Here is a 71,161-nt window from a genome sequence, read left to right as displayed (position 1 = left end):
GTCTTCCTTCTTATGAGAAAGTTTTAACACCAATAAATGGGGCGTACTTCCTCATTGTAGCAGTTCTAATATTTGGAGGGACGTGGGCTTGCTGCAAGTTTAGGAAGAAGCAGCATGATGGGGTACCATATCAAGAGCTTGAAATGGCACTGCCTGAGTCTGTTTCAGCTACTAATGTGGAAATAGCCGAAGGTTGGGATCAGGATTGGGATGATAATTGGGATGAAGATGTTGCTGTGAAGTCACCTGGGAGACCTCATGCTGGTAGCATCTCAGCAAATGGCCTTACAGCGAGATCGTCTAACAAAGATGGATGGGAGAACAATTGGGATGATTAGTAGTTTACGGTCAAATGAAGCAGGAGGATTAAAGTTGGCTTAAAAGATGGAGGTCAATGCAGAAAGCAAGAAGTGCGATCCCAACTCTGGAGGGACGTGACAAATTTTGCTGTGGTGGGGCATTCATAAAGAAAAGAAGAAAGAAGTATAATAGTTTTCACACATTTGTGTGTTTTTTTTTTTTTTTTTTAGTTGGAGTATAACTGAACATGGATTAGGGAATGCCTTGACGAGAAAATAGGACTCTGTATATGAACTGCAGGAGGCAACGTGTATATCTTTGGGTTCCATCAGTTCGTTTTCGTTATATTGTCCCTTTTGTTTTTTGGGTATAATCTGGTTTCCTTGTGATCCTGTTGGATGACTCTCCCTCGTATTGAAGTAAGATTCATTTAATCAACAAAATAATAATAATAATAATAAAAGAAGTAATTTTTTTACTTGTTTGTCTGTTTCTGCATTCATTGTACATTTTCTTCTTATGAATAAATTTCACCTTCTTCGCCAAAAAAGCAGTAAGATTAAAAATCTTTCTTTTTGTTGAGGAGAGGAAGAGATCCAACTAGGATCTATTACAAAATCTTTCAAAGGACGGTTCCGCCTAAATGTGCAAAGATAGAGTAGGCATCTGTGCTTTAATCATATCATTATTTAGTAAACTCTTTTCTAGGACTTTGGATCCAAAACTTAATTAATAAATAATCAGCAACAATGTATTATATTACATTCATACATTGGAGTATTGGACCGACCTATGTTGGACTGGATGGGATGGATAATTGGGTTGGCGTTTTCTTTTTTTAAAAAATAAAACGGAGGGAAAAGGACCGATACACTTACGCTTAATCAACATTGAAGGCCGAAGGAGTATAAACAAAAGCAAATGATCCCTATGATAACAATTTTATGGTCTTCTAGCGCCACCCTACGAAAATGGAAGATCCATGGTAAAAGTAGAAATGAGCTCATACTTTTATAATTAAACTGCTGGGGTGCAGGTTCAAATGTGTGTTTTTTTTTTTAAAAAAAAATGGCTTTCTCTATCTAATAATGTAGTTTTGAACTTCAGATCAAAGTGATTATTTTAAATATTTATCTAATCCTATTTATAAGTCATTTTTAAAATATTCCAATGAAATTTAAAAAAAATTAAAACTTATTAACTCTGTCTAAAAATTTAATAAGTTCTCAACTTTATTCTTATTAAATAAATATATTTTAATAATATATTTCTTCTCACCAATATTTAATAAATGGTAAAAAGGGGAAATTCATGATAAAAATTTAATGAGGTGATTTATAAATAGGACAAAAAATTTATCTCTCTCTCTTTTTTTTTTTTTGCCAAAATATCTCTGTCTTATGAATAAAACTGGAAACAGTACTTCGTAAGGTAGTTAAAAAATTTAAGAAAAAATAATTAAAAAAATATATAGGGATAGGGATATACACACACATTAGTGGTTACTTCATGCTTGAACTTGAAGCGAGGCAGGCCAGCATGGTTAGATGTCTAGAAGTAAAATGCAGGCTTACAAATTACAACGTGACGTGCCTGGCGTAATTGTTGGCCTTGTTGGATGTAGCAGGCGGAGAGGATTGGGTATGAATTCAATCTTAAAGTGTAGGAGTTCGTTGTGTAATTGAAATTTGTGCTAATGTTTTGTAAAATTCGGTAATTTATAAATGACATGGACATATATACAGGGAGAGTGAGTGGTGGCCTCGTAATTGCTAATGAAGCGAAAAGGCCAGAGGGAGAGGTTGTCGCCTTGTTGATGCAATGCAAGCCTCACTTTGTCTCCACTCATCCCCACTGTGATCTGTTCTTCCTAAACTCATACTATTCAAAGCCGAATCAAGTACCCTGTTATTTATATTTATATTTCCCTGTCCTTTTGTGTCATCTAAGCATGTTCTACATTTTGTTACCGTTATTATAAATGAATAGGCCACTGAATTCAAAATTTCTTCATAATAAATCTAAATGACCTTAAGGCAAATGCAAGAGTTGGCTAAGTTGGAAGGAATACGGGATTGATTGACAGTGATGCAGGGGCACCAAATGTTGGCATTTGTAAAAGGTTGTTAGTTGGCGGTGCTTTTAAGAATGATGATGTCTCTCCATCGGATCTCATGCTCCCTTTTCTTTATTGCTTTACCCAAATCATTCCGTTTTTTTAACTTCTAATCCAAGCATTCATTAACTTAAACATCACTGCATTTCTTAGTGTTACCAAAAGCACGGCTTTACTTTCTTCTCTTTTAGCATTTACGTGTTTCACGCGCTACTCTGGCGTTTAAAATGATTCGTGGTATTCCTCAAGACTTGCTGAGGTTTATTATGAATTTTATATTTTATGTCGATTTCATTTTCTTTTCTAGCCATCTCATGTGATTTCATTTCTTCCACTTACTTCTACGCTCCACCTTTTCTTTAGGATTAAATCTGTGAATCTCTCGTTCGCTTTCCTAGAAAGCTAAAGTAAAAGCTCCATTTCCTTTGCCTACTATTCTTTTTATTCTCCTGTCTCCCACTTCCAATACCTCATCTCAGAACACCATGTGAGACGGAAACTTGAAATCTGATATGCATGCTGTGCAATGATTTTTTTTTTTTTTTGAAAAAAGAAAGATCAAGATTAGTATTTCAATTTTCAAGTGGTGGGGTAAATTATACGCATTTGAAAATTCCTATGACTTGTACAGAGGAATATACGAGTAACTATAATTTCTCAATAAAACCACAAATGCAACACACTTGAGTTCAAACACGCCGATCGGTACTCCGGGGAAAAGAGTGAAATCAAGACAATATAAAGCTGGTGAAGAATAATCCAGTAATACAACTTAGCTGACCAAACAAACGAGGGAGAAAACAAAACCTACAGTTACAGGATTGAAATTGACATTCTTTCTTGTTTAGCTTTTTAGGGTAAGCAAACTGGATTGTTCTTCACCAGATATTGCAATAGATGGTATTTCTCAATCCTACAACTAAGAACTCATGCTAATTCTTCTTGTCCCTCTGAAGGGCATTGGATCAACTCCAAAATATTAACTGCCTCGGCCATATCTGGGCGGTTTGAAGGCACTTGTGATGCACAAATTAAGCCCAATTTTATCACAGGAATTGCTTCCTCAGCAACAAAATTACCCAGAAGCCTCCTGTCCACACATTGCTCCACCCTACCTTCCTCCAACATACCCCTTACCATATCACACAGAACAACCACATCATCTTCCATATATTCCACTGGTCTTTTCCCAGTCACCACCTCAAGAACCAGGATCCCAAAGCCATACACGTCACATTTCTCAGTTATCTTCACTGTCCGGCATGCAAACTCAGGGGCCATGTACCCAAGTGCACTTTGAATTTTGCTGCTCAAAACACAATGGTCTAGCACCGGCAACAGCCTCACCAAGCCGAAATCTCCGATTTTTGGCTCACCAGAGCAATCGATCAAAACATTTGTTGACTTTAGATTGTAGTGAATTATATTCATTTGATGCAAATGAGCCAACCCTCTTGCCATTCCAAGAATAATCTTGAACCTTTGCCGCCAAGAAAGCAAGTTTCTATTATGCTCATCTTCTTCATGTAGAAGCTTATGCAGACTCCCTCTAGATAGATACTCATAAATAAGGAGCTGCAAGGATGAAGTCCAGTAATACCCTTTAAGTCCCACAAGATTCTGGTGTTTGATTGTCGCATGAGTTTTCACTTCCCTCTCAAAGTCTTCTTGTGACTTGATCAATCCAGAGACTGTAAGCTTCTTGATTGCAACAGAATGCCCATCTCGGAGGACAGTGTGATAAACAGTTCCAAATCCACCACGACCTATTATACTGTCTTTGTTTAGGAGCTTATTTGCCCCATCATCAAAACCAGCCTCACCAGAAAACATAACAAGCTTGCCATAGTTTGGATCATTTGCAGGAGAACAACTATAGTCCTGAGCACCCGAGAATGCAAATGGGGCAGCAGAATGAGACATTGAATGACGAACATGGATATTTAAGACAGTAATGGCCACCACACCAATAGTGATAAAAGCTGCGGCACCAATAGCAATAAGAGAAGAAATACTCAGTATGATCTTTTTATGACCATGGTTTAGAGAGGAAGCGTTGGAGTTGGAGTTGGAGTTGGAGTAAGAAGAATTGGTGTTTAGGACAATAGGTTTGGGATGGACCGAAGGGCAGGAATGATTGACAACAGAACCACACAAGGATGGATTACCAGCGACAGAAGAGGGAGAGATGATATTGAAGAAGCCGCCTACTGGTAGCTCCCCTTGAAGGTGATTGTAGGAGACATTAAAAAATAAAAGGTGTGAAAGATTTGAGAGATTTTTGGGTAAGCTTCCAGAGAGTTTATTCCATGACAAGTCCACATACTTAAGATTAGTCAGGTTTGCCATGGCTGCAGGGATTGAACTAGTAAGTTTGTTGTGTGAAAGAATCCTGTAACATTCAGTTGAAATGCAACAAAAAATTCATCAAACAAAATGAACACACAATTTTCAATTAAAAATATCAATCATTCATACCAAGTTATGATAGAGAGCTTACAAAGTTGTTAGCGAAGAGCACTTTTCAATTTGGGCTGGAATTTCCCCACTTAGGGAGTTGTTCTGTAACCGCAGTTCACTGAGTGAAGAAGTCCCCTCTAGTTCAGGAGGAATTCTTCCATTAAGTTTGTTGTCGCTCAAGTCAAGAATGTATAAAGATTTAAGTTCTCCTATACCCGCTGGAATAGAACCAGAGATATTGTTGGCGGACATATTTAATACTTGCAAGCTACTGAGGCCGCCAAGATTAGATGGAAGTTTGCCAGAAAACGCATTTGATGACAAATCCAAAACCTGAAGACCATGATAAGATTCAGGTATGGAGGTAAATGAAGGATAATCGCTGCTATTGAACCTGTTCCCTGAAGGTGAAATACTTTGTAAGCCCGTCTTGAAAATCCATGAGGGAAGAGGACCTTCCAACTGATTTTGGCTGACGTCTAAAGCCAAAAGCTTAACACAGTTTACCATTGATTCGGGCAAGTTTCCTGTAAAATGATTCCTAGATAGATTTAATTTAGTCAGTAAGTTGAGATTGCCTATTGATTTTGGAATCCAACCAGAAAATCTATTTGCTGAAATATCCAACATCTCGAGATTTTTTAATTCTCTAATCCAATCAGGAATCGCTCCTGTGAATGAATTCCCGCGTAAATTAAGGGATGTGCAGGAGTTAAGTCCCTGTGTTGACTCAGGAATTGCCCCAGAGAGAAAATTATCACTGAAATCAAGTGACTTCAAGAGCATGCATCCTCCAATATCATCAGGAAGCCTCCCAATGAAGCGATTTCTCTGTAGATTTAACTCCTTCAAATCATTCAAATTCTCAATTCCCTCAGGAATCTCTCCCTCCAGCAAGTTATTTGACAGATCAAGGGACTGTAGTTGTCTCAAAAACCATATCCCGGAAGGTAAATTCCCATTTAGTTGATTTGAAGAGAAGTTAACAGCAACTAACAAGGAGCAAGAACTCAAGGAATCAGGTATCTTACCAGTAAGATTGTTTTTGGCAAATGAAACTGATCTTAAAGACCCACATTGTTGGAAGAACCCTTCTGATATAGACCCAGAGAGGTTGTTCTCACTAAAGTTCACCACTTCCAAACTCCCAAGGCGAAGAAGATCTGGGTTTATGGACCCAGAGAAGTTGTTCTTGGAAAGTGAGAGGACTTGAAGGGACTGTAATCTCAAGAGCCCTCGATCAATGTGCCCAGAAAGAGAAAAGCCGTCAAGGACAATGGCAGAGACCCGACTAGTTGTTGGATCACATTTGACTCCAACCCACTTGCAGGGATTATCATCATCTTCGTTCCAAGTAGAGAGCTTAGCTTTCGGGTCTTGCAAACCCGCTTTGAAGACAACCAAAGCCAACACGTCGTCGTTGAAGGCTGCGGCGTCGGAAAGTACTACTATTGGAGCAAAAAGAAAGAGTAGAAAGAACGTGAATTGCATCATACGGTGGTAGGCACAAAATAACCACACGAGGCAGAAGCTTATAGTATCTAACTTCCACGACTATAAAGGAGGTAGCTATGGATTATATGAAAGAATTCAAGGAAAGAAGAAAGGAACAAACTTTAAGAAGTGAAACAGAAACACAGGATCAAATTATGAACGAAAAGGGGTGGTTGAAATTGTGACGGGAAGAAGGAAATGGAGGAAGTAAGAAAAGAGGCGATTGGAGACGTATGTGTACTGTATTAGAATGAAGCGGAACGTGATGAGAATAATAAGGAAGTGAAAGAAGCCTCGGAGGAGGAGAAGCCATTAAAGCGGGAGAGAGATTGTGCGCGCTGCGCAGGTTGGTCTGAAAAGCACTAGAGGAAAGATTAATTTCACATTTTACTAAAAAAATAATATTTAGATTTTAAAAATAATTAAAAATATGTTAATTTTTAAATTTGTTTTCATTTGTCATTAATAACTATTATAAATTATTATTTAGAAATTCAAACCATAAAATTAAATAAAATTACTCTAGTTTTATATTAAAAGCTAAAGAAATTTTAAATTTTGTCTAATATTAAGAACAGAAAAATATAAAATCAATTATTAATGACTCAATTAAAAGTAACAGAGATGTTGCGTCTTAATCATAATAATTAAGATAATTAAATAAATAATTTTTTTTAAATATTTTGGTGACCGTTCTAGCATAACTAGAGAACTTATGGGCATCCAAAATAAATCTCACCCTTTCTTAGAATGGCAATTTAACAAATTTTAACATATATATTAATCACTCAAGACTATCATAATCATTCAAAATGAGTTTTCATATATCCAAAATAAATCTCACCCTTTCTTAAAATGGCAATTTAACAAATTTTAACATATATATTTACTCTCTCCACTTTTATCAAGAAGATCAAGGACATTATTATGTGAGAATAAAGATAGTTACTTTCAATCACGCTTTTAAAAAATTTAATAAATATGCCAACTAATTTATTCAAAAAGCCTCTTACTAGAAGCTTGATATCATGTTTTTTGACTACACGCGTTTAGATTGTCTGTAGAAAATTTTTAAGCATTGACATGAGTTGACTAAGTTTTCTAACACAATATTTTTCATTGCCTTGTATTTAAAAAAATTGAAATATGGTTCATGAGTTTCAAGTAGTAACTAAATGAGAAAAACGAGTCAATGAAAGCATAACTTCTACTTAAAATAAATATTAATATTAATATTTTTATAAAAATAATTTTAAATATTTACTAAATTATATTAAAGATAGAAGTTAATAAAATTAAATACGAAAAAACAATGCATATGATATAAAATTTCTAAACATAAATATGAACTTTTTATAAATAATTTTTTTATATCTATTAGAATTTTTTATTAAATAAAATCTATATGTCACCTTCGTATTGAAGATACATTTTTTTAATAAACAATTTGTTACTTTTTAAATTATTACTCCTCCATTCAAGAAGTATTGAAGATTTTAGGTCATATTTTTTAGGGAGACAAGTGAAAAATTTTAACAAGACAAGCGAATTTCTTGTTGGAATGTTTGCGGATAATTGAAATTTTTTAGGAAATTTTTTTTAAATCACTTTACATAATACTCCTACCATAATATAAGGTATTTTCTAAAAGCTCCACTTAATTCAAATATAATGCATTTGATAAGCTTTATATATTTTTCCAATTATATCCTAACTTTATTATATTCTACCCAAATAATTAATGAGAGTGTTTTGAATAAGTTAAATATTATATTTATTCCATTTAAGTATATGATTAGAAAGATATAAAAAACTTTTAAAAAAATTTTAACCAACTTTTTTTTGAAAATGTAAATTAATTAACAATAATTTATATTATACTTATAAGAAAAACAACGACTTACTATTCTCTTTACTTGGTGGGACAATTACCCCCAAGCTTACACATAGCAACAACCCCGTTAAGAACTTTTGGAAAAGAAAATTAGAGATGTTTGATTTTCTTTTCTTAGAAATCTATATAAAAATTTTACGAGATCACTAAGTCTGTTTGCTTTGCAGAAAGTGATAAAAGGTGTACGGTGCACAAATTACCCTGTTTGCTAGGCATGAATTTCATTACAACTTCCATTCCTTTTTCGGTAAACCCACAATAAATTATTTCATTGAAGCATGTAAGGAATGGCATTGTGCATCTTGCATTACCTAAATTTCATCAACTTTTAACTGTTATATGGTTCATTAACAGTACTCTCCCCTTAATATGAGGTCTTTAGGAGTGGGTCACATTACTTGTCACTTTTTCACGGGTTGTATGGGTGTGCTAGCCATTGTATTAGGCCAGTTTTTCTTGTTTTAGCCCATTTGTTTTTTTTTTTTTTTTTGCGTGTTTTGTTCGAGCGTTGATTGGTGTTGGGGCAGTTTTTTAATTTCAGAAATGAGTTCCTATTATGCGCCTTCATCTTTGAAAGCCTCTAGAATTGCGTTTGGTGTCTTCGGTCATTTTCACAGTTTGTCGCCAATTCACAGGAATCCATTTTCTAGTGTCGAAGTTTCAACACTGTCGTATGTTTGAAGGGGAAGTTGACTTCTGTGGATAGCTCTGGTTCTCTCTAATTTCTTGATTATACCAGCTACAATGCATGAACAGTTCACCTAAGTGGACCACATGTCCCTCCATTTGTGGGGTGTCGTGTTTGCTGCGGTGCAGGTTCTCCAGCACGTTAATTGATGCTCCTTCATCTTTGGGTTTTCCCTGAGAGTGATGCAAAAGCAATTTTTTGAGTTCAAATTTCCCTCTCTCTTTCGCTTCCTGTCTTGCTGCTTGGAGGAGTCGTTTTCTTAATGTCACTGGTAAATTTATCCTGATTAATTCTGTTCTCTTAACTCTTCCTAATTATGCCATGTAGATCATGCTCATTTTTAATAATGTTTGAGTTGAACTTGAAAAATGTTCAAGAAAATTTTTTTGAAACTCATCTAACGAGGTCAAGAAGCCTCATCTTTTTTTTTTTTTGGATTGTGTTATAAAGGATAAAATAAATGGGATCTTGGCCTTAGAAATTTAAAGAATCAAAACATTGCTTACATTATAAAACTATGCTTAGGCATTATCACTCAAATCAAACGCCTCTGGGTTTAGATCCTCCAAGACAAGTGCAAGTACACCGAACTCGCTTTACCAATGGTCTATAAACCAAGATCTTCATCTTACATATAGAATAGTATTTGCAAAATTTAGGCCAATTTCATGTCCCAAGTCAGTTGAAAAGTGGGTTAGGGAAACTAAATATCTTTTTAGCATGATAAATGGGCTCCTTTCCCTGAACCCCTTGTTAGATTTTTCCTTTCAAATACTAAATCTATTCTTCATGCCAAATTCTATGACCTATTCACCCCCTAAAAGATGAAATTTCAAGCTTCTTAGTGGTTACCTTCACCTTGATGTGATAAAACAAATAGCTCTTGCGCAACCTCCTAACCCGTATGGAGTTGAAGATGTCTTTTGTTGGCGACCTTCCCTCTGACGAAAACTTCTCTATAAAATCAACTTACAAAACCTTGGGATTTCAGAAAGATCAAAACAATTTTGATATTTGGTCTAGAATTTGAAAGTAGCCTATTTATGAAAAAAAATTAAGTATGAAAAAAAAAATTTAAGTGTTTCCTTTAGAAAACTCCTTAAGATCGACTGCAGACGAATTTCACAATTGATAAAAGGCGTATTCTATTGCAACGAACTTGCACCTTTGGTTGTAACTCTCACAATTTATCAATTCATATCTTACGAGATTACAAGGAAGCATGGGAGGTTTGGCTAAAGCTAGTCAAACCTTTCAAACTAAATACTTCTCTCTTACTGTACAGGATTGGATAGTTTGGAATGCAAGGAATGAGGCGGAGAATGCAAACACAAGAAGAATTGTTTAGTAAAAGCTATTTGCCCATGTCTATTGGAACACATGGAAAGCAAGATGCAAAATGATTTATTTTGAGAAGGACAATCATGACAATGATATTGCCTTCTCTTACGCCCAATAAATAATCAATGATATGTGCTCCTATAAAGAAAGATCATTATAAATAAGGACAGACTTAAATCTGAAGCAAACTAGTGTCCTCTAAAAGCAAGATGGGTCAGACTTGATGTTGACGATTTAGTTAACTCCTATGGGGTGGCAGCTTGTGGTGGTGCCATTCATGATGAGAATGGAAATTGGATTATAGGTTTCTCAAAATATCTAGGCTATTAACCTAGTATTGCGGCTGAACTATTGGGCATTCTAAAAAGTCTCTAGCTTCATTGGAATGCTAAACTCTAAAAAATTAATTTACAAACTAATTCCATGGAAGCCATTTCACTCATCCAACATAACTTCTTGGATAGTCATCCTCTAGTGACAAATATCAAGAAAATCAAAGAGTTCACAATAAAAACTTAGACAGTCACTTTTGATCATGTCTTCCAAATAGCAAATAAATGCACTGATATGCTTACACACCAAGTTTCTCAAAACAGTTCTGATCTCATTATGTATAATAAACTTCCTATAAGTTGTAGAATCATCTTGAATTTTGATATGACCTAATCTTTGTAACCTCTGCATAGTTTTTACTGTAGCCTTATACCTAAAAAAGTGTCCCCTTTTCATCATTCGCCCATTTCATTCATTCCACATGGCGTCCCTTACTTTACTTGATCTATCATGTGTTTGTGATAGTATGGAGAATCTCTTGCATTGAAGGTTGTCCACATGTGTCCCTTCCTTGTGAGTGTTTCATTCTTTGGCTATCCTGTTATGCGGCATTTTGTATCTAGTTTGTTTTTTGTTCATTTTTTTCCCTTCTTAGAGGATTTGTTTGTCTTTATCAGTCTTAGTTGTGTTTAGAGTCAAAGACCAGTGATGCCTCGTTATTCTAGGTTTGTTTTATCCTCTATTCAATCATCTATTCAGGGGATCCAATGTTGCTCATTAACTTTCCACCACCACCCTTTCCTCTTCCTCCTCCTCTTATGACCAAACTAACTTTTACAATAAAATGGATGTTGATTTTTAGTGTCAAAAGTGATGTTGTTGACAATCTGTAATTTCTTTTTAACCCCAAAAACTAATGGTTAGTTTGTAAGTTATTTGACACTTGGGTCTTCTAGGTTTATTTTTTCTATAGTTAAATTGTTTTGATATGCTTAATTATTTTGAATTTTTTTCACCCATCAGTAAGGACAACAGATGAGTCCTAGTAGACATTTCTGACAAGTTTAGCATTTTCAAATGAGGTGTGAACAATTGTTATCGCAAGTAAAATATTGAAACTAAGAAAAATGAATATTATTAATAATCGAACATTTGTACAGCAAGTGATATATATACATGTACACCAAAATAACTAATGATACATAACTAATTCAAGTAATATACAACTAATTACAATTATGATAACATAATTAAGTTGGAGCTACCACCCCCCACAAGCTGGTGCATGTATGTTAATCATGTTTAACTTGGAAATGAGCTCAAAAAAGGGCTTATGATGAAGAGCCTTAGTATAAACATCTATAAGTTGATTTGAAGAACGCATAAGAAAAAGACATATGATATTTTCTTTAAGCTTCTCACCAATTAAGTGGCAATCATGATCGATGTTTTTAGTATGCTTGTGAAAAGTAAGATTGGCAGCAATCTAAAGAGTTGATTGGGTATCACAATAAAGATAAGTAGGATCATAATGTGTGTGCCCAAGATCATGGAGAAAATACAATAACCATTGAAGCTCACAAGTTGTGGTTGTAAGGGCACGATACTCGACTTTACTAGAAGAACAAGACATTGTGGGTTGTTTTTTTAGATTTCTAGGTGATTAAAGAATGACCCAAAAAGCCATAACAAACTAGTAATTGAATGCCTAGTGTCCACACAGCCCACCTAATCAAAATCGCTAGAAGTTTTCAACTTAAGATCAAATTTAGTAGGGAAAAAAATAAACTAGCAATAGAAAGATCTCAAATTTTGCATACAAGAAGATTACTTAAGGTTAAATTTGAATGGAAACTTTGTTGGTGCTGTTATTTACTTTGCTAGGAACTTTTAGCTTTACTATTTGTTATCATATTTTCTATTTCTTTCCATTTTTCTTTGTATTAGAATTATATTGTGCTCACATATTATGTTAAAAATTAAGGGGTTGGAGATTGACATAGAAACATCTCAAATTTTGCATACGAGAAGATTATTCAAGGTTAAATTTGAATGTGCCCTTTTAAACCATAATTGAACATATGTTCTGTAATAGTAAGAGTTAGAAGCATTTTCTTATAACATGAAGTAATATGTGCTATAACTTGGGCTGCTATTGTATATGCATTTAGCTTGGTTCATTAATTAATTTGGAATGTTTTCAAGCCATAACTATGCTTTATGCTTCTTTTGCCATTTGTTGTAATTCTTTATTTGTATGTTACAATTTAAGGAATCAATCAATTAATCATTTCTAATTTATTTGTAAAAGAATAATTTGGTTTGGAGATCTGAATTATTGAATCAATTTGTCATATCAGAAAACTAGAGATCTCATCGTGAAAAAGAAGTGGTTAAAATTGGTTGAGAAGGACCAAGTATTTCATAATCTCATGTATAGTCTGTACAAAATAAGAACATCCCTTTGAACATAAGACTTGTGGTTTTTTGTTTACTGCCATCATCAATGTCTTTCTAAGATTTGATTGGATTATCTACTCACAAGCAATTTTTCAATAATCAATTTTGTGTAATTATGTTTCTATGTACACTTCCTGTGGATTCTCTATTGTCATGTCATAGTGACCTGCTACTCATACCTTCTTCAATAACGATCCCTTACTGGACCAAGTTAGATAACTAAGCTTCATAATCTACTATGGATGTTTTTATCAATTCCATGAGTTGTGGAATGTGGAAAATAAATGAACTTCAGTTGTTGGATTACTAGTTTAGCTCTTCTAAACATTGACATCGCATTATAATAGCTTGTGCAAGAACTTGAGAAGGGTGCATTTATTAGATGGTTAAAAGGCACACTAACCTTTGCCTTATTTATAAGTGTGAGATTAATTTTTGACAAGTATTATGAAGAAGATCCCAAGGTTGGGAAGTATAGGCCAACATAGTATGCTTGATATTCTTGACTCTTAGGCTCTACTTCTATGTCTATTAATCATGCTTTACATATGTATGTATAATGTAGCCTTTACTCCATTATAGAGCAAGATGATCCAATTACTCACCAACTTGCAAATCATAAGGGAGTAACTTAGATGGTTATGGTTTTAGTAATGTTTCATTTTAAACTCCATTGACGAAAGTGGTATAATGTAAGATCATTTTTAGTTCTACCCAAGGTGCTGAAAATCTGACCAGTCATTGAACAAGTTGAGGTTAGGGGTAAGGGTTCAATCAAGAGTCAAACCGATCATAATAAAATAAAATCATTTAAATAAAAACTCATTAATCCTCAATACACTCATCTATGTTGAAGATTGAATATCTCATATACAATAATAATTTAACAATAAAAAATTTTTGCATGATAATAAAATTAAAGTGGCAAAAATAATAATAAGACATAAACATAGAATTAAAAATGAAATAAAAATAAAAAATTTATAGGTTAAAAATTAAGAAGAATACATGAAAATAATTAAGTATATAATTTCAATTAATAAAAAATTAAAATATGTGAAGTATATAGGAAGTAGTGATAGCCACAAAATGCATATAAGGGATGGGATGAATTGATGTATATGAAACCTCATTTCAATAAAAAATTTAATAAAACTATTGTGGCCCCTCATGTTAGAAACTCTCAATAGCAGTAGAGTGTAGTCCTAGTCATTTCATCTCTATGCTAGCCTTTATGGCTGAAGGAAGGGGGAGAGAGAAGTTCTACCTAAATCAAGTAAGAAGGGAGAGAAAGCAATTGCTGAAGGTAGAAGACAAGTGAGACCCACAGACCCACAAAGTTCACACATGAGAATGATGAGAAGCCCAAAGCTCAAACAAAGCTTATTACTCAGGGATGATGGATGATACAACAAGAGCAATAGTTAGGGAGGAGTAGACGATAGAGTTGAGTTTTGTATTTTTTTTTTCTAGCCTAAACAATTCAACCTGCCTGAGTTGTGGGGTTTGATAGGTGCATTTGGGTTAATCTCAGGTCACCTAAATCAGCTAGTTCCATATCAAAATAGAAAATCAGATCAGACATACGGCTTGGTCGTTGGTTCACTAGTTTGATCATCTATTTTGGTTTTATAAATAATAGTTCTACCTAATCTAACATCAGCCCCTATCAATCACAAAAGAAATACAAGCTAGATTTTCATCATATTTTTAGATCTCAAGAGGTAGTATTTGTAACATTCCAAAAATTAACCTTAGGTTAATTAAGTTAATTTAGAGCAAATGAGTAATTTTAGAGAAATATTTAGATATAAATAATCTTAGTTATAATATTATTATTGAATTTAATTTAAATTAAATCCTAAGTTATGATTTTATAGTAAATAGAAATAGTAACAATAATATTATTAAAAAAAGAAGAAAGAAAGAAGAAGGAAAAGGAACAAAAAAAATAAAATAAGAAGGGGGATGGGGACGGTTTATTGTAAGTGTGTGTTTGATATAATAAAAAAAAGAAGAAGAGAAAGAGAAAGAAACAAAAGAAAGGGGGTGGCAAATACAAATTGTACAATCCATGTGTGTAAGGTATAAAAGGATAATAAATAAATAAGGATGAAGGAGGAAAAAGCACGCAGGACTCACACTTCTTTTTTAAAACCACTCATGCCTGTATTTCATTTTCATTTCTCTTCCTTCTTTCTTCATTGCCTCGGTGCAAATAGAGAGAGCGAGAGCGACGCCGTGCGATGGAAAGGCTGACTGATTTAAAAGGTAAAGCTCCATAATAGGATACTTCAGATGAGATTTTAAGTATTCTAAGACTAGATAAGTGTTCTAAACATTTTTTTCCTTTTATTTCATCAATATTTTTAAATCTCAAGAGGTAGTATTTAAATAGAAACAAGACCTTTAGGACTAAACCAGAGGGAATTGAGGACCTTGATAGTAAATAATGGTATAATACAATCATTAGTTTAGTGGAAGTGAAGCAAATGAGTATAGTCCTAAGTGATGCTATGTTAGAAGTAGTAATGAGTAAGAATTGAGACTACCTCCAAATTATTCATATAAGTATAGGGTTTTACAATACTAATGTTGAATCTTGAGGACAAGATTCCTAAAAAGATGGAAAAATTGTAACATCCTAGATTTTATTTAAGATTTACTTGTGAAAGTTGTGGATAATTGGGGGAATTAAATTTAAGGAATATTTTTAAATGAGAAAACATGTGTACTCAAGGATTTAATTGAAGAAATGTGTATTTTGAGAATTTAATTGATTGAAGTCTATGGAAGATAATCAAATATTTAGCTACTTATTTATGATTTAAATTGAGCCTGAATCATGTATTAGGGTTATTTAGGCTTCAAAATATGTATTATACAAGATTGAGCCCAAATTATTGGGCTTAAGTGTGATTTTCTGGCATTGCACTATATACTGTGACATATGGCAAGTATGCCATGACATATGGCACATTGTCAAAACTTATATTTCTATTTGAAAAATAGAAATGCAAATGGAGAAATAAAGTTATTAGCAGTGATTTTGGAGAGCTTTGCTAGGATTTAAAGGCTAACACTTATTAAGCATGACTTTGGGCTCCTCATCACTCAAGGTAACTTCCCTAAACTCATTTCTATCTTCTAAACCTCTCTTTAAGCTAGTTTATGTTTGGGTTAAACTTGAGTGATCATTTTTATGGGTACCTAGGCAATGGGTTTGCATTCCTAGGTGGTTTTGATGTTGAATAACTATTGTTTATATAGTTTTAATGATGATTATAGTAATGGGATGTTAAAATCCAAAAGCCTTAGACTTGAAGGGAGATGTTTATGATGATTTGAGGATGAAGAGACTAAATAAATGATATATGAGTGCGATAACGATTATGTGATTAAGTTTAAGGGTCAAGATGGATTTAACAATGTGGAGGTTAAGTAAATTAATTAACCCAACCCTAAATTAAGGTGTGATTAGTGTCTAATCACAAATAATTATTGTGGTTAGTATTGTATTATATGTAGACAAAGGTGTTGAAGGTGTTAATATTAAGAAATCACTTGTCTAGGAACTTTGATTGCTAAGAACAAATGTAACCTCTACTATTGTGTCATAGTGTGTGTGGTGTGATTGGTTATTTGTCTTTTGAGAAGTAATTTGTTGCATGAAAATAGAGAGAGAGACACACACACATACACGGTTCAGTATGAACTAAGTTCTTGTTTGAAAGTATGAATGAATTGTTTAGAATTATAATTGTTTGAAAATATTGTAAACACGTTAGAAAAATGTATAATTGTTGTTTGGGCAAAAAATATATTGCTAGTGGGATGTAAAATTATATATAAATATGTTTGGAATGAAATTAAGATTTTAGTAGAAGTATGCTAATTCATAGCAATTGCATTTGCTTAGAAATTCTATATGCATGCTACGTATGGATTTTGTTAAAACGGTAGCTATAAATGAGAATTGAATTTGTGCCACATGATACACCCTCATTTAGACACAATGAGTGGCTTACGTAGCTTGGACTAGCTAACCTTGGCTAGGTAGGTTAGGCACCAAGCATGGACATTGGTTCAGGAAGTAAGGAAGAGATAAAGTGTAGTTATGCATCATTGTTTAGTATGCTTGCATTTAAATGGTTTGTAAACGTGTTTTGTATGCCCATTTAGTAATCACATGATTAGTTATATGACATACATTTTGACATATTAGTATTGGTTATTGGGACCTTTGTATCTCATTTCTTGTTGTTAACAATTTTTCAAGGACAAGTGCATTGTGTTGGTGTGTGGATACCAATTAGTAGTGTTAGGCCTAACTTTGTTTGGTTATATATATTTTGCCAATGAGAGGGCATACTTTTGTGTATTGAGCTTGGGACTTAGCGTTTTTGGATTAAACTTGTATATGGTAACCATGAGACATGCTTTTAACACTCATGATCTAATTTTGATATGAATATTATGTTTAGAGTATGAAAATATGCTATGACAAATTATGTTGAGTTTTCATTATAATTGTGTTATGTGGCTGTAACCTAATTGGTAAAATTAAGTACATATGATTGTTATGATGATCTACTCAAGTCATGTTATGCATTTGGGATGTGGTCAAATGGTCCACACCCTATGTTGTGCTTGGCTTACAGGGAAAAATAGGAAGGAAAGAAAATAGAAAGAGAAAAAATGAAGAGAAAAGAAAAGTTGACGGATGCAATTTTCTCTTATTATGCTTAGTTGAACAAGAGAAAACATGAATGAGAAAAAAGTTATTAATTTTATATGGATAATAATAACCTTATTATTTATAAAAATATTTATACAATAAAATTTAATATTTTAACATGTTATATATAATAATTTCTATCATATATCATTGATTGAACAAAAACATAATTAAAAATTGTGTTATCTAGTTTAAAATTTTATTCCTTAAATTATTAAATATATAATAATCTTAAAATTTAAAACTACAATCAAATATAAGGTACTTAACTGAAAATTAACCTAAAAAATTAGAATTAACATTTGTCTAATTAATCTAAAAATTAAATATACTACTTGTTTAACAAAGGTCCATGATCAAAATATAATTATACTACAAATATCATGATAAAAATGGAGGAAAGCAAGAGGCGGCAATGAAAAATTGGTAGATAAATTTGAAAATGAAATTTGCTCTAAAAAATCTCCCCATATTTGGAGAGAAAAGTTGGAAGTGAAAATATGAGTTTAACATGTTATTTTCTTCCTAGTTTTTTCTCACCTTCACTTTTCTCTTCATAACCAAGTCAGGGAAAATGCTATTCCCCTTCCCCCACTTTTCCCTCCTACTTTTCTCTCCCCCTCACTTTTTTCTCTTGCTAAGCATAGTATTAATGTTGTGTTGGCTTTGGTTTTGGTTTGGTGAGGTAAATTGTTTGGAAAATGTGTTTTGTAACTACTAATGGGTTTTTGTGGATAAAATTGACATTTGAGGGTATTTTGGCACAAAAACCATAACCAATAGTTAAATTATGTTATAAGTTTCATGTATTTACTTAAATCACTCAATTTGAATACTTGTAAATAAAGTTATGCCCATTTAAAGTTTGTTGTCACTACTCACACTGTCATTTTACCAATGTAGCACTGTGTTGTAGCATATGTTGCATATACCATGGCACACATCAATGAGGGTGGATTTTCCTCTCACAACATATGACACGTATGTCACGGCATATGACATAAATTTTTTTAGAATAGTCCCTTTGAACTATTTTGCCCTTAATAAACTTATTTTTGTACGAGTTAGTCTCTTAGGGACCATTCTTCACTTTTAATTACATTTTTTTATCATTTTATTGAATTTAAATACTTATTGTCAATAGGATCCTATGAAATACACTTTATTTAACTTAGTTTCCATCAGTAGTTATTTATTTGAGTTATTTACTTTTTTATTTACCATGGTAAGCCTATTTTACCATGCTTAATCTTTTATATCATGGTAGATACTTTTCTACCATGATAAACCTTTATTTACTATGACAATGTTTTGAAAAGTAAATTTTACTCTTTATTACCATAACAAATTCTTTTCTACCATGGTATGTATTTAATGGATAAAGTTCATTGTAAAATTATATAATTTGTAAAAAATTAGTGTAAATTATAGGGTTACAAACTGTACGTTTGTATCTATGTAGATTTAATATATTGAATTTATGCAAGTATACCATTAACTGCCTAATCTTTTCATATTGAGTTTGTCATTTTATATTAGTTCTAGGAAGTTAATCTTCCTAGTTTCTTAAATTTTGAGAATTTTTACCAATCATTGTATTAGTTCTAGCACAATTGATATCTTCAATTTATCACAAAAATTTGTAGACTCATGATGAGGACTTTGAGTTTGAAGAAATTGGCAGTGGGATTTGCACTTAGAGAAAACATGTATAATAGAGATTAAAAAGTATAATGGCTTTTGAGGAACTTACCCCCAAAACTAATAGAAGGACAAAGCTAGGAAAGTGTGAAGGAAGTGTTAGCCATAATACAAGAAGGAAAAAAAGCTCCCAATACCCCCATGCAGCAAGAAACTAATTGAAATTGGTGTTGAAGTGGATGGAGTTAGTAATATGGGTTGAGTTGCAGGTTTGGTTGAAGAAACAAGTTCATTTAGAATTTTAGATATGGAGTAGTTTTAGTCTACCCTCGTATAACTTAGACTTACAGTAGGCTAACTCTCAGATTGATAGGTTAGCCCACTTTTTTTTAAAAAAAAGAAGAGAGATAGAAAATAAGTTGAGAAGACAAACCCTTACTTGCTTAGTTGAAAGTAACTCTTGACTTCTCATGTAAATTTTAAAAGTGGTTTCATTGAATTATTTCAAGCTCAAAGCTTATAAGTAAGTGAGTGAGTTAAAAAATAAAATTTTAAAAGAGCTATAAAAATAACATTACTAGAACAGATCTTAAAATTGGTTTGAGTTAATGAGCAAATGGGACTCTAAATTATTGCTCGAAAATCATCATGGATCTTGAACTCTTAAAATATATAAAATAAATCATAAACTTTTAAATTCATAGCAAAATAAGCCCTTACAATTAACTTTTTAACATTATTACTATTCATGCAGGTACTATTTAGAGTTTATTTTCCTACAAATTTAGCCCTAACTGTTACAGTACCCATGTAGACAGTAACGGTGTTAAAAAAGTTAATGGTCAAGGTTTATTTCGCTACAAATTTAAAAATTTAGAGTTTATTTTGCATATTTTAAAGTTCAGGGTCCAAAGTGATTTTTGAACAAGAATTCAAAGTCCGATTTACTTATTAACCCAATTGGTTTTCAACTTCATACAATATACTAAAAAATTAATATACCTCCCATGAATTGAAAGTAAATTAATAAATGAGTCACATCATTTATTACTTCTAAGTGTCAATGTAATCAATTATTTTTTTGTTACAGTAAATAATAATATTATTAGATTGTATAAAAAAATAATGAAATTAACAATCAATGAAACTAGACAATAATAGAATATTAATACTTTTTACATTTTTATATTCAAAATTCTTTCTAACGTATACTATGAGTTAACAAATTGAAAAAATTAAAGCATTTATGGAACACTAGACATTGTTTAATTCTAAAATGTCATGGTTTAAAACATAAAATTTAATTTTTTAACAAAATTGGATTAAATTATTATGCATATTTTAATTATAAAATAGATAAATATTGACGTGTTAAATTACATCTAACTAATTTGCTAGTTATGTGATCTGCACAAAGTCTGAAGTATCTCAAGAAACATTTGTTGCATGTTGTTTTGATGAACCCTGATAGCTCCAATTGCAAACTTTTATTATTACATGAATAATTAGTTTTTAGAGAAAAATATAATTTTTTTCTGAAAAAATAATAAAAATAGCTGAATATGTAATTTTTAAAATTGAAAAAATTATAAAAAAAATTATATTTTACCGGCAAGCCGGTAGAAGTACAACCTTAGGATGCAAGTTATGACAGCTCACCCCAACAAGCTCACAATTTATAAACTGGCTCATATTACAAGCTTTAAAAGTGAACGTTGAAGGTATAAAAACAAGTGGTGAATTTGTGTTACATTTAAGCATGCCCGCAAACAACACGTCAAACTGTTCTTTATTGTCCATGAAATTTTGTTTGTTTTTAATAAGAATTATGAATATGTCATTCCTTTATATTCTTTTCTTCTCAGCCAAACCATGCAAGTATAAAGTATTTTTCTTGACAATGTTTCATCACAAAACATAAATATAATCAAATCATATAAAATCCATGATTAAGCCGTTCAATCAACTCAAAAAAAAAAAGGTAACATCCATAAAATTAAAAAAAAATCATAAAGCTTCAATTTCACTTCATTAAACTACATGTATGTTGATCATTAAAAATTATTAAACATATTCAAGAATGAATCTCACGCAAAGCACCCACCCATACATTATTTTATTTTTAGCTTATTTAACCTATCATAGTAAATTGATCTTTTTAAAAGCTCTACATAATACATCCATTACATTATTTCTCATCTTATAAACGGTTCTTCCTTTTATAATTCTTTATTTAAAGTACCTTAAATTGCACGGGCCCTTCCATTAGTTACGGAATAAAGCGCGTAGAGTCTTGCACATGAAAAGAAATGTCCGCTTATTTGCAATATAGTATTAAGGACAATATAGCCAATCACTGTCATATCTATTTCATTCTTATTTCTACTTTACCAAAACATATTCGTATCTTATTTGCAATCACATGAGTTATACATTTGTTCAAGATAAGGAAGTGAAAATTGGATGCAAGTAGCCCCAACGGCATAAAGCAAGAAGGGTTATAGATTAAATTAATTACTGGTAGAAAATCATGAACAGAAAAAGGCTTACACGCTCACTGGAGGATTTCCCACGGACCACATAATTTGCTACCACGAAATTATCTGAACTCCATTCACCGCTTTTGACGAGTCTTCCACAAGTTACTTATCTTACGTAATCTACAGAATCAGACCCATCAGTATCTTAAGTAATTTGATTTTGGGGTGGGATTATCATTCAGCTTACAGGTTGGTAAATGTCAAGATTGTTGTCCTCTTTCATTTTACATACATTTAATTTTTCTTCTAAATGATTCTTTAGAAAATGCTCTCACGCAGTTACTTCTTATATTTACCATGCTAATTCAAAACTAAGCTGTACCTCATCAAGTAAGCGCTTGTTATAAAAATATAAAAGATAATACTAATAGTAACGGGTTGAGTGAACCTTTTATGTTATACTTGGAGCTTCTGCAAAACTCAGAACACAGAACTACAAGGACAAGAAATTTAGATTAAAATTGACAAGGCCAATAACAGAAGTAACAAATCAGATTATTTTTGTGCAAGGAGGCTCGAGTTATACAGCCTGATCACCCAACTAGTATTTAACTAAACACCCGTAGAGGATTTCCCAGAATACATACTTGATATCCAGCTATCATCTAGATGTCATGATGAAGTTGATTGCTGGAGACCTCTGCTTCATTATCCAAGGGCATGTATTGGGCCATAATTGCCCTTATCTCGGAATCCATATAGCTCTGCAAAAAAAAATTATTTTCCATGTCAATGTGTAAAGGAAGATATGTTCATATAAGACTCTAAACAGAAGACGGAAAATATGTATAAATAAATAAATCTTGTGCTCAAATTATCAACTATATGAGTCTGAGCAACCCCACCCTCTCAAAAGAGCGCATTCTTCTGCTACAAAATATCTGGCATCTAACATTCTATGACTGACTTGAGGATTTATTAATTTAAGGACAAAGCTTGCTTAATCTACTCATTTATTCACTATCGAGTTCATGGATTAAAAATAATAACAACTAGAGAATCTTTTCTGGTAGAAGCAACAAAGTGATACCGAGTTACAAAAAGTATTTCCATGTCATGTTTGCATCAAACTTGATAGCCAAAATCTGAATAATTGCACTTAACTTCGTCTTTTCAAAATAAAAGCCTGCTTTTAAAGCACAAAACAATGAAGCTTGATTCATACCTGGACCCTGTACTTGTAAAACGCATATCCCCCAGCACTAACAGCAGCCAAGATGAAAATCATCATCCAAATAAAACCCCCAGTGGTCATTGAAGAGCTATATTTAGCTGTTATCATAAGATAGAAAGAATGCAAAATAAATAAAATGTTGAAAATGAAAAAAGTATATCATATCATATGTATATATTATACAAATAAAAATCTCAATAGCTATGCATGTAGTATCTGTAAAACAACCAAGATACCAGTCCTTAAGTTTGGAATAAAAATAGAAATGAACTAGAGTCTTGTATACCAGTTTAAAATTCAGGTTTAAACCCGGTGAGCTTCTTTCTCGGTAAACTTGACACTTACCATACAGAAAAAGAATATATCAGGGTGTTTTTATTTGGTCATGCAAAGTTGCATTTTCCATAATGTTGTCTATTAGATGATTGTACTGAAGAGCTAAACCATTCAGCAAAGCACCGTTATGAAACTAGCAAGATTGAGATAGTTGAACTTTAAAAAGCCTCACCAATACATGTGTCACTTTCTTGCATATGTACCAAGTTGCCACTGCAGCTGCATTCATAACTCCCCCAGGTATTTTTGCATTTGCACTTTGGGCACTGGCAGGCCAACTTCTCTTTGCACTCATCCACATCTGGAAAATTGTCAGTACGATAAACATAGAACAATCAATATCAGAGGGTAGCTAATAGCATCATGAATTACTCATACTACACGAGGGGGCATATTCAAGCATTCTGCAGTAATCCACAAGCAAAATAATTCACCCTTATGTGCTATTCAGGATACCGAACAACACAATAATTACCTTCACAAGAGCGGACTCCATCACCCTTGAATCCAGGCGGACATTTGCAACCTTTGGTATGCTCATCCTACATAGTCAAGTAATGGACAAGAAAACAGGGGACAATTAGGATTTGTCTGAAATTGTTTTTGTTTTAGTATTCTGAGAATTGGTGTTTGCAAAAAATAATGAAAATAGATTTTTTTTATATTCTCCCTTATTCTCCAGAGCAATAATCTCAGAACACCAAAAAGATGTTTCCGTTTTCTATTCTCCGGAATAATATTTGGTTCTTTTTTTTTCCCTCCAAAACACTTTCTAGAAACATGTTCCCAAAATAGATTTTTTTTGTTTTTTTGTTCTGAATAACAAAAAAAATTGTTCCCAGAACAAGATGTCAAACAAGCCCCTAATATCTAACATCATTCTCACTCCCTGTACCCCAAACATTCTTTATAAAAGAAGAAAACATCATAAGCAAGAGCACGCACAACACAAGAGCCAACAAGCATAGAACCACTTACGACACAAGCAGAGTACATTCTACCACCTCGGGTTTCCTTCCAACAACCTCCATTGTTGATTTCACAGCGCAAGCTTCCTGAGGCTGTTAAAAACTTTGACTTGTCCATGAAATAGGAACAAAAAGATAGGAGAGAAATCATGTATTGGGCTTTAATTTTCAGCCCTTTCTGTATTCTCAGCATAGTGAAGGCTTAATTTGAACCATCATATTGCATCATCCATATTGATCACAATATTATCAATATTCAAATAAGGGCTAAGGTACCATTTCAATAATCAGCACATGATTATAACTAGGAAAATTCAGTACCTGCAAATGTCTCTTTTTTACTTCATATTTCGTAAGGAGCACAAAGCTGGCTGTCTAAATTCAAACTTAAAACAATTTACCTTCACAGTGTGTATATCCATCACCAACAAACTTGACATTTTGAACAATAGGGCATTCACACACTCTTCCTCGGAAAGTATCCTATTAAAAAAAGACAGATGATTAAATTTAGAAGACCCAAACCCAATACAAAATAAAAGGTAAATAGAATCTCTTTCTGAAACATGATCCTTAGAATGTTTGCTTAGCCAGCCAAATACCCTGCATGCAGTGATGTTAGTAGATTTGTCCTGCCAGCAACCACCATTGTTTTCCATACATTCATTTGTTTCCATATCTGCAAAGAATAGTCAACAAAATCATTAGTTACTCAGTAAGGTTAAATTTCAATTTAAGTCAGTCATTATTTCACGTGCAAATTTTCCACCAACAACATCACAATGCTAATTTTATAAATAGCCCATAAATTTTATGAAATTTATACAATTATTATTCACAAGATCTTAAAATGAAAACCCATATAATGTTATGCTTTACCTTTCTATTTTACGTTCTAAAGACACATTGATCAATGCCTTGTTCTTTCTTCATTCCATTGGGGTTTTTCAATTTCTCAAAAGGACCAAATCCATATGAGATTCAACAAAATTTTATGTTGGTTGTTGTAGGTCTAACACAACCCTTGTCCTGTACCTAGGCTTGAGATTGGTTATAAACATAGGTGGAGTTATTTGCCATTGAAAGGTACTTAATAAGTTTAAAGGAAAACTTTATTAAATTGTTACAAAACTAGCTATGCTATAGGGTAGTAAATGTTGGGCTTTAACGGGGCAGCAAGAGTAGAAAGTTGGAGTATTAGGGATGAGAATGTTAAAATAAATGTGTAGGCATACATGTAAAGATAAAATCCGAAATGAGCATATATATATAAAAAAAAAGTGAGTGTAGCATCTAGGAAAAAATAATAAAAATTCGTTTAAGATAGTTTGCACATGTACAAAGAAGGCCATGGGAGGTGCCAGTAAGGAAAGTATAACAAATAATTTTGAGTTCTATTAAAAAGGGTAAAGAAATGCCAAAGAAAACACTAATGGAATTTGTTGATCAAGACTTCTTAGTTAACAACATTTATAAAAGCTTGGTAAATGATAGAGCACAATGGCATAATGCAATCCATATAGCCAACCCCACCAAGTGGGATAAGACTTCTTGTTGTTATTGTTGTTGTTCTCAAAAGGACCAAAATAAAAAGTTTCTAGTACTAAGACTTTGCCCATTGAAGTAGAATCATGCAACACATGCTATTACTCATTACAGTCTAAGCCAAGGGTAAGCCAAGGGCTGCTTGTTAATGCAAACCAATAATTGAGATTTTTGAAGCAATCAGACAATAAAAGTTAAACAACTGCGACTGCAGAGACAAAAATGATTTACTGTTTCATCTCCTAGTATGTTTTGTAAGTAAGGCTATGGGAGAAAAGTAGAACCCTGAAAGAAATGAAGAGGACCTGGAGTTAGGCAAATAGCTGGTTCAGTGGTCTCTTGGAAACCTGCACAGATTGCCTTGAGAACAGCTCCTTTTTCCAGCTTACCTAAAAGCGGTTAACAGCAAAAAATTACATGATAGAATTTCATCAAATAGCCTTAAACATATATACATGCATAAGTGTAGGGAAAGCTGGCTCAAACCTCTATACTGTCTGTTGTTTATGACAAGAGTAGGCAATATAGTAACATCACCCCGAGAGCCTTTGCCAATCTGAAAACAGAAGTGGGAGAATATGCAAGTATTAACAGTAGAAATGAATGGCCTAGTTATGAGAATATGCCAACAAGAGAACCATAGAAAAGTTTGCATTTAAAAATTACCAACCTGTGCATCCTGTTCAGATTTAAGAACCGGGTTTTCAACATCCGCATTAGGATCTCCAACACATTCTTTAATCTTTTTTAGATCTACCCCTGCAAAGTAGGTATCTCAGCTTTGAATGATACAATTAAGTAATAAACCATTTAGCCAGAACAACAAGGGGCACATTTATTGATTTCATGCAAGAAGAAAAGGATTATAGCAAGCTACATTATTCATATGCTGGATCTGAGAATAATGAAGATGTTTCTATCAGTACAGATACAAATTTGGGCTTGTTCTGCACTTAAATCAAAGCTTTAGCATTTGAACTAGAAATGAGGCCCAGTGATATCAAATCGACAACACACCAATTTATACATGAAAGTAAAAGTAGTTAACATTCACGTTTTTCCGCTAACAATAATAAATTTTAGGCAGACCAAAAAAAACAACCCAACCCCAAAAATAAATAAATAAAGCCTATTGGAAAGTTAATGCAAAAGACACGCGTCCAACATACCAAGAGATTTGATAACTTGATCAGAGCATTCTTCAGTGTACTTATTCTCTTTCATTGGGCAGCGGATTGCAAAGTCTGTCACATAGTCCCACCATTGCCAAGGTTTTCCACTTTCATTTGCTACTTTAAAGAAGCATGCTTGGCGTAGGTTTTGAACAACAACATCTTTACCATCATATCCTTTACTGAAATCTTGCTCCGGATCTGGAGCACAATATCTCCCATGGTTTATGCACTGAGACTTGCACTGTTTGCTCAAGATAAATGCCTCAGGGCAATACCAAGTTATGTAGTGGGGAGTAAACTGAGTGAACCCTTTCTGTTCAAGTAATTGAGCTACCCCTTTGAAGTTCTTGGCAAAATTAATTTGACTGTCACACTTTGGTCCACACTCATCATTGCTATTTGTCCAGTACTCATACTCAACTCTCTCATCAGGATGTGGAAGTGTCTCGCTCCAATCAAGATTTATGGTAACCATCTCTCCACTTGACAAAGCCTTCTTGATGCTATCCCCCAATGATTTGCTGACAAGGGCAGAAGGAATACTAATCTTCTGCACATATTCATCATTTGCCACAGACCCTTCTTCAGGGGTATCCATGGTGATCAATGGTTCTGGTCTGTCATCTGCAACAAGAATAGCTGCTGCTCCACCATTCTGTGCATTCCATGCCTTCAAAGTGAAGTAGCAATCTACCAGAATGGGAAAAAGGAAAGGGAAAAAAACAAAAACAAAACAAAGGAAAGACGACCGTTTTGAGTTTTTCTTCTTGGATAAATTATTCAGCCTGTGTGTGGATAGAATAATAGAGGCAACATTCAACAAAGGAACTTTTAATTATTGAATACAATTTAGGCAGCCACAAACAGCATGATGATAAATTAGGTGGCGAACTCTTGGAAAAAAAGAATGACTATGATTTTACTTTAGTTAAACAATGGCAATCTGTTCTTGAAAGAAAACAAAGCTGTCAGGAACTCGAAAATAAAAATTCTGAATTACGTTTAGATAATAACTTGCAGCAAACTTGATGCATCGTATACTTAAAAGCTACTAAGGTTTCGGTTTGCACTTAGAAAAAACCAGAATATCCCAACTTAGCAACTTCCCTTTAAGACACAGATTCCACTGGCTGAACAACTTACCCTAACTTTCTATGTCAATCTGCATGATAAAAAACAATTCAACGGAGAACAGATCTCATATATACACTAGCAAAAGACAGAATGGAGCTTGGCACACAAATTCAATAGAAGAAGGATGACAACCACAAATTCACCACCCAAAAGGCATGCACTTAAACAACCACAAATGAAAACCCACACGTTATACGAAAATCTCACTTGAAGGATTAATACAACAGACGGATAGGTATAAAATAAAGAGCTCACCTCCCCGATCCACAAGAAGAATGACAGGAAAGCTCCCGGGCTTTGACTTAAACAAAGTAACATCATCAAAGATCTTGCATCCCCTTTGATTCGTGTTAGGGTATACCACAGAGCCTATCATGGCTCCTCCATACTTGGGGACTCCAAAGTTCCCAATCGCACACTCATACACGCCCCTCAAGGATTTAGGAGAAGTGACTTTTAAGTTGTTCTTCTCCACCACAAACCTACCCACACAACACCCACACAAAAATATCCAAACACCCAACAAAACCCTCAGCTTCTCCCTCATCTAGCTTTGTCGCACTCTTCTCCCACAAATCTTTTCCGCAGGATTAAATAGATACTAACCCCCTGGTATTATTTTTCCAGCGAAGCAAAAAGAAGAAAAAGAAATTAAAAATCAAATCATGTTATATATTTGGATAATTTAAGTGCTTAAGAGTCCCTTTTGATCAGAAATGTCAAGATGTCGACCAAAGGAAATGGCTTCCCTGCTCCGTGAAGGATTGAGATTTCAGGGTCTGAGGAGTAACACCCAAGAGCGGAGGAGTATCTAAGACTAAAAGGGCAGATCGACGAGAGAACTTATCGGACACGTTAATCTGTAATCGACATCGTCGAAGGATTTTGATACAATTCAACCAGGGACTTGCTTCTCTGCAGCAGCCATGTGTCCATGTCACTTCCCAAGAAAATCCACACTCCTTTTTGTTTTTTAGGCATTTTTCCCCCACTGCATTTTACAGATACCTAGTCCATTTCACAGAACTGGCATTTTCCAATTTCCAAATCAATGTATTTTATTTTATTAATTATTAAAGAGAGAGATGAAGAATTTACAAAATCGACAGAATCATAAGGAAATATCAGCGAGATTATTCATTATATTTTGAGAAAATTATACCCAAGTCTCATAAAAATAATTTATTATCAAAAATTTTATGAAATTCATAAGACACTCTCAAATATTAAATTCTATATATTTATAATTTAGCAAAAAGCACTTATAATTGAATAACAAGAATTTACAACTTGCATAAAAAAATGATAATTTATAATAATAATTTGTAAATGTATGTCGCTCAATTATAAGTGTTCTTTATCAAATTATAAATATACAGAATTTAAAACTTTAATTTTATGAATCTTTAAATAATAAATTTTATTATGTGAAACTTGAATATAATTTTTTTTATATTTTCAAGTGAAAATATTTTTTTGGCCCATTGTATAAATATATATACTTTTAGTGAAAAGAGAATGGTTGGCCCAAAAAAAAAAAACGAGTAGAGAGAGAATGATACATTTATAGATTCGAACAATCTAATCTAAATAAAACAAATGAGAGAAGAGAAATAGAGAATTGAAGTAAATGTAAAAAACATCTTAGTAACATCTCAAAGCATGTTTGAGTAACTCTCAAAAATATATTGAAATTATATTTAAAATACACTTTTATCAAATTTAATAAATAGTTGAATTCTTCAAATATACTTGTAATAGATATAAATTGAAATTCAAACAAGCACTTAATTGTTACACTATCTGTTTCATTTTATCAAGTATTTTTTATTGTGTTTTGATTGATATTTTATAGTGTAAGATGTTTTGAGATTAACAATTCATTCATTAATAAAAAATTATTTGTTTAAAATTACTTTTCATTAATAAAATTTGTAATAATTAACTATGAATTTGGATTGTAATAAATGAATTGTATTTTAAAAGTTTATACTCCCTCCATTCAAAAATGTAAGGTATTTTTTAGGAGTTAAATGTTTAAAAATATAAGATATTTTTTATCTTTTGAAATGTAATAATTGCTTTTTTTTAAATTCCGCTATTGATAATAACTTTATATTTATTGTAGGGTGTTTGATAGAGGTAAATATGAAAAGATATGGTTAGTTTAAAAGTAGGTAATTACTTTATTGGGGTGAGATTTGGTTAAAAATGTTTTACATTTTTTAACAAGGAGAGTAATTTTTAAGAATTATAAACTATCATGATAAATTTATGGATGGATCTAGAACATTATATCATTCATGGTCCATTCAATAAAAATATGACATTCAGATAATATTAAACATAAATTAATTCTAACATTAATTATGGTAGAAAAAGAAGATGCAAAAAAATTAAATAAGCATTCTATTATGAAATAAAGCCATTAAAAATAATGACAAGTAAGATTTATTTGATTAAATAGTATAATTTTATTAGATGGACCATGAATGCCACAGTATACTAGATCTATTCAAGAATTTCTCACACCACCATATATAGTTTTTAAGAACTTAAAATATTAGACTACCTTTAATTAGTTTACTGCTATTCTTAATTTGTAAAAGAAAAGTTTCTTATAAAACGAAAAGGAGGGAGTATTATTTTTTTGGTTACATCTTAATTGTTTTTATGGGAGTATACAACAACCAAAAATAACCCAAAAAAAAAAAAACAGTTCAGTCAAACCTGCACAGACATAAGCTTCACACCCCTAAACAAGTTAAAATAGAAACTTAAATCCTGGATGATAATTGATAACGGAAGAAGTAACAGGAGCCCTATTCAAGGATGTCTTACTTGTTACTGTTGGTATAATGGAATTAAAAATATTAAACTACTTTTTTAAATTTTTAAATATTCTATATTCTGTTGAAGTAATGAGAATAAGATAGGATACAGCCATACATGTAAAAGTCAAGATTCAAACCCTGAAAAAATTTAGAAATTAATATATCTGTACAAATAATTATCATTGAAATATCAATACGCATACACCCATAGTCAATTATTAAATTGTGCGTGTTGTATGCCAAAAAAAAATTGTTTAATTTGAATTATGTGGAGATATATTTAAAGAGTATTTATCTGAAGTCAGTTGCTGAACGAAATAATCTGTAAGGGCCTATAAGTCTTAAAATAAATTAGTAAAATACCCATGCGGCTCTTATATTACAGTTTTTATAAATAAGTATTAATATTAATTTTGCAGGAAAATTTTTTCCAAAAAAAAAAACTTGTTGCAAACACCTTCTCCATATGACCCTATACACAGTAGGGCTGTGTAATTATTATCTTTAATATTAAATATGCATATTAGGGTTAAGCAAATAGTTGGTAAAAACCAAATACATACAATGTGAATAGATAAGATGGGAAGCAAGTGAAACAAAATTCATAATTAATTATATCAAATTATTGAAAACTTTTTTATAAATAATATTAGAGATTCCATCCATAGGTCGATCATTCTCCTTAAGAAGCAATATTTTTATACCCTTCTTGCTTCAAATACAAGAAACAACAATGTATAATTGGTCATGGATGACAACAGGATGAGGCGGGTACAAATCGACATGGCACAGGCTTTAGCTCTAACTCTTATTAATGATTATTGTAAAGGTTAACATAATAAGAAACTGACTCCTCAAAGTAAATGGTAACTTGGAATCAGATGCACTTATAGCAATATGTCGTGCATATACTTCCATCCTTGCAGTTGACCCAAACATTCTTAGGCCTCAATAAGATGTTTTCTAGTTTGTATAACTATGAAACTATACTATTGCATAACCTCATACATCAACTTTCAGCCTTATTTCATAATTTGGGAGGGCTGTCATTGTAATTGAATTTAGAAAATCTACAAGTGCAAGTCATTAAGTGAATTCAAGTTCCTATTATCTTTCACAACACTATCTAAACTCAAGTATAGAACTTACTCTTAAGGAAGCAAGGACAACATGTAACTATTTATGTCTTCAACCATAAATTGTTGGCGGTATCAGTGATATAGACGTGAACGATGAGTTGCTTAAGTCGTGTCTGGAAGGACACTGCCTTTAAAAACTATTCCGACACACTGGGATGACGAACCGACAGGTCTCCAGGATTAAACAAGCGCTTCCTGCGGAGCAAGGAACTAAAACAGCAGAAACTAAAACGAACTCAAATGAACAAGACAACCGAAGGCAGAGGGAGGAGAAAATTGCCTCAAAAACTCAAAAGGCTACTGGTTTTCTTTTTCTGCACCCATAGCTATATATAGCCCAAAGATAGAGACATGAACGTTGGCTCATAATCACCGGATTAAGGCTTCGGTTACACTATCATAAATCACGTTTAAACACCATTAATCTGGAAATGCTGGCAAACAAAAGCGTTTAAGACATTAACTCACAAAATCAGTTTTCAGAAGTGGTTTAATGTTAAAAAAACTGCTAAGGCTTCAAATTCAAGTTTAAACAACAAAATTTGAGGTTTTATGGGTAAGCTAAATAATTATTTTGTAAAAATAATCTAGTAAAAGGAACCCATTGCCTCTTGCACTCTCGCACAAGGGGTGAATAGACTGATTTCAATTGCGATTGTCCTAAGTTGGCCTGTCTCATGTGTGCGAGCCCACTTCTCCTCCAAGCCCATTTTACTAACCCACTTCATTCCTTAGTTTTTATACACTTGGAGACTCATTCATTTAGTCAATGTGGAACTTTTGACACACATACAACATAAACAACGTAAGGGCTAAGATAGCCCTATCTTTAAAATGTGAAGAAATTATAGATATTGTTAAGAAAATCTAAGATTTATGTTTATCATCATGGATTCTCTTAGTAGTTGGATCACGTGATTCAATATAAAATGCAGCTATAACCTTGTCATGTCCCTTAGTCACATACCTGAAAATAGTCAAGAAAACATATCACAAAGGGCACTAATAGATGAATTTATGAAGACACTTAATTGAAAACACAACATAAACAAACCCGGCATGTTCACATTCCAACATATAATGTTCATTTCTTCATCTTCACATATTTCACTATGTTCGATATAAGTTTATCATCATTAGTATCTAACGCAAATACAATACTAGACAAATTCTTCACCTATATTGCATTGTCAGTTGCACAATCACGTACATTTTTCACTATTCGAGATAAGTTTATTATCACTATTATCTAAAAAAATGCCATGCTACACAAATTCTTCACCTCTATTGAGTTGTTAGCTGCACAATCACGCACATTTTTCACAGTTATGGAAAAATACCACCACTTGTTTGGTCTTAAACATGTTTTAAAGTGAGAAAACGGACAGGAATACCGATAATGTTACTTTATTAGGTAAAATAGTGACTAATCCATTAAATCCCTCAAATATTAACCATTTAACTAACATATAAACAAAAATTGACCATTTTTTGCTGACCTAGACAAAAAATAATTCCAAGAGAAATTCTACAAAGGTTGATTGGTCATCACATAAATATTGTGTGAAAAAATATCATTTTGACCTAATAGTAAGTTAAATTGCTCACTTTTTTGCAACAGTGCCAAAAGTCATTTTGAGGATTTCAAACCTTATCGTAAACGAAATCGCTCAAGGTTGTGCCAATGTTCTTAAAGTAGGTGGCATAGGAGGTGTGCATAATTACGAAGGCATCATAAGCAGAGACAACCTCTTTCGTGAAATGCTTGCATTTTTTGTAATGAGCCATAGCCTCTTCATTCTTAATCTTTAATTGTGCACAACTTACCTCACTGTGTTGAATCTTAGATTTTGTAGATAAAAAAAAAATAGTGCAAAGGGAGGGAGGAAAGGGGTAGGATATATGACGATGGAAAAAGCCATGTGGCATGAATTTTGTTGGATTAATTGTTGTTGCACCTAATAAAGTAACGTTATGGATATTTCTACCTTTTTCTCACTTTAGACTATTAGATACTCCTGACTGATGATTTCGTGGATATTTTTACCTTTTTTTAATCCATGTCAGCAAAGATTGATACATAATAACTGTAGTTAGTATTTAACATTGAAAACTAATGGCATTAGGGTAAGTCAACATTTTGGTAACTTTTGCACCTACTTTGATAACATTTTGGGCATTTTTATCCTTTTTTTCACTTTAAACTACTGGATACTCCTGGCTGACTACTTAGTGGATATTTTTGCATCTTAATCTTATTTTTTACTATAAGGCCCACATGATATTTTAACAACAACAACACATGACATTTTAAATTACAAAAGATTTTTTATATCATTATTACTATTTCTATTCAATCAAATGTAGATACACAGCATCAATGATATACTTTACATATATAAAAATATATACCATATAATATAGATATGGATAGATAGATTATATATAGGTTGAAGGCAGTGGCCCGAAGAAAAAATATATAAATGAGGATGAAGCACGTGAACGTAAAAGAAGGGACACGTGTAGATTCCCTTAGGACCCCACTTGTTTATGTTTCTTTTTTAAAAAAATTAATTATTTATTTTTTATAATTTTAACTCAATTATAACTTAATTTTTAAAATTTAACTAATTATAACTCAATCTTTATAATTTTAAATCTGCTGTAATTTAATTCTTTAATTTTATCTCTTATAATTTAATTCTTATAGTTTCAATCACTTAAATATTAATCCTTATATTTTTTAAAAAATAAAATTATAAAAATTAAAAATATTTTAAAATTTTAAAATTTATAATATTTATAAAGATTAAAAGAGTTTAATAATTTAAAATATTAGTAATAAATTTTAACATAAGTTTAATCTTTATGATTTTATTATAAATATGATAAATATTAAAATTTTAGAACATTATAATTTCAATCTTTTAATCTTTAAATATTACAAATATTAAAAGTCTAAAATATTTTTAATCTTTATAATTTTATTTTTTAAACTATAGGGGCTAATATTTTAGTGGTCAAAATTATAGGAATTGAATTATATGAGATGAAATTTAGAGATTGAGTTACAATAAAGTTATAATTATAAGGACTGAATTATAATGAGTTAAAGTTCAAGAATTGAGTTATAATTGAGTTATAATTATGGAGATTAAATAATTATTATTTTTTTCTTTTTAACACGCCTATCCTAGACCCTTTTTCGGCCACTGCCACCAACCATCCTCCCCCGTTTGTCTAGTCGTTTATTTAATTATTTGTCCATTGCATGTAAAACGAGTTTCAAATTCAGTTGACACTTAATAGTAACAATTCACATCAACAAAACAATAAATTGTTTGGGATCGTAAATCTTCATAGGGACGCACCTTCATTGTCCGCTGCCCTCACCCTTGCTTGTTTGTATTGGGCTTGGTCCAAAATAAATAAAAAGACCTCTCGCCACACATGAAAATCGTGGGATGGTTTTTTTAGATCGCTCATGGATTTTTTTTTATTAGAGACAATCATATTTAAATTATAATTGATCATTAAATATAGATACTTCTTTTAAAAAGAATTTAAATCTTAATTCATCATATTATAAGAGATTAACTTCTTTTGCCAGATCCAACTTTAATAGTTGGAATTATTTATTTCAAAAAATTAATTATTTAATCTTTATAATTTTGATTCAATTGTAATTCATTTTCAAAAATTTAATTCATTATAACTCAATTCTTTTAAAATTTTGACTCAGTTGTAACTCAGTCTATGAACTTTAATTCTTACAATTTATTCTCTATAATTTTAACTACTTAAATATTGATCCTTATATCTTAAAAAATAAAATTATAAGAATTAAAAATATGTTAAAATTTATTACTAATATTTTAAATTACTAAACATTTTTAATCTTTATAAATGTTATAAATATTAAAAGTTTAAAATATTTTTAAGCTTTATAATTTTGTTTTTTAAAATATAAGGACTATTATTTAAGTAGTTGAACTATAGAGACTAAATTACAAGAGGTAAAGTTCAGGAATTAAGTTACAATTGAGTTAAAACTATAAAAACTGAGTAACAACGAGTCAAAATTTAGCGACTGAGTTATAACTAGGTCAAAATTATAAGGATTAAGTAATTAATTTTTTCTATTTATTTTCCCAGATAGAGATAAATATCATTTCTAACTCCTAAACTCACATTTTATTAACTAAATTTTCCAACTACAAGTACACTATCACTTCCAATGAGTTTATCAATTGTTATTAACTTTATTTAATTTTTATTAACTTAAATAATAACTAATGTATCATCTAACAACTCAAATTCTTCATCAAAGTGCTTAGGGTTGTCCGAAACCTTAAAGCTAAATTCACAACCTTATAAAAACTTCTAATTTAGGTGTAAAATACTTAAATAACTCATATTAGCCCCGTCAGGGCTAATGGGTAGGTCCAAAATCATTATCCTCATACTAGTTCAAAATTTATCTTTGATAGGAGACTTTTTTACATTGATTAAAAGATAGTCGCTATTAAAAGTAGAGTCAATGGCATTTTTGTTATATTCGCTACCACTATATGACTTTCAATATCGGGTGCCAATTCAACCGCTGTAGAAAATAGTTTTAACATTAGGCATCCTTTAACTTAATGTTGAAAGTGTTAAAAATTTAAAAAAAAAAATAAATTAAACTACTTTTAACATTGGGCGCTTAATTTTAAACTCTTTCAACATTGGGTGCCTGCCCACCTGATATTGAAAAAGTTTAAAATTAATATAAAATAAAATAAATTAACTTTCAATAGCGAATGAGTTGGCACTTGCTGTTGAAAAGTTTAAAATTTAAATAAAATAAAATACTTTCAACAACGGGTGCTAGTTCACCCACTGTTGAAAGTTATTAATTTTGAATACTTTTAACAACGAGTACCAGCTCACCTATTATTGAATAACTTTTAATAGTGGGTAAGATGGCACCCGTTGTTAAAAGTATTCAAAATTAATAAAATCAAAATTAATAAAAAAGGCACATTTAATTTCAGTCTTCTCTTCATTTTCTTCTTCCCTCCTCTCTTTAGTGTTCAGTCTTCTTCTTCTTTCAATCTTCTTCTTCCTCGTCAACCTCCCACTCCTCCTCCCCTCTATTAGTGTACTTCCCTTGGCATCCCCCTCCATCTTGGCCTCACCCTTTGCCCCTACTTCCCTCCCTTTGTCTTAGCGTCCCCCACTCCGTCACAGCCTGCCTCCCACTCTCTCCCCTTTTCGTCTCCCTCTCCTCCCTCCTTCCCTTAGCCTCCCCCTTGGCGCATTGGCTTCCCTCCTTCCCTTTCCCTCATCCAAATAGGTATAATTCCCTTTCTTTTCTTAAATTTTAATTTTTATATATTAATTATTTTTAATTTTAGTTTTAGTTTTAATTTTAGTTTAATTATTTTAAATTTTTGTTATATATTTTAGTTAATTACTTTTAATTATTATTATGTACAATTTCTTATTAAGAGTACTGTTAGTAGTTGCTTAATGCCCTATATTGTTGTTGTTTGGATTGTTTAGGTATAAAATTGTTATTTTTTTCTTGTTAAAATTTTTTGCATGTCTAATTTTTAGAAGAAAATATGCCAAAATTTTGTAAATTTCATTATTTTCCTTAAATTGCTTCAAATTTACTTGTTATTGATATTGATTTTTGTTGAGAGTACTATTAGTGACTTTATAAGACCTCAAGTTGTTGCATGTGCCTATTTATTTGGTGTAAAATTATGAATTTTTTCTTGTAAAATTTTTTAAGAGTTTTGAGAGGTCTAATTTTTAGGGAAGACACTACCAAATTTTTTTTAAATTTATTCTTCTTCTTAAATTACTTAAAATCTTAGATTAATTAGGAATTTATATTTTTGAAATAGTTTGAAAATGATAACATACACATTAATTTTATTCTCCTTTAGGTAGTCGCATATGGATAGTAGATGAATAAATGCTAGATAAATAAGTGTGAGTTGATAATAGGGTGAAGGAATTTTTGAAATTTGCTAAGAAAAATGTTGTTGATAATAGTGGAAAGTTCTATTATCCTTGTGTAAATTGCTTGAATGAGAGGAGACTAAGTATTGCCAAAATAAGAGAACACTTGATTAGCGATGGGATTTGCAAGAATTATAGTGTATGGATTTGGCATAATAAATGATTGAAAAATTGTAGTGGTACTTCTCAATATGTGAAAGGTGATCATAATCTTAATGATGAAGTAGATATGGATGAAAATCAATTAAAGGACATGATCTATAATGTTAGGAAAGAAGCCTTTGAACAAGCACATGTGTATGACAACTTGTGCACTGATGCAAAGAAGCCTTTAAACTCAGGGTGTACTAATTTTAGTTTGTTATCTGAAGTGTTAAAATTAGTTACCTTAAAGGCAAGAGTTGGGTAGAATGACCAGAACTTCACATGGTTGCTAGAGTTACTCTAAATAATGTTTCTAAAAGAAAATATACTACCAAATCATTACTATGATGTAGAGGTTACTCAGAGTTGGTTGATTGTAGATGTTGCTTAGAGTGGTGATAGTGATCCTAGTCAAAGCCAGTCAATAAGGAGGGGTAGACAAGGCATGCAACTAAGAGAGTTGACCTTGAATAGGACTAGTGGCCACAGATTACCAATCCAGTTTGATTAGTGGTGGAAATCGCAAAGGCCAAATAAGGCCAAGTTTTTCAACTACCTTGGGCTCCTATCATGTAACAAGCCTAGTATCTTGTTTGAAGATTGGCTTGATGTGCTGGAATATGTGAAAGAACATATTTGGGAAAACATTCAAGTATATGATTGTAAAGTTATAAATATTTGTTATTATTAAATGTAAAATACTAACTATTATTAATTATAGCTTACCTATAATGTTATGAATAATTAATGACTTACCAAATGAATAGCATAAAGAGCATGAATTAAGAGATTGACCAACTAAAACAAGCAGTTGCTTCAACTCAAACTTTTATAAAGAATGTGGAATTGGAAATAGGCAATTTTTTGAGTAATATGGAGACTCAAATAAGCAATTTGGCTAACTTACTCATCAAAAAGAGTCAAAGTAAACTTCCAAATTATGGCAATCACCCTAAGGAATGGTAAAGAACTTCAAGAGGTTGAAAACAGGGCTAAAAAGATATTAAAAAGGTAAGCGAACAAAAAAAATAAAGATGATGAGGTAATTGAGGTACCTAGAGTTAATAATACAACTCAAAGCAGTCATTCTCCCTTTAAAGTCAAACCTTATATACCCCTCATTTCATATCATGGGTGCCTTTAAAAAAAGATCCAGGTTTAGACTTTCTGAGATTTATTGAGATGTTTAAAAAAATTCAAATCAATACTCCTTTTATAGAGGCAATAAAAAAGATACATACTTATGCCAAATACGTCAAGGAGTTGGTTTCAAACAAGAAACAACTGGAAGAATATGCTAAGGTGACACTTACAAAGAAGTGCAAAGTCATTGTATAGAAAAAAAAAACAACCACCTAAATTGAAAGATCTAGAGAGTTTCATTATTCCTCATGATAGTAGTTCTAATATTATTGAAATTTTTTTATGTGATTTATGTGCTAGTATTAACTTAATACCTTATTATTTATGTAGGAAACTTGGATAATAAATATCAAGATGACTAATATGACTCTCCAACTCACAAATGGATTACTCAGATATCTACTAGGCTTAGTTGAGAATGTTAAAGTGAAAATTGGTAAACTTTATATTCCTGCAGATTTTATCATTTTAAACATTAAGGATGATTGGAATGTTTCATTTATATTAGGAAGATCATTTTTAACCACTGAAGGTACCATAATTAATGTGTTTAAGGGAGAATTAATATTTAAATTTGCTAAAACTACTAGTCTTCTTATTTTTGAGAAATCTTTATGTAATATACAAGTGACACAAAAAGAGGAGAAACAATCAAAGGACTCTCCCTAACATACTTTAAAAATTAAAAAGGCAAAAATTAGAAAAGGAGAAGGGAGGGAGCTACAAAAATATCATGAAGATCTACCAACTAGTCCTCACAAATATTCAAACACTCATATATTTGAGTCAAATTAAAAAGTCCCTTACTCATTAATAAGAACCCATTCTAAGGCGAGGAGGAATGCTAGTTGGAAAAGAAATGTTTCTTTTGATCCAAGAGACTAAGAACCATGATATTTTATGAGATTTCATTATCATTTGTATATTTTAGGAGATTAAAGTGCATTTTTTTTTATATTTTTCTTCGAAAAGTGCTTAGCGCCCAGCACTAGTAAGTGAAAAATTTTCCCCCCTAAATTATTTTTCAGGGGAGCAAAAATTCCCTTCCATTAATGAATCACTAATAGAGGGGAATTTTTGTTCCCTTAAAAATGGTTTAGGAAAAAAAAATGCCCTACTTATTCGTATAGGGGACTTAGCACATCTTAAAGGAACATAGAGAGGTAAAAATGCACTTTAACCTCTTTTTTCATTTCATGAGTATTCCATTCCTTTATAGGGAAGCCTTCCACCCATAAGCCCCATTAGGACAAGACAGATAGAGAGTGCGGAATATGGAAGGTCACAAATAGAGATGGAGGGTCGCCACTTACAGAAGAAGGAGAACGCGAAGATGGATGGAGAGTCACCGGCAAAGAGAGACGACGGCGAGAGATCTTCATGTAAATTTAGAGACTTCATGCTCAAGCTCTTCTTTGTTTGAGTCTACATATTGTTTTTTTAATTCGCTTTCCATTGTTCTAAATATGTTTTTTCTCATTATCCAAGTCAACATTTTTCTTCCCTCATTATTAGTCTATATGGATGCCATCTCATCATTCCGTTAGTTACGTTAGTATAACTTAACGGTGTTACTTTATGTTATAAGATTAAGGACTACTTAGATAACTTATAAAATTTCAAGACTGAAATGATAGAAATTAAACTTAAAAAATTAAATAACTCTCCAAAATGTAAGGGACTAAAAAATACATTATTCATTTAATTTTTTCCGTAAAGAAAGGTGGGCGAAGCAAAGTTAGATAAGGTAAAGATCATGTGGTTCAAGACTAGAAGAGCTGCGGCTTGCTAGTTGGTAAGCGTGCTGGACAGTATATGTCTTTAGATTCCAATTGGATAAATGAAAAAAATGATTTAATATAATTAATGTTGATTAGAATTGATGATGTTATAATGTAATGATGTTTAGATAATATTTTCTAAATTTAATTTTAATGAAATTGAAGATATTTGAATAATTTAATCAAAATCAATTTTATATGTACAAATTACTATAAAGAACATTATTTTTTTAAAAAATGTGAATATTGATAAAATTGCAAATAATATTTTAAAATTTGTTGAACTCTATTTAATAAATAAAATATGTTAATGTTAATGTCAATAATGATAATAATAATATAAATTTTGTGAATTTATTGGCTAAACAATATGTGCAAAATAAAAAGTAGGTTGAATGTATCAATAATAATATGAAAGCTGAAGAGAGAGAGAGACACAAAACCCTTCACCCTCTAGGGATGCAACAAAATGGTAGATTGTAACACCCGCTCCCACGACACTCATCAAAATGCATATATTCTTTTTAAATAAAAGACGACAAAGGACAAGCAAACAGAGATGGGATGAGGATATTGGAGTAGAGAGATGACAAACTTGCTTATATGAGCATATCAGAGTGAATTGGAGGACGACAAAAATGGTCAAAGGATGATAGAGAGATTAGAGGAGTTATAAAACTTGCAAGAGATGGCAGACGTAGGTCAATTGCAAGAGATGGGAGGACGACGTGGTGCAGCTGGAGTGGAGTTGAACCACAGAATATCGGAAATTCGCTGGAGGGGTATGCTTGGGAGGTAAAATTTTTGACAACTTATAGATGTAGCTAACGTTGAAATCAATTCTGATAAGCTACTCTTCTTAGCTCATAGTAAGACATGGTTTTAGTACAAACAATTTATTATGAGAAAATGGGGTTGTTTGGGTGATTTTTACCAAAACTATGGTTTTGGTTTATATGATCAATTGTGACCCCTATACAACCATCACAATGAAGTTGGACATTGGAATTGGCAGTGTGGTTAAAATTTAAATCAAGTAAGAGCGAACCCGTTGATGGAGTCGACCTTACTCCTCTGAGGCTTTGTTGCTCCGAGGCTCCGCTATATCAGCACAAAATATGTACCATCCAAATTTTATTTTTATAAATTTGGACAGTCCTAATTTGATGTTTTATTTTTTATTTTTATTAAAATAAAAAGTTATAATTTTTTAATAAATATAGTTACTAGTCTAGACAGTCTACGTTTAATATTAATGTGCAAATTTAATATTTAATTTTTTTATAACTTTTATACGTTAATTATTCAAATTAAATGTAAAAATATTTAACTTGTAATTACTTAAAAAATAATTTATTAAAAAAAATTTGTTAGTAGAAATCTGCACAATTCAAAGTATATCTAGTTCTAAATAATCAATTTATAAATTTTTTTAATATTAAATATACATTGTTCAAAGTATATATATGTTTGGACAGTCAATTTATAAAAAATTTAAATATTATATTTGGATCATTAATATACTATTTAAATTTAAAATTTTTTATATTGTTTTAGGTCCAGATTTTGTGCTGATGCAGCGGACCCTCCCATCCCAAGAGCAAAGCCTAATCCCCCGTTGATTGCCTTGGCCAAAAAACTGAACTTTTGCTTATTAAAGGTAACATTGCTGGGAAATGTTTTTTATAATAATAATAATAATAATAATGATATGATATGAAGCCGTGAAGGTGTTCTCTCCGGAACGAGAAATTTCAAAGCATCTCGTGCAGAGGGAGACAGACGAGCCCACCACCCACTTCAACTATGGTCTAACTTCTTCCCTTGGTGAAATCCATTGTCGTCATTACACGTTTATCCCAACCTCACTCTCACTTTCCTTTATCTAATATTCACCCAAAACCTCTTAGGCCGTATACCATTTCTCTTCTCTGTATTTTTACCCTTCACCCACCAACCACTGTTACTTAATCCCTTGTATACATATACAAAGAACAGACGTGCTTATTAATAACTGTTCTTCACCCATATCAATCACTCGTTGAAAACCCCGGTCCTTCTTTACTACATTGTATCAATCCCGTTCACCCTGCAGCATATGCTCCGCTTTCTGCGACCAACTCAAACTCGATACAGTCTAAATCTAAAGCCTATCGATCTGGAATAGATCGTTGAAAAATTCTTATTACACCCAACCAGTCAAAAATCAAAAGCCAGTACAGATTATAATTTACAGTTCAAAGCTCAGAGCTCTGTCTGAAGAAGCTCGGGCTCTGTTATCTTGCTGATACGACTACCCTCACGAATTAAAACCAACTTTACATGTCGAAAAGCAAACCGATACATCAAAAGTCGAAGGGCTCAGGCCCAAAGACCAGATCGCCGTACAGCATATCAGAAATGGGATCCTCGTGGCTCGATTCCGGGGAGAGTAGGTAATCCTCCGATGAAGACGAGGGAATTTCTTCCTTACACTGCGTTTTGGTCGTGGGAAGAGATGAGGACGAGGATGACGAGAAGAAGGCTTGTTTGGCAGGGAGGTTATTGTCAAAACTGATAAATATGGAAGGGCGAGAAGGAGAATTAGCATCCAAAATGATGTCGCTGTTCAGCGAGTTTCTGCTGCAGGTGTGATGGCCGTGATAGGTTGTCCTGTACAGCTCAGGCTTCTCTTGAATTCTCTGCACCTGTTTGGTTGCTTGGCATCCCTGATCAAACCTATGACTGCACCTGAAGTAGTTCCTGCATCCACACAGTTCAAATTTGGATCACAACTAGGAAATCAAGGAGTAGGTTCTTTTTCTTCAAGACCAGGATTTGTGATCTGACACACATAACACCAACAGTATAATGTTTGAAATTGGAAGTATGTGTGACTGTCGTGCCAGACATGAGAAACGAGATCATGTGATGTTTGAGACATGTCAGCCAATCAGACATCAGATCATAGACGAAAATTTCAAAATGAATAGTAGTAGTAAAAATGACAAAAAAGGATAGTCGATCTTTCTTATTCGGGATCGATCAATCACCGTTTCCTTTAAAAACAGAATGGATTTGTGGGTGACACATGGGCGGGAAAATTAGAATCGAAAAACGAAGTCCTACAGAGCTGGAAACATGTTAGTAAGGGTATTTTTTTACCTTGGGTATGGAGCATTCATTATATTCTTTTGACCATACTTTCTCCACGCGTGGCCATCATCAATCGGAGTTTCGGAGTCTATCTCCGATGTTTGCGATGTTCTCCTGGAAGCCAGAAACGGGTATCGTGAGTAAACTAAGATTCATTTCCAAAACTGAACCAAACCAACTGTATGCAATTAGGGAGTTAAGATTAGAGAATATGATGACAGTGGAGACCTTCTCTTATAAGAGCCTCTTGCTCGTTCCTTGACGGCGGAAGTACTCTTGCAACTATCTTCAGAGTCGTCAGATTTAGCGGGAAGCAAGCAAGAAAAATGTTGTTGCATCTGGGAATCGTGAGAGTGGAGATTCAAGAGTAAAAGGGCGTTGGAAAAGGAGGTCAACACCTTGTCCGCGAGATCTTGGGCAAACGGTGTCGTTCCCTCGCCATCTCCTTCTCCGCTGGAGTTGAGAATGAGCCGGCGAAGCTGGGTAGCAAATTCGCGGCCTCTCTCCAGTTCCTGGATTGCCTTTCCACGATCCGAAAGAAGATTCTCCATTTCTGTGTGTGAGAGAAAGAGAGAGTGTGTGAGCAAGGCAGAGCGAAGATAGAGAGAAGGCGTGTTCTTATTTGAGGCGGATTCATTTCTTACTTCCCCGGGGGAACGAAGGAAGCCGGCTGTGAAAGTTCCACATGTTTGACAAGCCAATCCTCCCACACGCGCCTCAGCTTTACGTGTTGTGTACCAACGAATGAGGTTTTGCCACTTGGGTTTGTGCGTGACGAAGGCTAGGTGAAGTCATGGTGCTTACAGTAGCAAGCTAACGTCATCCGCCCTGTAGCAAGCGAGCAACGTGCGTTTATTATATGATATTCACTTTCTTCTAATTTATAAAATATTTTTTTTATCTTTTTTTGGCCAAAATATTTTTTTTCTTTTATCAAAATCACCAGCATTGATACTCTTTGGTCCTCATCGCTCACTGAAATCCAAGAAATTCTTAAAATTTATTAGTTTTCTCTATTTTTTTAAATTACTAATACTTTATGTAAACGTTAACATTAAATAAATAAAATTTTAATAAATAATAAATATGTATTTTGTAAATAAAGAGCAAATTATTGCGACATTTTAGATTGTAAGATATTTTTATACTCTTTCTATTAAAAAATATAAAATATTTTTTAAGAAGTTGGATATTTAAAAATATTAATCATTTTTAGTCATTCGAGATATAATTATTGTCTTTTTTTTAAAGTGCTCTTATTAATAATGACTTTATATTTATTGTAAGGTGTTTAATAGGAATAAATATGAAAAGATAGGATTAATTAAAAAATAAATAATTATTTTATTGAGAGTGAGATTCAATTAAAAATGGCTTACATTTTTAAAAGGAGGAAGTAAAAAATTTAATTTTTTTTAATTATAAGATATTCTAACATAATAAAATTTAATTAATATTTTTAACATATTATTCTTTTTATTATATCATTTTTATTTAATATATTTATAGATGCAGTATTAATTAGAAGACACCTTTAAAAGTTAAAATTATAAAATATATGTAATAAATTTTATCTAAAAATATTTTAAATTAAGAGTAATATTAATGCGAGGCAACAAGAGTACCAGCATGACAACTGGCGGGTGAGGGTTAAATGGTGCATTTATTTAATAAAGGTACTACTATTAAATTGGAATAATGCGTTTTTTTCTAAGGCACGGATAAGAATAAGGATGCCTGGGGGAGATATGCAGTGCATAGCATGACTACGATAATAGCGATGCGCCCCACCAAAATATCTACATGGATTCCATCTAACCATCAGATTTCCACTTTTCAAACTGGTAACACCAGCATCATCGTCATAAAATTCTCAAGTACACATTGCCCCCGCGCCCATGTCTTCAGCATTTTCAATCATTTTTTTGAGGAAAAAAAACCATATTCCTCTTCTCAGTGAAATTATAGATTTACGAAAATATTTTTGCTTGATCCAAAATCACAGCGTCAGGCCCAACTATGGTGATACCCAAAGCTCAAACCAGAAAAGAACAACACTCGACCCATTAGCAGTCCAATATTGCTCAAATAAGTGGGACGGAGTGTTTTGAAAAAATGAATTGTGTTCACTTTTTCTACTCTCCGAAATTCTCATTGCACTCGAGCCCATTGCTTTGCATGATAGAGCTCCCTTAGGGATCTAAATGCGTGCACAATTATGCGCTTCTACTAAGGCCAAGCTTGAATTTGAAAGAAAGTGATGTAACATCTTAAGTTTTTAATTTTAAAATTTTTAAGTGCTTAAAAGTGTAAATTGATCAAAATAAAATATTTATGAATTAATGATATTTTTAAATGATTAATATAGTTATTGGAACATTGGATAATTTTAAAAGATGGCTAAATTAGAGTTCAAGCGAACCAGGGCATAGAAGAAGGGCCAAAAATCATCTTGAGCCATTCTGTGCCATCCGCCATGATGGATGCGCCATGCAGCCTGGCAAATGCACGAAAATTTGAATATATCATATAGTCGTGCGTATTAGAAAACACAAGCGTTGGAGACTAAGCTTGAGGCTGTTAGGATTGATCTCCAATGTCACTTTGGGAGCATTTAAAGCTTGATTATTGTTGAGTAAGTTTCCTCTCCTTCTTCCTCTCATTTATGCAAAATTTCTATAGTTTTTGGGTAATGTGAAGTTTGATTTTGGTTTTCTTAGGTTATAACCAAACCTATTGGTCTAGTTAAGGACTTAAAAAATTAAATCAAGCTTCTAAACCTAAATTTAAAGTATTTTGAAGCGATTTGAAATTTTTGGCTAGGGTTTAAAGGAATTCTATGTGAGATTTGTGATGTTTGGATCAATGTGGGTGAAGAATTGGTGTTATTTATGTGGTTGGGTGTTAAATGAAATTAATGAAGTGTGATGGAAGTGTTGATAGTGTTAAAATAGGATTTTAGGTATAGTAGGTACTTAAAATTAGACTAAAAAGGGGTTAATTAGAGTGAGAATTGATGATTAAATATTTAATCTATAGATTAAATATTGATCGGGCATTGTTACATCAGTAGACACTTGGGTTTTATGCATGTAAGGAGATCTAATTTAAGGGCCTAAAGATCAAAATTTTAGAGCCCAAGTTAAAGGAATTAAATCTGAAAAGAAAATTTGGATAGGTCATGTTTGATATAACGAAAACGCATTTCACCGCAGCGAAGTGTGATTTTAGTAAAACGCACAATTTGATCTTCAATGAAATTTTAAGGTTTGTGCACCTCATTTTCTACCATTCTTCATCTCTAGCAACTGCAGAACGTTTATGGAGAGTAAAAGGAGCTAAAGGAGGGCTGGAGAAGCTTGGATTTGGTAAAAAATTAAGGATTTTGCTTAAGATTGCTCCAATTAAGCTTTTCTTTTCCTTTTTCTCTTTACTTTGCTATATATATTGTCGATTTTTCTATCATGGAAGCCATGTGTGGCTAATTTTCTCTTAATTTAGAGTAGCTATGAACTAATTCTTAGATTAAAGCATGTTTAAACCATTTATTTGAACTTAATATTAGTTTTGTTTACTTAATCTTGTACTTATTTGTCTATTTAATACTTGGCCACCATTGAGTGTGAATTTAGAGGTTTAAGTTTTGCCTTGAAAGAAGAAAATTTGAATTAGACTATTAGATTAAGTAATATGCGATTAGAGTTTATTCTAATTTGTCAATAGGATAGGAATATACCTATTGAACTCATATAATCAAATTAGAGTGAGTTTATGCCTTTTTATCTCTTAGGTAATTGTGTTAGGAATAACATTTTAATTCAAGAGAGGGGTGTAATTAATTGGAAGATAATTATTCTTATTAATACTTTAGATTAGCAAATTAATGTTAAGTGAATTTATTTGGGTAATTACATGCTATATGAATTGAAGAAGGGATTAACCACCTTAGGTTGTCTTAATTATTTGTGGTTATTGAAATTTTTATTTTAGTGCATTTTTCTAATTTCAATCTTTATTTTGCAAATTCAAATCCAAATCTTGCCTTGCTCAACTTAAATGAAAATGGGGACTTTATTGCCTAATTATTAATTAATTTGATTCCTCGTGGAAACAACTTTGATTTATCACTTACTATTTTATGAATCATACACTTGCATAATCCATTATATAATTGTGTGCATCAAGTTTTTGGTACCATTGCCAAGGCTGGCATTAAAGGACATTTAGTAGTTTTTGATTATGCAATTTATTTTATTGTATTTGTTTGTTGCTCAATTAGATTGTTGATCTTGCTCTTTTGTGCTCGCAGGACTATACTTTATGCCATGTAGAGCTAAGGCTAAAAAGACACCTACAAGAATGAAAAGTATCCACGAACTCTTTAACGCAACATCACCTTTAAATTCATCTCACAAGGATAAAGAAACAGTAGTTACAAAGATAGCTGAGGAAAATCATAATAGGTCAATCTGTGATTTTGTTGGAAAAATCATGAAGAGTACTCAATCTAGCATTATAGTGCCAGAATTTTGAGCAAACAATTTTGAGATCAAGCCAATGATGATTACCATGATTCAAATTGCTGACCTGTTTAGTGGTGCTCCATATCAAGATGCTAATCATCACATGTCTTTCTTAGATGTGTGTGATTCCTTCAAGCAAAACAGAGTATTAAAGGATGTTTTAAGACTGTGATTATTTCCAATCTCTATTAAAGGCAAAGCCAAAAAGTGGCTACTCAATTTACTAGAAAGGTCTATTAGCAATTGAGACGATCTAGAAGTGAAATTCTGAGGTTGCTTTATTTCGAACAACAAGATTGTTGATGCTAGGCGTGATTTGATTAATTTCATGCAACTACTTAATGAGCACTTATATACTATGTGGGAGAGATACAAGTAAATAATGAGAGCATGCCTAAGTCATAGGATAGATAATTGTGCCATTGTTCAGAATTTTTGCACAAGACTTAATTCTCAATCTAACTCTATGTTGACCTCCATTCTTAATGGGAGTTATGACCAAAGGCTTGTTGATGAAGTTATGAATGTCTTGAACACTTTATCAGAGAGTCATTCACATAGAGGGGATGAGAGACACATGGTTCTTCAAAAGGCAAGTACTAAGGAAGATTCTTCTACTCAATTGGCCTCTATCTTGTCAGCTTTTAACAAGAAGTTTGATCTTTTAAAGTCTCAAGTAATGAAGAACTTTGCTTTATTTGTCAATTCTATGCAATTATCTCTTATTATGTGCCTTAGATGACGTTGTGCAATATGCATTCTACGGTTGTGATAAATGAGTTCTAGAGGGAATTGTGAGCTGCTTAACTTGAGGATGAAGTTACCCTTAAAATCCATGAGGACATTAAAGAGAGGCAAACCACAGAGTTCAGATTTAATGATGACAGTTATGTGATATATCAAGACTGGATCTATGTACTAAGCAATGAGGAGATAAGGAAGATGATCCTAGAGGAAGCACACCATAGTTAATACACAATTCACCTTGGTCCCACTAAAATGTATCAAGATATGAAGCAGATATGGTGCTGGCCTGGAATAAAGAAGGATGTGATAAAGTATATGGCCATGCCTAATATGCCAAAAGGTCAAGATTGAGCACCAGAGGTTGGGTGGTGTGTTGTAACCACTTAGGATTCTTGAGTAGAAATGGGACAGCATATCCATTAATTTCATCACTAGTTTGCCTAGAATTCAGTCAGTTTTATGATGCTATTTGGGTGATTATGGATCGTTTGACCAAGTCAGCACATTTTCTAATAGTAAAGATGACTTATTCACTTGAGAAATATACTAAAGTTTATGTGAATGAGATCATGAGACTTCATAGAATGCTGAAGGACATTATTTATGGTCGTGATTCGAGGTTCACATTGAACTTCTGGATAACATTGCCGAGAGTAATAAGAACCAGATTGAGGATTAGTATGGTCTATCATTCACAGACGGATAGCCAAATTGAAAGAACTACCCAGACGTTAGAGGATATGTTGCGAGCCTATGATATAAAATTGAGGGGTAGTTGGGACACTTATCAACCATTGGCGGAATTTGCCTACAACAACAGTTACCACTTTAGCATTAAGATGGTTCCATATGAGGCTTTGTATGGGAGAAGATGTCGATCGCCTCTATGTTGAATGGAATTGAGTAAGAGAAGTTTATTGGGTCTGAATTTTGGTTGATTAAACCATTTAAAAGATTTAAATGATTAAGGAAAAGTTGTTGACAACTCAAAGTAGGCCAAAGAACTGCATCGATAGATATAGAAGGTTGTTGGAATTCTTGATAGATGATTATGTATTCCTGAGAGTCACACCGATGACTAGTATTGGGAGATCAATAAAAGCCAAGAAGTTAACTCTTAGGTTTATTGGTCCCCTTAAGATTTTGGAGAAATTGAGACCTGCGGCCTATTAGATTGTCTTGCCGCCTCATTTATCGGGCGTTCATGATGTTTTTTATGAGTCAGCTGAAGAAGTATCAACTGAATCCTACTCATGTTATTGGGTCGGAAGATGTGGAACTTTAAGAGAATTTAATATATAGAGCTGAACCAAAGCAGATTGTAAATGTAAACGACCAATAATTGAGAAATAAGAGCATTCATTTGGTTAAAATCTTTTGGAAGAACATGACTCTCAGTGATGCGTCTTGGGAAACCAAGGACAAAATTCCTAAAAGGAGGAAAAAATTGTAATATCCTAATCTTTCAACTTCAAAATTTTTAAGTATTTAAGAAGGGTAAATTGATCAAAATAAGAGATTTATGAATTAGTAATGTTTTTGGATGATTAATATAGTTATTATATCATTGACCAGCTTTAAAAGAGGGCTAAGTTAGAGTTTGGGTGGACCGAGGCACAGAAGGAGGCTTAAAAACCATGTTGAGCCATTCTGTGCCATGTGCTGTGAAAGACACACCATATGCCGCATTGGATGCACGAAAATTTGAATATATCAAATAGTTGTGTGCGTCATAAAATAGAAGAGAGAGTTGAGGAAACGATAGAGGCGTCAGAGAATTATTTTATTAATGCTTACTTGCTAATGGGGACTTGTCATTCTTGGTAATAAAAACAAGTAAGCATTTATAAAAACCAATGTAAATTAAATTTTTTAACAAGTCTAGTTCATAATTCAACAAGTAGCCATTTGTAAAATGATAACTAACCATTGAGCTTTTAGTAAATATTAGCATGGAAAGCAAAAACAAAGTTATATATATATATATATATATATATTTTTTTTTTTGCATTATATAATTGAAGAGAATTGTTAGCCTAGTGGCTAATTATTTTTTTGGAAGCTAAGAGGATATAGGTTCAAATCCCACCTTGGCCACATTAAAAAAAAAATAATTTGTCTCCTTCATCAGTTTGGTGACCAACACTAGAGCTCCGACTGGCGGTCTTGCCACCGCCGCTTGAGCTCCTATGGCCTGTGCTGTAGGGCAGTCTAAACAACAACGCTAGAGCTCCAATAGCCGGTTATTGAGGAGATTTAAAAAAAAAATAGGGGCATTTTTATCGTCACACTAAAAATTAATTACGTTTTGGTTCCTTGGTCATGCAGCATGATTTCAAAATCATTTGGTCCTTCTCGGTAAATAAAATTCTCCGAAGGTCCTTCACTGTGATTTTCCTAAATTCTACAATATGACACAACAACAGAAACCTTATCCCATTAAGTAGGTAGGGTTGGCTATATGCATTATGCAGCATCATTGTTTTTTTTTTAATATCATGCCAAACATAATTGTCTTGTTGTTTTGTTCCATTAAATCCCATTCCTATATGAAAAGTAGGTGCACATCCAGGCAGATGTGGTGAATTATTGGTCCAAGGGAGTTAAGTGATGACTTCTCTTCCAACTTGCAAGTTGCCCATGTCATGATATTAAAAAACAATCAAGAACCGCGCTGGCTGATACAAACAAATGGGAAAGGGAAAAAAAGAATGAACCCATGTCATATGAGGACTGAGCAGTGAAGGGGCCATTTTAATAATAATGATCATTACATTTGGGTACAGAGTAGAGACTTCATTGTACGACGGTTGCATGCTTGATCACCTTACCATTGTTGATTGTTGGATCAAAGGCTTGTAAGAGTGTTTCTTTGGTGAATGGAGATGCGACTACTCTCCTTTATGGCTTTATCCACTTGCGCAACAACATTGGTCCAAAAGCCTCATACGATTCTTGTCCTGTATCGCAAGTAAAGCAGAAAATGGGATTCTCCGACAACCCTGGTAGGGTTCGCTGGCCCACCTCTCTGCATCATACCAGAAAAACCTTCTACAAATGAATCTATCTAGATCATTTTCTGGACCTCACTTACATGTCTCCCTATTTCTTTCACAACACTCCTGTTGAAAAGATTCATGGGAGGATTTTGGAGTCTGTTACTGATACTTACCCCTGCGAAACACCTCCTCCCAATCACAAAAAAGGTTAACCTACATATGAGTCAATCTAGAGTAATTTCTGGACCTCAATTACACGTCTCCCTATTTCTTTTACAACACTCCTGTTGAAGAGATTCATGGGAGGATTTTGAAGTCTGTTATTCATATTTGAACCCCTGCGCGAAACACCTCCTCCCATGTCACAAATTAAAGATTTATGTCACTATATTAGATAGGTTGTCCATCAGCAAGAATTTGTCCAATAACCGACTTCGCATTGAGTATAGCCCTTTAAATCCTATTTTAGAATTTACAAACTTAAATCCTTATTGGCAAATCAAATTGTTCTTCCCCAGGAAATAAAAGCAAGCTTACTTCTTATGTCAGTTAATAGTATGATTAATATAGTGATATATGCAGAGAGAGAGAGAGAGAGACAAAATCTTACAGCATGATGTGTCTGTGATGCATAATATGACGGTGCTAATGAAGTTTTTGAGATAATAGAAAAGCCATATCCTTTATATAATAATGATGTGGTAAAATATCACTCCCATCCCCCCTCCTTCTTCCATCTCTTGCTGGCAGTACAATTAATTGAAAATTAGAGATGGGAGTAGAAAATGTATACTCATTCATAACGAGGCATTATGTATTGAATCGAGACTTCCCCACACATTGTTTTAACCTTGAAACTCATTCATGGAAGTGCCCGAATCATGATCAGATTTTTTGCATATCAACTCGGGACGATGATGATCCTGGACTTTGCAACTCAGATTCCTCCCCTGACTCTACCATATCCTCAATCTTTACCTCCGACGGCGAGTCGTTAATCGTCTTTTCTTGTTCCTTATCTCTCAAAGATTTAATTGGAGAAACCCTCTGTTTCAATTAAAAGAAAACAGAAGCCTGTAAATCATAGCGCTATCGATCAAATTGAAACCAAATCGTACTTCTATAGTTTAACTAGTATACGTACCATACAGCGAGACTTAAGCTCCTTCAATCGGAACAATCGATCAACCTCCATCTCAAGGCACTTCTGAAACTGCCCTCTCAGTTCCATCTCCTTCAGGTAACCATCTAACACTGAACCCCTCTCATTCAACATTCTCTCGGTGCTCTCTTTGTCGGATCTTAGCCTTTCGAGCTTCTTCTTGATTGCACTGAGTTCCTCAGCAAGCGACGCATCCAGCGGCTCCAGCTTCATGGGATCAAGATTCTCTTTATTGGAATCACACTTCATCACAGAGATTTCGATCGGTTTTTGCTTGGATTTGGGGGGTGTGACAGGATCGAGGATGAGTTTGGCGGGAGAATTCTTGGGCTGAAGCGGCGTTCGACCAGATCTGGGTCGCAACTTGGGAGCTCCGGTCATGGGAGTCTGAACCATTTGCGATCTTTGCATCACGCAGCTTCTTCTTCTTCTTCTTGTTCTATTAGGCTTTTCTTTTTCCCTTTATCAGTTTCCACTTTTGTGAGAACATACGCTCAATACATATGGGAGGAGTAGCAATGGATTTTGAATTTAAAACCAGACAGGCGCTAACGGCTACTACTTTCTTTATTTCTTTATTTCTTTCTTCTTCTTTTAATTAAAAGCGCCCATCTATGAAAATTAAAAAGAAAAGGAAAAGGAAAGTAAAAACTAGTACACACATGGAAGGAGTCTGCTTGTACGGTTGTACTCGTGTTTGGTAGTTAATTCATGGTTCCAGTATTTATCCCAAAAAAAAAAAAAAGTTATATCATGGGTCCATTATGCTAGATTTCCGAACATTTTAGGCTTAAGATTAGTGATTTAGATTTTTTTTAATAATGATGCAACCATAAATTACGAAGGTAAAAAAGTAATATACAAAGAAGTGTGATACTGATAGTGCATGATATATATTTTTCACACTTTATATATTTTTCTTTTTTTCTCAAAACTTGTAAATGTAACATGTATGAATTGATTGGCTACCCTCGCTGTTTTAAATTATCAAGGTTAGTGGAGTTAAATTATTGAATTTATTCAACATGATGAATTTAGTCACTAATATTGGATTAAGTATCATGAATTTGTTTGTAATCATAACAATAATTAATTACTGGGAATAACTTATAAACGCAACTTGATAGGATGAGTATGAACTTCACCATATTTTCGTGATTGAAAAGGTTAAAGAAAATAGCAAAAAATATTTTCTTGTCCGTATATTTAATTGTTGAAATGTCAGGTTTGTTGAAATTTTGTCTTAGCTTCCTTCAGTTGTTGATTCAGATAAAAGAACATTTATTTCAGACATTAGTGTTTATTTTCCACGCCTAGACGGTAAAAGAGTGAGGAAGAAATGTAGATGAAATGAGCTGCATAATCAGAACATCACAACTTGCAAGATCAATACAGTATTGACGTTGATGCACGCAGAATGATACAGCATATCCTGATATTTATCCCTTCGTTTCATATTTCAAACTGATGCTGATACTCTTGCATCCATCATAAACAGACAGCCTGGCGGATATTGCTTCAGAGTTCATCATGATAGATTATTTCTTCCAGTGCTCTTTTCTTCTTACAACCCCAGTGGCATTTCCAAGAACACCTGGAGTTGAACAGGGCAAGCCTTGTGGATTGAAGGGATATAATGCTTGAGGTGGAAGCAGACTTTGAAAGCACAATTGCATACCCGTCATCCATATAATCTGTTCCATCAGGAAACACCTGCCATAGCAGGCTTCCGGCTCCACTCCCTCCTTTCCTCGTGGAATTTAAGATTGTCTTGTACACTGCGTTTATAAGGTTGTCTCTGTAAGTTGAATTGTAGCCAGGATCTTTTGCAGACACTCCAAACTCAGCAAAAACCACAGGCATTCCAAGATACTTTTCAGCATCTTCTATGTGGGCTTCCATCCAAGATGTTACGAATGGGAGATGCGTTTCAGAAATTGCTTGAGAAATCCTTCATCCAGGTCAATAATTCTTCATCAGAGATGCCATGTAGAAAAATCCAAGAATGGTGACAGAAAAGAATGGATAGCACAGGTGTTTCAAGAATCTACATGTTAAGAGATTTTAACAAGACTATTTGTTGATTTTTAGTGCAAAGCTCGGACTTTCTAGTTGAAGTCATTCTTGACAGTCACCAAAGCATCAGAGTTCAACCCAACAAACCTTTATGTGAGGTGGTCTATCAGAGATTATGATTTAACTTTACGCGGTCATTTACTTGAAAGTTTACAACTGAAAAATATAACCGTTGACTATAGTTACCAAGAATCTGGATATATGTGAACAGAAGCGAAGTCAACACCAAGAACTTGGTGGTTTCTGATAAAATCTGTTCCAACTTGCTGAGCATATGTGTTTGGATTGAACTGAACTCTCTGAGGAGTTGAAGGGCCATAAAATCCTTCTAATCCAATCTCCACAAGGTGCTTTGGGTCAATGCTCTTCACGTACACCGCCATGTCTTGTATCCAATCCTAATACAGACACAGCTCAGTTCAGTTCGTGAAATCATAGGTGGTCTTTCCAATGCTGTCAATGTCATGATGTCGTCTTTGATCCAAAGACGCCGAGATATATAAAATAACAATGTATTAAACGCTTACAAAGAACTGTATATGAACTAAAGAAATACACGAGGGACAGAACCTGTAATTTATCGCCTGTAGGATCTGAAGTGCATCGAGGCTCATTCATGAGTTCCCAAGCGAAAATTGTGGGGTCATTCTTGTAAGTGATGTTTGTGAATGTATTAACCCTATTCAACACGGTCTACAAAGTGAAACAGGAAAAAAAGCGTCTCAGACAAAATAATCTGAAGGAATTGAGGTGAGCTGTGTATGTTGTGCATCTAAGAAACTTGCCTTGACATGGGTCTTGTAGTAGCTTCTAAGAGTGGGATGGGAGAAGAAGTCATCATCAGAGGTCAAATTAAGGCCAGCAGCTTTACCCCATTTCACATACTGTGCTTTGCCACCATATGCCTCCCAGTTATTAGTCAATGATAATAGGAGCCTTATTTTGTATTTCCTCGCTTCACTTACCACAAAGTCCAAGGCCTGTCAATGAGAATTAAAATCATTTGATGAATTAGTGATGTGAGAAAAACAGGGGATAACAAGGAAACAGAACCTTGAAGACTTGTTCATCATAAACTGATGGGGATTTCTGAAGGGCTCTCCATTGGCCATCATTGAAAGCCCAAGACCTACAAACTGTCATGCCCACTGAGGCTGCTTGCTTGAACACTTCACTGACTTTTCCTCTGGTGGACTCATCTGCTGCAAACACCATCAGCCAGTAAGTGTTAAACCCATTCACATAAAATGGCTTATCATTCACCACAAACTGGTTCCCTTTCTTCTGTACCATCTCCCACTCTTCTTCCACGTCCTCCATTTCACTCCTGATATGAACAATGAAAAACTTAATCAATATACTTACTTCTCCATAATTTTGTCAAAAAATTACATCACCCTCCTATTTTTAAAACTAATATCACTCTCCGAATTTTGCGAAGTTTCTTATAAAATAAAGATTAAACCACCCAAAATTCTCTTCAATTTTGTTAAAATTATATGCCGCTCTCTTTAACTTTAAAAATATATGCAAATCTTCTCCAATTATGGAAAGGGCGTCTAGGTAATTTTATTTTAATAAAATTCAGAAGATGCTTGTGTAATTTTTACTATTCATTTTTAAAAGCCAGGTTGCGTAGATTTTAAAAATAAAAAGGAATGTTTGTGCAAAGTTAAAAAAACTCAAGAATAAGTTATACAATTACCTTTTCTGCTAAGCTTTGAAAATAGAAGCAAAATTCATACGATTACAACGAAATTAAAAAATAATAACAAAAAAAAGGGGGGGGGGAGCTTTTGTGTATAGTGAACATACACATAAGTTGAGACAGGATCAGCTATATGATTGTTGGCTTCTTCATGCTCGTCCTTAACGATGCTCCATTTGTCGTGTTCGCTGTCACCGAACGCAGAGCAGCTTAAATCTTTAGTAAGAATCAGAAAAAGGATGAAAGAAATGGTGCGTAATAATCCGAGTCTCTTGTGGGGATCCATATAGCTGATCATCGTGCCAGGGTGTCCAGACCCTTTTGAACCACATTATATAGATATGTGGTCTTGTCCTCAGAAGAGTAGTGTGAAAGAAGAGATCACGTTTCTAATATTCAATCTTTAAAGCGAAGAAAAAAAAAGCTTTAAATTGCCTTCTCTTCCATTGCTAAGCAAAATTAAATAGAGATGAAGGGTAGGAGTAAAGTTGCAAGCTTGTGACTGCCAAGGTACGTCAGATTGATTGTGTTGCACAAAAACAGACTGTAGTTCAGGAAATCGCTAATAGTTCGTACAGGCAGTATTAGTTGCGATGTCTCTATCAACAATTAAGATTTGTCCTCCATCAAGGAGAAAAAAGGAGGACCACATACGAGTTCGTGTGTATATAATTCATACCTGTGAATGTGTGAACCCATATCTTGTATGAGAAGACCCTGCGGGGAGGTTGGTTTTGAGCTGATGAGAAAGAAAAGTAGAAGAAGAAGAAAGCAAGCGGTGGATCTGAATTCTCAGGTAAGTATATGGAGAAATGTCTTTTGTGATTGTGAAGCTTTTGTATCACTGTTTGTCTTGGACGAAAGAAATAGCCGCTGCCTCTAAAGTCAACAATAGTTCTTTCGTTATCCGCCGTTCCTTGATTAAGCTCAGTGTAGCCTTGCCTACTTGTCACTGCTTCCATCTTCTGATCTTGACACCTACTTGTTTTGGAACTATATATATATATGTATATGTATGTATGTATGTATTTGACTGAAAGGAGTGTATTCAATGTCCAAAGAGATTACATCAAGTTAAGTTGATCTACTGGAATATTCTCATCATCCATGGCCTCTTGGGTAAAGAGGTATATGCATATATATGAGCATGATATATATTATATGAAGTATGAAAGATAAATGGCTATCATATTTTGCAGATGATGTTTCCTTTTCCTAATTTCGTATTTTATGAAGTATGAAGTATGAAGCATATCATGCGTCTATTTTCCAATTTCAGTTACGCCCTCTCTACCTTTTCCATTCTTCAACCCATTTGCTTTTTCAATTGAGCACGTTATCCCTGCGCATTACACAGAAATGTCTTGCGTATACTGTAGCTTGTTATCACCCTTATATTTTATATCGAAGCTAGACAAGATTGCGATGATCAAACACAACTTTTAACTTGAATCTAAATAATAGTACAAAATATTGTGCGGAACATAAGTTTCAATTTTTACATTTATTCTCCTATTCTTTCTATTTCTTTTTTTAATATCCTTTGTGCGTTATTCACTCGTGTAAATGTTGGAAATGATCAGATTGATCCGAATTGCACAATTTCATCCTCTACCTTGCACGAAAAGATCAAACAAACGCTCGGAAACATTTAAACAAGGCAACTTTTTATATATTTCCAAAACAGACTTGCTAGAACATGGTGACGCCAATTTGAATGAATGACATCGTTGCGAAATCCAATATTTACATCCAGAACGCAAAACAAGAACAGTATACAGAGTTGATAAAGGAGAACCACAGCTTCTTGCCGTTGGAAACAAGTCCTTATTGACGCTCAACAATTGAGTCAGTAATGGCAACAATTTTCTTCAGCAGCTCAGTCTTGTTGGCTCCTACCAGTTTGTCAATCTGATTCCCATCTCTGAGAAAGAAGAAAGTTGGAGTGGCTTTGATATCCCAGGAAGTGCTAAAGTCCTAAAACATACAGAATCATTATACATTCCCCATGACTTAAAGATCACAAAGAAAAAACTAGTCATAAATACACAAAAATTTGATCTCTGCGATCCTCATTCTCTTGATTAAAAATAGTTTTGAGCTTTAGGAATGGTGGGCCTAAGTTTTGTTTACATTTCCAAACCTAAAGAGCTTTGCAGTAAAGGGACATGTTAAAGATTACATTTCTAATCAAGAGAAAACTCAAATATCATCAAATAAAGTTTCATCTTTGATTTGACGTTATGCATGTATCTAGTATGTATGTTTATTGATGAAATGATTAATACATTTCCTGAACGAAGAATTCTACATCCGCTTTCAAGGGGGAGTACAGAGTACTAGTTAAAAACACATGCGTCACTACTAAATTATATCACAAAATCATGGTATGAAGTGATAACATTTATAGCTTCACTACTTACAGTGAGTTCATCAACGTCAATTACTAAGAATATGATTGACGGGTATTTCTCTGATAACTCACAGACATAAGGTGCAATCATCTTACAAGGGCCACACCATGATGCACTGAAGTTTGCAATCACCTGTTGAACATACAACTCCAGTTGAAAAGAAATCATAATAAGGAATAACATGAAGTATAAAAACAATCTTCTGAACTATCAGCAAGCATTTAAACCATCATAGAAAAAAACATGAGGGCTTGAATTTAGAGTTTATGCGTGCATGCTCTAGTGTGTGTGAGAGCAAGAGATTAAGAGTAGATAAACTTCCAACTAAGCAAATTAATATCGGCACAGAATATTTTGGAGGAAGCATGTCAGAAATAGCCACATCAAACCCGTGTCATTAAGATAGTTATCTTCCCAAAGACAATATGATAAAACTAGTTGTCAGTCAATTTGACATCAGCAATTCAGTATAGATTAGTCAGACTAAAAACATGCTAGATCAAGGAAATCTGTTTGTGCTTTAAAAAGCTTTCCTGCAGACCCAAGAAGAATCTACCAGAGCATGACTCAGCCAATTTTGAAAATATCAGCTCATATTTGATATTTCTATCTTCCAATAACATGAAAAATACGTCTAAATTTCTTGTCACATTAAATGGTTAGATATAGTTACCACATATGATTCTGAATAGGACACACAAAACTTTACGTTAGGATATGTGCTACTGAAAAGAACTAAGACTCATATTGATAAGATATGATGTTGATGTTGAACACCAAGCTTGATGACAGTCAAAATATGAGACAGTACTAGGTTTTGAAAAATAGAGTATGTAGAATATTCTAATCAGCACTAACCAAGGTCAAAATATGGTATATTAAAAAATGTGTATTTTTATAGGGCTTCTGAAATGTTGCCAAGGCTATAAGCATTAGTGAAAAACAATGGGTATTAATATACTCCCAAACCATGTAAGATGAAAATCTTACAATTTTGCCATCTTTTCTTGCTTCTTCCATCTTCAGATCCCAAGATTCTTTGGAAGTAATAAGTTGTACATTCCCAGCAGCAAAATCCACATGATGATCAGAATAGTTATCCTTGGTTGAAGACTACAAGCAATCAAAGAATGAAACTTCTCTTTCATATATGATATGTCAATAAATGAAGTAGACTAATGCAGTATAAAATGTTGAAACCATTAAGGAAAAACCATACACAGAAACTCTCTTCCTTTCTTTCACATTGAAAGCCAGTAGCAAGGAGGAAACAAAAGGTCAGGACTCATGAAGCTAGTAGGCTGACAGAAGAATAAACATCCACGTTACAGTTAAAACACTTTGTATCATTCAGATCCCTTTCTCACAATCACCAAGCATCTACCTATCTTATTGAGTTATGTCCAACGGGCTATTATTACTTAGATTTCAACATTATCAGAATAGATGCCAATTATAGAAAAGTGAAGAGCATTGGTTTACTTGCACCTATACAAGAGTTGCATTCAGTGTAAAACATCATATTTTCCATGCGTTTGGAAAATAAAGCAATTTTAGTTTTTACGTTCTCCGCGTTTCTAACATCATCTGAAGAGGAAGAAAATAGAACCTGACTACCTGACTAATACCACTATTTAAAGCTAGAAACTCCCTTCCATTATTGAGCATGCCTATAATAATAACCCGTTACCTTCTCTTGCATGGATTCTATTCGATGCTACATCCTGTTACATCCATTTCTCCATTCTGCTCCTTTACTCCCCTTTTCCAATACATTTGACACTTATTACTTACGGTGCAATTTACATAGGCAGGTTGCAGACGTACGAGATCACCTCGGACTGTGGTTGAGGCACTAAAATTCTATCGACAGAAAAGGAAGAGGAACAGTGAAAGAGTACAAAAACAGAAGGGTTTCATAATGCCATTCTCATGAACCCCAGTAATTGAAAACTCGTTAAATATAGCCAAAAAGTGTCCATTGAAAGCTACAGGCAAGCTCAGTCTTAGTCTCAGTGCTAAAAGATTTTGCAGCTACGGAGATTATTTTTCTCCATATCCTGCAAGAGAATGCAATTGATTGGAGATGACAGTTTATAGTAGCATGTGAAGAGAGCAGGAGAGTCCTTACGCCTTAAACATAGAATGAGCACAAGTATCGAGATTCTGATTAAAATATCAAAACATTCTCACCCGAGCCATGCAGTTCCCCATGTATTATTATTGCTTCAAAGCCACGAACTTGTGAACTTCAAGGGGAGAATTAATATGACAAGTGAAGCCTGAAATAAGAAAAAACACTAACTTTAGCTGAACAAGTATCGCAAAAGTCCATCAGCAATAAGAAGAAAGTGGGGCAGACAAGAGCCAAGCAAGGCCTGAATAGTTTGATTTGAAGCAGTGAGCTGAGTGGAAGGAAAGAGATTATAAAACAGAGAATAGAATTGGGAGAAAAGAGGAGAGAAATGCAGAATAGAAAAAGTGAAGAAGGAAAACCTAATTTTGGAGAAGCTGGAGGGAAAGGACGACAAGTGAGGTGGAAGCAGGCAAGTGAATGGGAAGAAGGGGTGGCTCCGACAAGCGGAACAAGAGATAGAGAGAGAGAGAGAAAGAGAGAGAGAGCAGGTGGATAAATATGTTGATGATTTGGATACAGTACGGTTCAAGACTGCCTGAATGCCCCTCCCGACTCTCCTCAGTTCAATTGATTAACTAATAATTAACAATTACCAACATTTAATATTGTTATTTAATAATTAAAAGTGAAGACAACTAAGACCCACTCCCGGTCCCTACTGCAGGCTGGCGTCTCCCTTTCCATGTATCTCTGATTGGTACGCCACACGAGGAAAAGCACGAGCGGTCTTGAGTCGAGTGGTATATAAAATATCAGTAATCAAAACGCGACATTCGGGAAGAGAATGCTAGGAAGAAAATTTAATAAAACGGAGGCAAAATTGGGAACACGACTGAGATTCAACTTGATCATCTAAACCGGAGAGTGGGAGCCACGTTTGAATTACGCAAAAGACACGGACAAAGATTTGCCAGCTAACCTCGTCTCGTGTGCTCTGTTCCAACTCTCAAAAATAATTTAAGGGCTCTTTTTTTTTTTTTTTGCCAGCAATTTAAAGGTGTTTATTGGTCTGAGCATGGGAGGCGCTACGTTGTAAGGAAAGGGGCAAATGCACCGTTTAGTTTGAAGAAAATTATAAAAAAAAGTTCATATATTTTAATATATTATACTCTTTAGTTCAAATATTTTGCACCCTTTAGCCTAATTTCAAAGATTTTGAGTTTAAAATTTTTTTAGTTATTTTAAGTTATTAATTTTAAAAATGTTGCACCTCACAATCTAAAGTTCTAACACCACCACTGGGTCTGAGGAGCCCCAGAACCGTATATTGGTATAGTCTGGAATTGGATTAGGTTAGAGCATGATAGAGCCAATTAAAAGAAATGATAACAAAAGTAATCGGCCTGGTCTAAACTCGTGGCGACCCCTGTCACCATATGAACACTCTGCTGCTATACTTGACGGTAATAGCTCCATCCATACGACTAAAATCTAGAGTATTAGGCAGCAGGTGGTAGAATCGGATTTTGTGGAAAAGGAACAAGAAGCCAATTTTAAAACATTTAGTTTTGGTAAGATATTGGTTAACGTTTAGACCTTAGATGAGAATTTTTTAAAGATTTGTCTTTTTTTTTTTTCATCAGAACTTTCTTTTCTTCGTATTTTCAAGGTTAAACTTAAATATTACATGATTGTGACTTTTCTCTCTTCCTCTACCATATGATACATCATGTATGGATTTTCATCATTCCTCGAGAATTTTTGGGCTCTCTGAAAGAAAGAGAAACTTAATGATATTCGAGATAATATTTTAACTTAGAGTTATGGTTCAACAGAAGAGGACATAGACAATAAACATCAAGAGGAAAGTCATTTTTCAATTTTCAGTGCCCTGGCCAAGATAGAGTGACAGGCATTTGAGCACACAATGCTAATGAGTAAGCAAACAAACAACATCCATATTAGTATTTTATTTTAAGCTTCTTGCCTCCCTTATTCCGAATAGCGGAGGAAACAAGGTGCGTAACTTTTCAAGTTTTTGTTTTTTCTTAATATTATATAGGAAATACAATTAGGAAAAATGATAGTAAAATCTTCTTGACTTACATAAATGACATTTTTGATCTCACAAAATATCATAATTCTTTAAAGTCTTTAGAGACTTTTTTATCATTAAAAAATTAATATAAATGATTAAATTACTCTTGATTGAAATAAAAATCTTAAGCCTTAATATAGATTCATTGGCATGCTTTTCTGCTTCTGCTTCTTCTCTGTCTTAATGTTTTTTCAGCTGCTACGTGGGTAACGACAAAGATATATAAGCTATCATTCTTCCTCTATTAGCTTGCATTAGGGTAAAGGAAATTTCTTTTGCTGTACATGGTTAAATTTCTCCTCTCATATGTCAAAATAAAAGTTGATGTGGGTGACCTTAAAAGTTGAAGTTAAAGTTGATATGCATAAATAATTGAGGTCTTCATTTTCTCTTCATGCATAAGACTAAATAATGTGGGTATGGTTGCTGACTCTATATGGATAAATGATAAATGATATATCATTTTTAGTTGTGTTGTAAATACATAAACTAAAGTTGTGAATAACTAATATAAAGTTACAAATATAAGAAAAATAGTTGTTGTTGGATAAAACATAATAGATATATGATCATAAAGTTTAAAAAATAGACATGTTGATAAATGGCTATTTCATTATTGCAAGGTGGCATGAGAAATGGCTTCTTCTTCTACTTCTAGTTTTGGAAAAGAACAATTTTGTTATTTTCATATAGGGGGACAAATTGTAAAAAATGTTGAAGGTAAAATATAATATGATGGGGGGAAGTGTGAGGGTAAAAATGATTAGAGAAGGGATGACACTTGAAGAATTGAGAATAATGACATCATCCTGTTTTGGCATTGACATTAATTTTAGTGACATGAAATACATTTGTGAGCTTCAATGAAAGGACCCTTACAAACCTTGTTAATAATGATGGAATTGCTATCCTATTTGAGTATAATGTTGGAAACAGTCATGTGTATATAGGTTGTAAAGGAAATGACACTGGAAAAGCAACAATTAAGGAAGCACGAGTGTAAGTTACTAAGTTAATTCCTCTAAACAAAGTTGTCATTTGCTATAAGATAGTTGTTATTTTAGTAACTAAAGTTGTGATTGTCAATGTAAATGTAAATGACACATAAAGTTTGATGGATTGTGAATGTAGGATGAAGCAATTCTCTTGCCATGCAAGATCATGATTTTGAACTTGTAGCCTTTGAAAGCGGTGGAGAATGTCTAACTTGCCAAACTTCTAGAGAACTTCTAACATTATCATGTGAAGTACAAAGTGCACCTATACTAATGCTAGAGCTTAATTCTTCTAAGTGAAGGGATTTATTCCCAAGTGTAGGGCAAACCTTTCCCTATGCTTTTGGAAAAGTATTGTATAAATATAGCATTGTCCACAAGTTTTTATACAAATATAAGAACAATAGTACAAAGAAGATAAGAGTGATATGTGACATTGAAGGTTACCCTTGGAAGATCACAGCATATGTAGTGGGAAAGGAAACTTTATTTCTGTGTAAAGACGTTTAAAAATGAACACATGAATTATGCACAAGATAGTCTGATGGTTAATTATAAAGGAAGTTCAGGTCTAACATCATCTATTATAATTAAGGATATAAGGTCTCATATAGACAAGTGTCCTAATGACATTAGAAGATAGTTGCAAATAGGATATAGTGTCAATCTGACATACTAACAAGCATACAGAGCCAAAGGGAAGGCGTAAAAAGAGATCCATGATAGACTCAACCAATCTTATATGTTAATTCCATAAATTTGTGATTGGTTAATGGAAACAAACCTAAAAATAGTTGCTAAGTGGGTGGTAGCTAACAATAATAGGTTTGAGTGGATCTTTATAGCTGATGGCTATTTTATAGAAGGGTTTATCCATAGTGCAAGACACACACTATACATAGATGGTAGTTATCTAAGTGGTCCTTATAAGAGGACCTTGCTATTAGCATTTATGTATGACATTGATAATGAGTTGTTTCCCTTTGTTTATGCCATTGTGAAAGGAGACGCTTAAAGATTAGACATGGTTCTTGTACATGATGAAAGAAATAATAGGCTCAATGTTTAATATCCTATATTTTGAACCTTGAATTTTTAAGTATTAAGAAGGCTAAACTTGTCAAATTAAGAGAGTTACAAATTAATGATGTTTTTTTAGGATTGTAATAAGATTTTTGGACCTTTGGACAGCTTTAGAAATGAGCTAGGATCTTGTTCGAATCAATAGGGCTACAGTGGGTGGCCAAATGGGCATATAGCTTTGCTATGCCATGTGCATACATTATGGTGCACGGCCTATTTCTGAAATAAATCAAACACGAGTTACATCTGATTTTAGAGGAGAAGAAAAAGAGAATGAAAGAGTAGAGACGAAAGGAGAGCTTGTGGGTATTAAGGATTTATTATGGGAGCAATTTAGAGGTATTTTGAGTAAGAATCATCCTCAGATAAGCTTCCTTTCCTTCTCCCTTCTCATTTTTGTGAAAATCTCTATGGTTTTAGATAATATGGGGCTTGATTTCATTTTCCCTGCATTTTGACTAAATCTATTGGCTTAGTTGGGGCCTTAGAGAGTTAAATCTAACTTCTAAACCTAAGTTTTAAGGATTTTATAGTTATTTGATATTTTTAGTTAAGGTTTGAACTAGAGCTGTCAATTAGGGTCAGTCCGGCCTTAAAGGGCCGGCCCTTGAAGGGCCAGGGCCTAAACAGGCTGGCCCTAATAAGTCCGATTGTATGTCAGAGTTTTATTTTATAAGGCTTGGCCCTAGCCCTCAGGGCTAAAGGGCCGGCCCTCAGGGCCTCGGCCTTTTTTTTTAAATTGTTTTTTTAATTTAAAATTATAAAAAATATATTTATGATTATAAAAAAGTTATTATACATAAAATTAAGTTTAAAAAAATAAATTTAAATCAATTTACACCACAATAATAAAGAAACCTAAAATATTTAGGTTTAATATTAAATAGCAACATCAAAGTGAATACTAATAAAAATTAAACTTAGCTAATATTATCAGCTAAATCTTAATAAATAAATGAGGGATGGATGAATTTATTTAATATGTTCATTTCTTTAAGTTATATATTTAATCTTTTATTTTTTTATATTATAATTTTTAAAAGGGCCTAAAAGGGCTGACCCTTTTATTTTTGGGCTTAAAAGGGTCGACCTTTTTAAGCCTGAATTGCTATTTTTTCTTTCAAAATAGCGGCCCGACCCTAGTTATTTTTGGGCTTAAAAGGGTTGGCCCAATGGGCTTGGCCCTAATTGACAGCTTTAGTTTGAACGAACTTTAAGTGAAATTTGTAATATTGGGAACAAGGTGGGTGGAGGAGTGACATTATTTAACTATTTGAGCGTTAAATGAAATTAATGGAGTGTGTTGAGAGTGTTAGTGATATTAAAGTATGATTTTGGGTATAATGGGTACCCAAAATTAGAGTAAAAAGGGTTAATTAAAGTAAGAATTTATAATTAAATGTTTAATATAATAGATTAAATATTGATCATGTGTTGTTACGTTAGTGAACACTTGTGGAGACAATATTTGACCATAATAACCCTTTTAGTGACAAAAGGGTTGAAGTAACCGAATTATCTAAACTTGTTATTTGCATGTTAGGGTGGTTGTATGGAATTACAAAAATTACTTCATTATTATTTTGAACTAGTATACTATTAGTAGAAAATGATTGAAATTTAGAAACTTTATATGAAGTGAAATGTACTTATATGTTTGCATATATGGGGTTTTTGAAAGATTTATGCTAAATATATATATATGTGTATATACTTGCGAAAATGTATGATTCATTATGAAATGATTGTTCAAGAATAAATCATGTATGTATAGTTATGTGTATAAATGTCTAAACATAATATTGAGCATAATCATTATGAAAGGGTAGGAGTTCACTCTAGTATTGTTAGAAAACATTATATGAAACCTATATGGTATATTGGCACTGTGGAGGTCTCTGTGTTCAATCTTATTCTTATTGAAAGTCTCAATACTATTTGAGATAGATTGGACATACAACACCTTAAGTATTCAAGGAAAGGGGGAATATGTGATCTATAGCGGGTGAAGGTGCCTTTGGCTAGGGTTGCCTCCTATGATTGGTGAGCTTAAGTCAATCCAATCACATGAACTTAATTCTATCAAATTGTCAGCCCATAAATTCAGTCGGAGGAAATAAAGAAGGTATAAGGCAGTGTGTTGATCATGTATATCATCATAGTATAACCATGTGTATCTGTAACTTGAGATCTAAATCACATGTTTTATTAACACTTCACATACTCACTAACTATTCTTATGCACAAGTAGTTTGATTAGATTATTTAGTTATTGAGTCATTGACTCATCTTATGGTTATGTTTTACAGGTGAAGGCTTTGATAAGGGCAAAGAGAAGGAAGATGTTTCTAATTTGAAAGGCTTGAGTTTGTATAGTCATCTATTTCTCTTTTTTGTAATTGTAACGAACTAATATTGATTATGCCAACTTAAAGACATGTGCCATGTTTTGAGGTCACTTGCATGAGAAATGTGTAATTGTGAGTATCTCAACTTAGGATAATGTAATGAGATGAAATTGTTATGAAGGGCTGAGATACTAATGCAAGTGATATTATTATTTATTGTTTGTGTGTTTAAATGGTCAATAGGATTGATGTATATGGTTATTTCCCTTCTCTTGAACTATTATGAAAGTAGGTTTTTAGTGGCAAATTTATGTTTAGAATATAATTATTATTGTATGATTGGTTAATCAAGTTGGTTGTAGTCCATTTGAGTTAGTTCAAGTGGTTGTAAGGTTATTGGTACTAGGTTGGTGAGTTTGGACACCTATATTGTGGTTTCAAATTAATAATGGTCAATTTTGTGTCTAGGCATCCAACTTTTAAATGTTTGTGTTTGGCTATGAAATTAATGCCAATAGTTAGATGGCTTAGGGAGCTATGTGTGACTACTTGAATTGCTCGAATCAGACGTTGGGTTGCGAAAAGGCACATTCACAAAGTTAGTCTTAGAGTGTTGTCATGATAGCAAGGGTAGGTTGTAGCATATTATGTAGTGAGAGATTTGATTTCTCTGTGCCATCCGCCACGACGAATGATGCATTTCTAGAAAATTTCCAATTTTTCACTATTTAATGCCTTGAAGGATTGTAATTGATTTATATGCTTCTGCTACTTTGTTTAATTTATTTTTAACAATGGTTTGAGCTCAAACATTTTTATAAAAAGGGTTTTTTGGGATCCTAATCTTTTAAAACTTTTTTTTAAAACCCTTATTTTATGATAACCTTATATAAGGAATTAAATTAATCCTAGTTATCATAACGCTGTTATGTGTCTTGTGTTTTGTGTCCTGGTAATGTCAAGATAGACATTATATTATGTAACTAATAATAGTTTCAAACCAACATAATGCCATAATAGGTGTTGTCCAAGCTATCTTTGGAGGCGAGCAATATGCATTTTGTCACCATTACATTAAAGAGAATTTCAATGTAGAATTTTTAAAAATTTATAGAGGCAAGAGAGTGACCAGTGGGTAGAGCAAGGATGATGCATTAAACTTGCTTGATGGCATCGCATATTCAAAGCTTGAGGATGACTTTAATGAAGCAATAGGAAACATGAGAAATTTCAGTTTAGAATTAGTTCAATGACTTGAAAATCATAAAAACATTAATAGGTGGTCTTTATTCATGTTTCCATATAGAAGATGGGACAATATAACTATAAATCTTGCAAAGTCATTTAATTCATAGATGGCCACTAAAAGAAGGCATAATATTGCACAATTGATCTATGAGCATAGAGAAAAGGTAGCTCGAAAGATACATGCATCTAAAATGGTTCTCTTTACTTGGAGAAATGGTATTGGTCTAAAAATTGAGGCAAAACTAAGAGAGCATATGGCTAGAGTTGAACAAGTGTTTGTAGAGCATTATAGAGAAAATATAGTTTGTGTACATACTGCATATGGGAACTTACGTGTTGATCTTGGCTTACATGAATGCATTTGTGTAGCATGACAGATGTCAGGGATTTCACCTCCACATGCTTGCACTGCTGTTAAGGTAATGTGGTAGTGTGTACAATTATGTCAAAGATTATTAAAAAATCACTACACAAGAGAAGACATATTGTTCTATCATGATTCCTGATGTTATAATAGACATATCATATCCAAATGACTACAACATTTCAAATATTAAAGGCCAAATCTTCCTCTTACTACCAAGGACAAATTGTCCTCTAGGGAGGCCATGAACTTCTAGAAAGGAGTTGTAATTTCAAAACAAGAAGATTTAATACTGTTTACTATGCCATCAACTAGGTCATACATGCAAGACCTACAAGAATCCTAATCCAAGCTAGGATATGATGTGGATATGACATCCTTTTTGCATATATTTTGTGAATTCAGTTGGCATTTGTCTTGTAAAGTTTGCAAGGATGACTAATGTCTTTTTTATATTGTGAATATGACATACCTAAAACACCTTATGTATAGAAAAAGATTTTACACTTCATATATTTTTATCAAAAGGGTTATAGGATATTTTAATGCAAGTTGTAAATCATATATATTGGGTAGTCTGGCAAGGTTATATAATTGACAACAAAACCTTAGGTAGTTGTGACTTTTTAAGGTTTTCTTGTCATTTAAATTAATGAAAGTTATTATTTCTTAAGTTAAAGTGGTAATTCATTTTTGACGATTTAATTAATAAGGTACTAATAAATTATAAGTCCTTATTACATTCTTGTGAATTTAAAAATAAAAGTTATGAATATAAGAACAAAATTTGTGAATGGCAATTAATATTTGCAATAGTTATCACATATCAAGATTTTCAAATGCGAACTTGT

The 71,161-nt window shown here is 33.1% G+C and overlaps 7 protein-coding genes across 12 annotated transcripts in view; 1 reads left to right on the top strand and 6 right to left on the bottom strand.

Annotated features, from left to right (window-relative positions):
• The window catches only part of LOC129288340 (uncharacterized), a 6,893-nt gene extending 6,248 nt beyond the window's left edge, over positions 1-645 (top strand). Inside the window, exon 4 of the mRNA XM_054924858.1 lies at positions 1-645. This exon is cut by the window's left edge and continues 112 nt beyond it. Coding sequence (XP_054780833.1) covers positions 1-338 — 338 coding nt within the window. The 3' untranslated portion in view covers positions 339-645.
• A 2,407-nt stretch (positions 646-3,052) lies between these two features.
• LOC129287722 (probable LRR receptor-like serine/threonine-protein kinase IRK) lies at positions 3,053-6,688 on the bottom strand. Its single transcript, XM_054923948.1, has 2 exons — positions 4,917-6,688; positions 3,053-4,808 (listed from the first exon to the last, which is right to left on the bottom strand). The coding sequence occupies exons 1-2, from the start codon at positions 6,368-6,370 to the stop codon at positions 3,344-3,346; spliced, it is 2,919 nt and encodes a 972-aa protein (XP_054779923.1). The 5' UTR covers positions 6,371-6,688; the 3' UTR covers positions 3,053-3,343.
• A 15,034-nt stretch (positions 6,689-21,722) lies between these two features.
• On the bottom strand, positions 21,723-29,221 carry LOC129288371 (vacuolar-sorting receptor 1-like). 4 transcript variants are annotated; one of them, XR_008587988.1, is made up of 14 exons: positions 28,533-29,221; positions 27,138-27,833; positions 26,639-26,727; positions 26,455-26,524; positions 26,274-26,357; positions 25,026-25,102; positions 24,825-24,906; positions 24,434-24,516; positions 23,931-23,997; positions 23,628-23,756; positions 23,111-23,217; positions 22,533-22,649; positions 22,334-22,378; positions 21,723-22,065 (listed from the first exon to the last, which is right to left on the bottom strand). XR_008587988.1 is itself a non-coding variant. In XM_054924909.1 (13 exons), the coding sequence occupies exons 1-12, from the start codon at positions 28,822-28,824 to the stop codon at positions 22,551-22,553; spliced, it is 1,875 nt and encodes a 624-aa protein (XP_054780884.1). In that variant the 5' UTR covers positions 28,825-29,221; the 3' UTR covers positions 21,723-22,065; positions 22,533-22,550. The 4 variants fall into 4 exon arrangements, 3 of the variants coding, with proteins under 3 accessions (XP_054780884.1, XP_054780883.1, XP_054780882.1); XM_054924909.1 differs by lacking the exon at positions 22,334-22,378; XM_054924908.1 differs by lacking the exon at positions 21,723-22,065 and having other exon boundaries at positions 22,305-22,378.
• Positions 29,222-43,024: 13,803 nt separating this feature from the next.
• Positions 43,025-45,089, bottom strand: LOC129288766 (probable WRKY transcription factor 70). The gene is made up of 3 exons (XM_054925497.1): positions 44,697-45,089; positions 44,478-44,582; positions 43,025-44,075 (listed from the first exon to the last, which is right to left on the bottom strand). The coding sequence occupies exons 1-3, from the start codon at positions 45,017-45,019 to the stop codon at positions 43,679-43,681; spliced, it is 825 nt and encodes a 274-aa protein (XP_054781472.1). The 5' UTR covers positions 45,020-45,089; the 3' UTR covers positions 43,025-43,678.
• An 8,311-nt stretch (positions 45,090-53,400) lies between these two features.
• On the bottom strand, positions 53,401-54,395 carry LOC129289564 (uncharacterized). The gene is made up of 2 exons (XM_054926348.1): positions 53,882-54,395; positions 53,401-53,784 (listed from the first exon to the last, which is right to left on the bottom strand). The coding sequence occupies exons 1-2, from the start codon at positions 54,308-54,310 to the stop codon at positions 53,623-53,625; spliced, it is 591 nt and encodes a 196-aa protein (XP_054782323.1). The 5' UTR covers positions 54,311-54,395; the 3' UTR covers positions 53,401-53,622.
• An 846-nt stretch (positions 54,396-55,241) lies between these two features.
• LOC129288454 (mannan endo-1,4-beta-mannosidase 6) lies at positions 55,242-58,516 on the bottom strand. 2 transcript variants are annotated; one of them, XM_054925038.1, is made up of 7 exons: positions 58,363-58,516; positions 57,791-57,871; positions 57,029-57,302; positions 56,761-56,955; positions 56,546-56,668; positions 56,162-56,373; positions 55,242-55,850 (listed from the first exon to the last, which is right to left on the bottom strand). In XM_054925038.1, exons 1-7 carry the CDS (start codon positions 58,380-58,382, stop codon positions 55,418-55,420), a joined length of 1,338 nt encoding a protein of 445 aa, XP_054781013.1. In that variant the 5' UTR covers positions 58,383-58,516; the 3' UTR covers positions 55,242-55,417. The 2 variants fall into 2 exon arrangements, with proteins under 2 accessions (XP_054781013.1, XP_054781012.1); XM_054925037.1 differs by having other exon boundaries at positions 57,791-58,084; positions 58,363-58,465.
• Positions 58,517-59,333: 817 nt separating this feature from the next.
• On the bottom strand, positions 59,334-62,776 carry LOC129288455 (thioredoxin H-type-like). 2 transcript variants are annotated; one of them, XM_054925039.1, is made up of 5 exons: positions 62,594-62,776; positions 62,291-62,379; positions 61,088-61,210; positions 60,107-60,229; positions 59,334-59,660 (listed from the first exon to the last, which is right to left on the bottom strand). In XM_054925039.1, exons 2-5 carry the CDS (start codon positions 62,309-62,311, stop codon positions 59,511-59,513), a joined length of 417 nt encoding a protein of 138 aa, XP_054781014.1. In that variant the 5' UTR covers positions 62,312-62,379; positions 62,594-62,776; the 3' UTR covers positions 59,334-59,510. The 2 variants fall into 2 exon arrangements, with proteins under 2 accessions (XP_054781014.1, XP_054781015.1); XM_054925040.1 differs by lacking the exons at positions 62,291-62,379; positions 62,594-62,776 and adding an exon at positions 61,788-62,157.
• Between the last annotated feature and the right edge of the window lie 8,385 nt (positions 62,777-71,161).

Source organism: Prosopis cineraria, unplaced genomic scaffold (genome assembly GCF_029017545.1).
Source record: "Prosopis cineraria cultivar Desert tree isolate PC_DT_omini unplaced genomic scaffold, ASM2901754v1 PC12, whole genome shotgun sequence".
Lineage (NCBI taxonomy): Eukaryota > Viridiplantae > Streptophyta > Magnoliopsida > Fabales > Fabaceae > Prosopis > Prosopis cineraria.
This window is presented reverse-complemented; position numbering and strand designations above follow the sequence as displayed.

Bases quoted from the DNA above. Each gene is read 5' to 3' on its own strand.
- LOC129288455 (XM_054925039.1), bottom strand. From the start codon at position 62,311: ATGGGGAACTGCATGGCTCGG. The intron at 60,230-61,087 runs GTAAGATTTTCA...TATGTTCAACAG, and splicing joins CAAGAAAAGATGGCAAAATT to GTGATTGCAAACTTCAGTGC. The intron at 59,661-60,106 runs GTAAGTAGTGAA...TGTATGTTTTAG, and splicing joins TTGACGTTGATGAACTCACT to GACTTTAGCACTTCCTGGGA.
- LOC129289564 (XM_054926348.1), bottom strand. From the start codon at position 54,310: ATGCAAAGATCGCAAATGGTTCAGACTCCCATGACCGGAGCTCCCAAG. The intron at 53,785-53,881 runs GTACGTATACTA...TAATTGAAACAG, and splicing joins AGCTTAAGTCTCGCTGTATG to AGGGTTTCTCCAATTAAATC.
- LOC129288454 (XM_054925037.1), bottom strand. From the start codon at position 57,981: ATGATCAGCTATATGGATCCCCACAAGAGACTCGGATTATTACGCACC. The intron at 56,669-56,760 runs GCAAGTTTCTTA...TTCACTTTGTAG, and splicing joins ACTACAAGACCCATGTCAAG to ACCGTGTTGAATAGGGTTAA. The intron at 55,851-56,161 runs GTAACTATAGTC...ACCTGGATGAAG, and splicing joins CACATATATCCAGATTCTTG to GATTTCTCAAGCAATTTCTG.
- LOC129287722 (XM_054923948.1), bottom strand. From the start codon at position 6,370: ATGATGCAATTCACGTTCTTTCTACTCTTTCTTTTTGCTCCAATAGTA. The intron at 4,809-4,916 runs GTAAGCTCTCTA...TGAATGTTACAG, and splicing joins TGCTCTTCGCTAACAACTTT to GATTCTTTCACACAACAAAC.
- LOC129288766 (XM_054925497.1), bottom strand. From the start codon at position 45,019: ATGGAGAATCTTCTTTCGGATCGTGGAAAGGCAATCCAGGAACTGGAG. The intron at 44,583-44,696 runs GTCTCCACTGTC...TCTGGCTTCCAG, and splicing joins AGAGGCTCTTATAAGAGAAG to GAGAACATCGCAAACATCGG. The intron at 44,076-44,477 runs GTAAAAAAATAC...GTGTGGATGCAG, and splicing joins ATGAATGCTCCATACCCAAG to GAACTACTTCAGGTGCAGTC.
- LOC129288371 (XM_054924909.1), bottom strand. From the start codon at position 28,824: ATGAGGGAGAAGCTGAGGGTTTTGTTGGGTGTTTGGATATTTTTGTGT. The intron at 25,103-26,273 runs GTCCTCTTCATT...TATTCTTTGCAG, and splicing joins AGCTATTTGCCTAACTCCAG to ATATGGAAACAAATGAATGT. The intron at 24,907-25,025 runs GTATTTGGCTGG...TTTTTTTAATAG, and splicing joins CTAACATCACTGCATGCAGG to GATACTTTCCGAGGAAGAGT.